Source organism: Palaemon carinicauda, chromosome 25 (genome assembly GCF_036898095.1).
Source record: "Palaemon carinicauda isolate YSFRI2023 chromosome 25, ASM3689809v2, whole genome shotgun sequence".
Lineage (NCBI taxonomy): Eukaryota > Metazoa > Arthropoda > Malacostraca > Decapoda > Palaemonidae > Palaemon > Palaemon carinicauda.
This window is the reverse complement of record NC_090749.1, coordinates 107470726-107540531: the sequence shown is the minus strand read 5'-3', so window position 1 is coordinate 107540531 and position 69806 is coordinate 107470726. Positions and strand designations below refer to the sequence as shown.

The 69806-nt window shown below is 49.5% G+C and overlaps 1 protein-coding gene across 1 annotated transcript; it reads left to right on the top strand.

The window, feature by feature from the left end:
- Window positions 1-51638: 51638 nt before the first annotated feature.
- On the top strand, window positions 51639-54720 carry LOC137618595 (uncharacterized). Its single transcript, XM_068348709.1, has 2 exons — window positions 51639-52661; window positions 52932-54720. Exons 1-2 carry the CDS (start codon window positions 51761-51763, stop codon window positions 53936-53938), a joined length of 1908 nt encoding a protein of 635 aa, XP_068204810.1. The 5' UTR covers window positions 51639-51760; the 3' UTR covers window positions 53939-54720.
- Window positions 54721-69806: the final 15086 nt, after the last annotated feature.

Below are 69806 nucleotides of genomic sequence, written 5' to 3'. Positions count from 1 at the left end.
TTTTTGCCTTTTGGAGGGAAGTCCGGCCTTTTTCGCCTTTTGGAGCGAAGTCCGGCCTTTGTTGTCTCCCGGAGCGAAGTCCGGCTTTTTTTCCTTTGGGAGCGAAGTCCGGGTTTTTTTCTTCGGGAGCGAAGTCCGGCCTTTTTTTGTATTTTGGAGCGAAGTCTGGACTGTTTTGTCTTTCGGAGCAAAGTCCGGCCTTTTTTGCCTTTCAGAGCTAAGTCCGGCCTTTTTTATCTTTCGGAGCAAAGTCCGGCCTTTTTTGTCTTTCGGAGCAAAGTCCGGCTCTTTTTGCCTCTCGGAGCGAAGTCCGGCCTTTTCTGCCTCTCGGAGCACAGTCCATCCTTTTTTGTCTCCCGGAGTGAAGTCCGGCCTTTTTCGTCTTTCGGAGCGAAGTCCGGCCTTTTTTGCATTTCGGAGCGAAGTCCAGCATTTTTTGCCTCTCGGAGCGAAGTCCGGCCTTTTTTGTCTCTTGGAGCGAAGTCCGGCCTTTTTTGCCTTTCGGAGAGACGTCCGGCCTTTTTCGCCTTTCGGAGCGAAGTCCGGCTTTTTTTGTCTCTCGGAGCGAAGTCCGGCCTTTTTTGCCTTTCAGAGCGAAGTCTGGCCTTTTTTGCCTCTCGGAGCAAAGTCCGGCCTTTTTTGCCTTTTGGAGCGAAGTCCGGCCTTTTTTGCCTTCCAGAGTGAAGTCCGGCCTTTTTTTGCCGTTCAGAGCGAAGTCCGGACTTTTTGGCCTTTCGGGGCGAATTCCAGCCTTTTTTTGCGCTTCGGAGCGAAGTCCGGCCTTTTTTGTCTCTCGGGCCGAAGTTCGGCCTATTTTGTCTCTCGGAGCGAAGTCTGGGCTTTTTTCTCGCGCTTAGCGAAGTCCGGCCTTTTTTTGTGTCTCGGAGCGAAGTCCGGCCTTTTTTGTCTTTCGGAGCAAAGCCCGGCCTTTTTTGCCTTTCGGATCGAAGTACGGCCTTTTTTTGCCTCTTGGAGGGAAGTGCGGCCTTTTTTGTCTCCCGGAGCAAAGTCAGGCCTTTTTTGCCTTTCGGAGGGGAGTCCGGCCCTTTTCGCCTTTCGGAGCGAAGTCCAGCTTTTTAGCCTTTTGGAGCGAAGTCCGGCCTTTTTTGTCTATCGGAGTGAAGTCCGGCCTTTTTTGTCTTTCAGAGCTTAGTTCTGCCTCTTTTGCCTTTCGGAGCGAAGTCCGGCCTTTTTTGTCTTCCGGAGCGAAGTCCGGCTTATTTTGTCTTTCGGAGCGAAGTCTGGCCTTTTTGCCTCTCGGAGCGAAGTCCGGCTTTTTTTGCCTTTCGGAGCGAAGTCCGGCCTTTTTCGTCTCTGAGTGGAGTTCGACCTTTTTTGTCTGTTAGAGCGTAGTCCGGCCTATTTTGTCTCCCGGAGCGAAGTCCGGCCTTTTTTGTCTTGGAGCGAAGTCCGGCCTTTTTTGCCTTTTGGAGCGAAGTCCGGCCTTTTTCGTCTCTTGGAGCGAAGTCCGGCCTTTTTTGTCTTTCGGAGCGGAGTCCGGCCTTTTTTGTCTCTCGGAGATAAGTCTGCCCTTTTCTGCCTATGGAGCGAAGTCCGGCCTTTTTTGTCTTTCAGGGCGATGTCTGGCCTTTTTTGTCTTTCGGAGCGATGTCCGGCCTTTTTTGTCTGTCGGAACGATGTCCTGCCTTTTTTGCCTTTCGGAGGGAAGTCCAGCCTTCTTTTTCTCTCAATGTGAAGTCCGGCCTTTTTGGTCTTTCGGAGCAAAGTCCGGCCTTTTTGGTCTTTCGGAGCAAAGTCCGGCTTTTTTTGTCTTTCGGAGCGAAGTCCGACCTTTTTTGTCTCTCGGAGCGAAGTCTGGCCTTTTTTGTCTCTCGGAGCGAAGTCTGGCCTTTTTGGTCGCTTGGAGCGAACTCTGTCCTTTTTGGTCGCTTGGAACGAAGTCTGGCCTTTTTTGTCTCTCAGAGCGTATTCCAGCCTTTTTTGCCTTTCGGAGCGAAGTCCGCCTTTTATTGTCTCTCGGAGCGAAGTCCGGCCTTTTTCGTCTTGAAAAGCGAAGTCCAGCATTTTTTGCCTCTAGGAGCGTAATCTGGCCTTTTTTGCCTCTCGTTGCAAAGTCCGGCCTTTTTTGCCTTTTGGAGGGAAGTCCGGCCTTTTTTGCCTTTAGGAGCGAAGTCCGGCCTTTGTTTTCTCCCGGAGCGAAGTCCGGCTTTTTCTCCTTTGGGAGCGAAGTCCGGCCTTTTTTTCTTAGGGAGCGAAGTCCGGCCTTTTTTGTATTTTGGAGTGAAGTCCGGACTGTTTTTTCTTTCGGAGCAAAGTCCGGCCTTTTTTGCCTTTCAGAGCGAAGTCCGGCCTTTTTTATCTTTCGGAGCGAAGTCCGGCCTTTTTTGTCTTTCGGAGCAAAGTCCAGCTCTTTTTGCCTCTCGGAGCGAAGTCCGGCCTTTTCTGCCTCTCGGAGCACAGTCCATCCTTTTTTGTCTCCCGGAGCGAAGTCCGGCCTTTTTCGTCTTTCGGAGCGAAGTCCGGCCTTTTTTGCATTTCGGAACGAAGTCCAGCATTTTTTGCCTTTCGGACCGAAGTCCGGCCTTTTTTGTCTTTCGGAGCGAAGTCCGGCCTTTTTAACCTTTCGGAGGGACGTCCGGCCTTTTTTTCGCCTTTCGGAGCGAAGTCCGGCCTTTTTTGCCTTTCTGAGCGAAGACGGCCTTTTTTGTCTTACGGAGCGAAGTCCGGCCTTTTTTGTCTTTCGTAGCGAAATCAGGCCTTTTTTGCGTTTCAGAGCGAAGTCCGGCCTTTTTTGCCTCTCGGAGCAAAGTCCGGCCTTTTTTGCCTTTCGGAGCGAAGTCCGGCCTTTTTTGCCTTCCGGAGTGAAGTCCAGCCTTTTTTTGCCGTTCAGAGCGAAGTCAGGCCTTTTTGGCCTTTCGGGGCGAATTCCAGCCTTTTTTTGCGTTTCGGAGCGAAGTCCGCCCTTTTTTGTCTCTCGGAGCGAAGTCCGTCCTTTTTTGTCTTTCGGAGCGATGTCCGGCCTTTTTTGTCTTTCGGAGCGAAGTCCGGCCTTTTTAGTCTGTCGGAGCGATGTCCGGCCTTTTTTGTCTTCCGGAGCGAAGTCCGGCCTTTTTTGCCTTTCGGAGTGAAGTCCGGCTTTTTTTGCGTCTCGGAGTGGAGTTCGGCCTTTTTTGACTTTCGGAGCGAAGTTCGGCCTTTTTTGCCTTTCGGAGCAAAATCCGGCCTTTTTTGTCTCTCGGAGCGAAGTCCGGCCTATTTTGTCTCTCGGAGCGAAGTCTGGGTTTTTTTCTCGCGCTTAGCGAAGTCCAGCCTTTTTTGTGTCTCGAAGCGAAGTCCGGCCTTTTTTGTCTTTTGGAGCAAAGCCCGGCCTTTTTTGCCTTTCAGATCAAAGTACGGCCTTTTTTTGCCTTTTTGAGGAAAGTCCGGCATTTTTCGCCTTTTGGAGTGAAGTCCGGCCTTTTTTGCCTTTCAGAGCGAAGTCCAGCCTTTTTTGCCTTTCGGAGGGAAGTCCGGCATTTATTGCCTTTCAGAGCGAAGTCCGGCATTTTTTGCCTTTTGGAGCGAAGTCCGGCCTTTTTTGCCTTTCAGAGCGAAGTCCAGCCTTTTTTATCTTTCGGAGCGAAGTCCGGCCTTTTTTGTCTTTCGGAGCAAAGTCTGGCTCTTTTTGCCTCTCGAAGCGAAGTCCGGCCTTTTCTGCCTCTCGGAGCACAGTCCATCCTTTTTTGCCTTCTGGAGGGAAGTCCGGACTTTTTCGCCTTTTGGAGCGAAGTACGGCCTTTTTTGTCTCCCGGAGCGAAGTCCGGCCTTTTTCGTCTTTCGGAGCGAAGTCCGGCCTTTTTTGCCTTTCGGAGCGAAGTCCTTGATTTTTTGTCTTTCGGAGCGAAGTCCGGCCTTTTTTGTCTCTCGGAGCGAAGTCCCGCCTTTTTTGCCTTTTGGAGGGAAGTCCGGCCTTTTTCGCCTTTCGGAGCGAAGTCCGGCCTTTTTTGTCTTTCGGAGCGAAGTCCGGCCTTTTTTGCCTCTCGGAGCAAAGTCCGGCCTTTTTTGCCTTTTGGAGCGAAGTCCGGCCTTTTTTGCCTTCCGAAGTGAAGTCTGGCCTTTTTTTGCCGTTCGGAGCAAAGTCTGGCCTTTTTTGCCTTTCGGGGCGAAGTCCGGCCTTTTTTGCCTCTCGGAGCGAAGTCCGGCCTTTTTTGTCTCTCAGAGCGAATTCCAGCCTTTTTTGCCTTTCGGAGCGAAGTCCGCCCTTTTTTGTCTCTCGGAGCGAAGTCCGTCCTTTGTTGTCTTTCTGAGCGATGTCCGGCCTTTTTTGTCTTTCGGAGCGAAGTCCGGCCTTTTTTGTCTTCCGGAGAGAAGTCCGGCCTTTTTTGCCTTTCGGAGTGAAGTCCGGCCTTTTTTGCGTCTAGGAGCGAAGTCGGTCTTTTTTGTCTTTCGGAGCGAAGTTTTTTCCTTTTTTGCCTTTCGGAGCAAAATCCGGCCTTTTTCGTCTCTCGGAGCGAAGTCCGGCCTTTTTTGTCTCTCGGAGCGAAGTCCGGCCTATTTTGTCACTCGGAGCGAAGTCCGGCCTTTTTTGTCTCTCAGAGCGAATTCCAGCCTTTTTTGCCTTTCGGAGCGAAGTCCGCCCTTTCTTGGCTCTCAGAGCGAAGTCCGGCCTTTTTTGCCTTTTGGAGCGAAGTCCGGCTTTTTAGCCTTTTGGAGCGAAGTCCGGCCTTTTTTGTCTTTCGGAGTGAAGTCCGGCCTTTTTTGCCTCTCGGAGCGAAGTCCGACCTTTTTTACCTCTCGGAGCGAAGTCCGGCCTTTTTTGCCTTTCGAAGCGAAGTCCGGCCTTTTTTGCCTTTAGGAGCGAAGTCCAGCCTTTTTTGCCTTTAGGAGCGAAGTCCGGCCATTTTTGTCTCGGAGCGAAGTCCGGCCTTTTTTGCCTTTCGGAGCGAAGTCCGGCCTTTTTCGTCTCTTGGAGCAAAGTCCGGCCTTTTTTGCCTTTCGGAGCGGAGTCCGGCCTTTTTTGTCTCCTAGAGATAAGTTCGGACTTTTTTGCCTACGGAGCGAAGTCCGGCCTTTTTTGTCTCACGGAGCGAAGTCCGGCCTTTTTTGTCTCTCGGGGCGATGTCCGGCCTTTTCTGTCTTTCGGAGCGATGTCCGGCCTTTTTTGTCTTTCGGAGCGAAGTCCGGCCTTTTTTGTCTGTGGGAACGATGTCCTGCCTTTTTTGCCTTTCGGAAGGAAGTCCGGCCTTTTTTTTCTCTCGAAGTGAAGTCCAGCCTTTTTTGGCTTTAAAAGCGAAGTCCAGCCTTTTTCGTCTTTCGGAGCGAAGTCCGGCCTTTTTCGTCTCTCGGAGTGAAGTCCGACCTTTTTTGTCTGTTGGAGCGTAGTCCGGCCTTTTTCGTCTCCCGGAGCGAAGTCCGGCCTTTTGTGTCTCTCGGAGGGAAGTCCGCCCTTTTTTGCCTTTCGGAGGGAAGTTCGGCCTTTTTCGCCTTTCGGGGCGAAATCCGGCCTTTTTTGCCTTCCAGAACAAAGTCTGGCCTTTTTTTTGTCTCGGAGCAAAGCCCGGCCTTTTTTGTCTCTCGGAGCGAAGTCTGGCCTTTTTGGTCGCTCGAAGCGAAGTCCGGCCTTTTTTGTTTTTCGGAGCAAAGTCTGGCCTTTTTTGCCTTTTGTAGCGAAGTCCGGCCTTTTTTATCTCTCGGAAAGAAGTCCAGCCTTTTTAGTCTCTCGGAGCCCAAGTTCGGCCTTTTTTGCCTTCCGGGGACGAAGTCTGGACTTTTTTGTCTTTCGGGGCGAAGTCCGGCCTTTTTGGCCTTTCGGAGCGAAGTCTGGCCTTCTTTGTCTCTCAGAGCGAATTCCAGCCTTTTTTGCCTGTTGGAGCGAAGTCCGCCCTTTCTTGTCTCTCGGAGCGAAGTCCGGCCTTTTTTGTCCTTCGGAACGATGTCCGGCCTTTTTTGTCTTTGGGAACGATGTCCGCCCTTTTTTGTCTTTCGGAGCGAAGTCCGGCCTTTTTTGCCTCTTGGAGCAAAGTCCATCCTTTTTTGCCTTTTAGAGGGAAGTGCGGCCTTTTTCGCCTTTTGCAGCGAAGTCCGGCCATTTTTGCCTCTCGGAGCAAAGTCCGGCCTTTTTTGTCTTTCGGAGCAAAGTCCGGCCTTTTTTGCCTTTCGGAGCGAAGTCCAGCCTTTTTTGTCTTTCGGAGCGAAGTCCGGCCTTTTTCGTTTTTCGGAGCGAAGTCTAGCCTTTTTTGCCTCTCTGAGCGAAGTTTGGCCTTTTTTTCCTCTCGGAGCAAAGTCCGGCCTTTTTTGCCTTTCGGAGGGAAGTCCGGCCTTTTTCGCCTTTTGGAGCGAAGTCTGGCCTTTGTTGTCTCCCGGAGCAAAGTCCAGCTTTTTTTCCTTTCGGAGCGAAGTCCGGCCTTTTTTTGTCTTTCGGAGCAAAGTCTGGCCTTTTTTGTCTTTCGGAGCAAAGTCCGGACTTTTTTGCCTTTCAGAGCGAAGTCCAGCCTTTTTTGTCTTTCGGAGCGAAGTCCGGCCTTTTTTGTCTTTCGTAGCGAAATCAGGCCTTTTTTGCCTTTCGAAGCGAAGTCCGGCCTTTTTTGCCTCTCGGAGCAAAGTCCGGCCTTTTTTGCCTTTTGGAGCGAAATACGGCTTTTTTTGCCTTCCGGAGTTAAGTCCGGCCTTTTTTTGCCGTTTGGAGCAAAGTCTGGCCTTTTTTGCCTTTCGGTGCGAAGTCCGGCCTATTTTGCCTCTCGGAGCGAAGTCCGGCCTTTTTTGTCTCTCGGAGCGAATTCCAGCCTTTTTTGCCTTTCGGAGCGAAGTCCGCCCTTTTTTGTCTCTCGGAGCGAAGTCCGTCCTTTTTTGTCTTTCTGAGCGATGTCCGGCCTTTTTTGTCTTTCGGAGCGAAGTCCGGCCTTTTTTGTCTGTCGGAGCGATGTCCAGCCTTTTTTGTCTTCCGGAGAGATGTCCGGCCTTTTTTGCCTTTCGGAGTGAAGTCCGGCCTTTTTTGCGTCTCGGAGCGAAGTTCGGCCTTTTTTGTCTTTCGGAGCGAAGTTCGGCCTTTTTTGCCTTTCGGAGCAAAATCCGGCCTTTTTCGTCTCTCGGAGCGAAGTCCGGCCTTTTTTGTCTCTCGGAGCGAAGTCCGGCCTATTTTGTCTCTCGGAGTGAAGTCTGGCCTTTTTTCTCGCGCTTAGCGAAGTCCGGCCTTTTTTTGTCTCGGAGCGAAGTCCGGCCTTTTTTGTCTTTCGGAGCAAAGCCCGGCCTTTTTTGCCTTTCGGATCGAAGTACGGCCTTTTTTTGCCTTTTGGAGGGAAGTGCGGAAATTTTCGTCGTTTGGAGTGGAGTCCGGCCTTTTTCGTCTCCCGGAGCAAAGTCAGGCCTTTTTTGCCTTTCGGAAGGAAGTCCGGCCTTTTTCGCCTTTCGGAGCGAAGTCCAGCTTTTTAGCCTTTTGAAGCAAAGTCCGTCCTTTTTTGTCTTTCGGAGTGAAGTCCGGCCTTTTTTGTCTTTCAGAGCTTAGTTCTGCCTTTTTTGCCTTTCGGAGCGAAGTCCGGCCTTTTTTGTCTTTCGGAGCGAAGTCGGGGTTTTTTTGTCTTTCGTAGCGAAGTCCGGCCTTTTTTGCCTCTCGGAGCGAAGTCCGGCCTTTTTTGCCTCTCGGAGCGAAGTCCAGCCTTTTTTGCCTTTCGGAGCGAAGTCCGGCCTTTTTCGTCTCTGAGTGGAGTCCGACCTTTTTTATCTGTTGGAGCGTAGTCCGGCCTATTTTGTCTCCCGGAGCTAAGTCCGGCCTTTTTTGTCTTGGAGCGAAGTCTGGCCTTTTTTGCCTTTTGGAGCGAAGTCCGGCCTTTTTCGTCTCTTGGAACGAAGTCCGGCCTTTTTTGTCTTTCGGAGCGGAGTCCGGCCTTTATTGTCTCTCGGAGATAAGTCCGGCCTTTTTTGCCTATGGAGCGAAGTCCGGCCTTTTTTGTCTTTCAGGGTGATGTCTGGCCTTTTTTGTCTTTCGGAGCGAAGTCCGGCCTTTTTGGCCTTACGGAGCGAAGTCTGTCCTTTTTTGTCTCTCAGAGCGTATTCCAGCCTTTTTTGCCTTTCGAAGCGAAGTCCGCCCTTTCTTGTCTCTCGGAGCGAAGTCCGGCCTTTTTCGTCTTTAAGAGCGAAGTCCAGCATTTTTTGCCTCTAGGAGCTTAGTCCGGCCTTTTTTGCATCTCGGAGCAAAGTCCGGCCTTTTTTGCCTTTTGGAGGGAAGTCCGGCCTTTTTCGCCTTTTGGAGCGAAGTCCGGCCTTTGTTGTCTCCCGGAGCGAAGTCCGGCTTTTTTTCCTTTGGGAGCGAAGTCCGGGTTTTTTCTTCGGGAGCGAAGTCCGGCCTTTTTTTGTATTTTGGAGCGAAGTCTGGACTGTTTTGTCTTTCGGAGCAAAGTCCGGCCTTTTTTGCCTTTCAGAGCTAAGTCCGGCCTTTTTTATCTTTCGGAGCAAAGTCCGGCCTTTTTTGTCTTTCGGAGCAAAGTCCGGCTCTTTTTGCCTCTCGGAGCGAAGTCCGGCCTTTTCTGCCTCTCGGAGCACAGTCCATCCTTTTTTGTCTCCCGGAGCGAAGTCCGGCCTTTTTCGTCTTTCGGAGCGAAGTCCGGCCTTTTTTGCATTTCGGAGCGAAGTCCAGCATTTTTTGCCTCTCGGAGCGAAGTCCGGCCTTTTTTGTCTCTCGGAGCGAAGTCCGGCTTTTTTTGTCTCTCGGAGCGAAGTCCGGCCTTTTTTGCCTTTCTGAGCGAATTCCGGCCTTTTTTGTCTTACGGAGCGAAGTCCGGCCTTTTTTGTCTTTCGTAGCGAAATCAGGCCTTTTTTGCCTTTCAGAGCGAAGTCCGGCCTTTTTTGCCTCTCGGAGCAAAGTCCGGCCTTTTTTGCCTTTTGGAGCGAAGTCCGGCCTTTTTTGCCTTCCAGAGTGAAGTCCGGCCTTTTTTTGCCGTTCAGAGCGAAGTCCGGACTTTTTGGCCTTTCGGGGCGAATTCCAGCCTTTTTTTGCGCTTCGGAGCGAAGTCCGGCCTTTTTTGTCTCTCGGGCCGAAGTTCGGCCTATTTTGTCTCTCGGAGCGAAGTCTGGGCTTTTTTCTCGCGCTTAGCGAAGTCCGGCCTTTTTTTGTGTCTCGGAGCGAAGTCCGGCCTTTTTTGTCTTTCGGAGCAAAGCCCGGCCTTTTTTGCCTTTCGGATCGAAGTACGGCCTTTTTTTGCCTCTTGGAGGGAAGTGCGGCCTTTTTCGTCTTTTGGAGTGGAGTCCGGCCTTTTTCGTCTCCCGGAGCAAAGTCAGGCCTTTTTTGCCTTTCGGAGGGGAGTCCGGCCCTTTTCGCCTTTCGGAGCGAAGTCCAGCTTTTTAGCCTTTTGGAGCGAAGTCCGGCCTTTTTTGTCTATCGGAGTGAAGTCCGGCCTTTTTTGTCTTTCAGAGCTTAGTTCTGCCTCTTTTGCCTTTCGGAGCGAAGTCCGGCCTTTTTTGTCTTCCGGAGCGAAGTCCGGCTTATTTTGTCTTTCGGAGCGAAGTCTGGCCTTTTTGCCTCTCGGAGCGAAGTCCGGCTTTTTTTGCCTTTCGGAGCGAAGTCCGGCCTTTTTCGTCTCTGAGTGGAGTTCGACCTTTTTTGTCTGTTAGAGCGTAGTCCGGCCTATTTTGTCTCCCGGAGCGAAGTCCGGCCTTTTTTCGCCTTTCGGAGCGAAAAGCGGCCTTTTTTGTCCCTCGGAGCGAAGTCTGTCCTTTTTTGCCTTTCAGAGCGAAGTCCGGCCTTTTTCGCCTTTCGGAGCCAAGTCTGGCCTTTTTAGTCTCTCGGAACGAAGTTTGGCCTTTTTTGCCTTTCGGACGAAGTCTGGACTTTTTAGTCTTTCGGGGCGAAGTCCGGCCTTTTTGGCCTTACGGAGCGAAGTCTGGCCTTTTTTGTCTCTCAGAGCGTATTCCAGCCTTTTTTGCCTTTCGGAGCGAAGTCCGCCTTTTCTTGTCTCTCGGAGCGAAGTCCGGCCTTTTTCGTCTTGAAGAGCGAAGTCCAGCATTTTTTGCCTCTAGGAGCGTAATCTGGCCTTTTTTGCCTCTCGTTGCAAAGTCCGGCCTTTTTTGCCTTTTGGAGGGAAGTCCGGCCTTTTTTGCCTTTAGGAGCGAAGTCCGGCCTTTGTTTTCTCCCGGAGCGAAGTCCGGCTTTTTCTCCTTTGGGAGCGAAGTCCGGCCTTTTTTTCTTAGGGAGCGAAGTCCGGCCTTTTTTGTATTTTGGAGTGAAGTCCGGACTGTTTTTTCTTTCGGAGCAAAGTCCGGACTTTTTTGCCTTTCAGAGCGAAGTCCGGCCTTTTTTATCTTTCGGAGCGAAGTCCGGCCTTTTTTGTCTTTCGGAGCAAAGTCCAGCTCTTTTTGCCTCTCGGAGCGAAGTCCGGCCTTTTCTGCCTCTCGGAGCACAGTCCATCCTTTTTTGTCTCCCGGAGCGAAGTCCGGCCTTTTTCGTCTTTCGGAGCGAAGTCCGGCCTTTTTTGCATTTCGGAACGAAGTCCAGCATTTTTTGCCTTTCGGACCGAAGTCCGGCCTTTTTTGTCTTTCGGAGCGAAGTCCGGCCTTTTTAACCTTTCGGAGGGACGTCCGGCCTTTTTCGCCTTTCGGAGCGAAGTCCGGCCTTTTTTGCCTTTCTGAGCGAAGTCCGGCCTTTTTTGTCTTACGGAGCGAAGTCCGGCCTTTTTTGTCTTTCGTAGCGAAATCAGGCCTTTTTTGCCTTTCAGAGCGAAGTCCGGCCTTTTTTGCCTCTCGGAGCAAAGTCCGGCCTTTTTTGCCTTTCGGAGCGAAGTCCGGCCTTTTTTGCCTTCCGGAGTGAAGTCCAGCCTTTTTTTGCCGTTCAGAGCGAAGTCTGGCCTTTTTGGCCTTTCGGGGCGAATTCCAGCCTTTTTTTGCGTTTCGGAGCGAAGTCCGCCCTTTTTTGTCTCTCGGAGCGAAGTCCGTCCTTTTTTGTCTTTCGGAGCGATGTCCGGCCTTTTTTGTCTTTCGGAGCGAAGTCCGGCCTTTTTAGTCTGTCGGAGCGATGTCCGGCCTTTTTTGTCTTCCGGAGCGAAGTCCGGCCTTTTTTGCCTTTCGGAGTGAAGTCCGGCTTTTTTTGCGTCTCGGAGTGGAGTTCGGCCTTTTTTGACTTTCGGAGCGAAGTTCGGCCTTTTTTGCCTTTCGGAGCAAAATCCGGCCTTTTTTGTCTCTCGGAGCGAAGTCCGGCCTATTTTGTCTCTCGGAGCGAAGTCTGGGTTTTTTTCTCGCGCTTAGCGAAGTCCGGCCTTTTTTGTGTCTCGAAGCGAAGTCCGGCCTTTTTTGTCTTTTGGAGCAAAGCCCGGCCTTTTTTGCCTTTCAGATCAAAGTACGGCCTTTTTTTGCCTTTTTGAGGAAAGTCCGGCCTTTTTCGCCTTTTGGAGTGAAGTCCGGCCTTTTTTGCCTTTCAGAGCGAAGTCCAGCCTTTTTTGCCTTTCGGAGGGAAGTCCGGCATTTATTGCCTTTCAGAGCGAAGTCCGGCATTTTTTGCCTTTTGGAGCGAAGTCCGGCCTTTTTTGCCTTTCAGAGCGAAGTCCAGCCTTTTTTATCTTTCGGAGCGAAGTCCGGCCTTTTTTGTCTTTCGGAGCAAAGTCTGGCTCTTTTTGCCTCTCGAAGCGAAGTCCGGCCTTTTCTGCCTCTCGGAGCACAGTCCATCCTTTTTTGCCTTCTGGAGGGAAGTCCGGACTTTTTCGCCTTTTGGAGCGAAGTACGGCCTTTTTTGTCTCCCGGAGCGAAGTCCGGCCTTTTTCGTCTTTCGGAGCGAAGTCCGGCCTTTTTTGCCTTTCGGAGCGAAGTCCTTGATTTTTTGTCTTTCGGAGCGAAGTCCGGCCTTTTTTGTCTCTCGGAGCGAAGTCCCGCCTTTTTTGCCTTTTGGAGGGAAGTCCGGCCTTTTTCGCCTTTCGGAGCGAAGTCCGGCCTTTTTTGTCTTTCGGAGCGAAGTCCGGCCTTTTTTGCCTCTCGGAGCAAAGTCCGGCCTTTTTTGCCTTTTGGAGCGAAGTCCGGCCTTTTTTGCCTTCCGAAGTGAAGTCTGGCCTTTTTTTGCCGTTCGGAGCAAAGTCTGGCCTTTTTTGCCTTTCGGGGCGAAGTCCGGCCTTTTTTGCCTCTCGGAGCGAAGTCCGGCCTTTTTTGTCTCTCAGAGCGAATTCCAGCCTTTTTTGCCTTTCGGAGCGAAGTCCGCCCTTTTTTGTCTCTCGGAGCGAAGTCCGTCCTTTGTTGTCTTTCTGAGCGATGTCCGGCCTTTTTTGTCTTTCGGAGCGAAGTCCGGCCTTTTTTGTCTTCCGGAGAGAAGTCCGGCCTTTTTTGCCTTTCGGAGTGAAGTCCGGCCTTTTTTGCGTCTAGGAGCGAAGTCCGGTCTTTTTTGTCTTTCGGAGCGAAGTTTTTTCCTTTTTTGCCTTTCGGAGCAAAATCCGGCCTTTTTCGTCTCTCGGAGCGAAGTCCGGCCTTTTTCGTCTCTCGGAGCGAAGTCCGGCCTATTTTGTCACTCGGAGCGAAGTCCGGCTTTTTTTGTCTCTCAGAGCGAATTCCAGCCTTTTTTGCCTTTCGGAGCGAAGTCCGCCCTTTCTTGGCTCTCAGAGCGAAGTCCGGCCTTTTTTGCCTTTTGGAGCGAAGTCCGGCTTTTTAGCCTTTTGGAGCGAAGTCCGGCCTTTTTTGTCTTTCGGAGTGAAGTCCGGCCTTTTTTGCCTCTCGGAGCGAAGTCCGACCTTTTTTACCTCTCGGAGCGAAGTCCGGCCTTTTTTGCCTTTCGAAGCGAAGTCCGGCCTTTTTTGCCTTTAGGAGCGAAGTCCAGCCTTTTTTGCCTTTAGGAGCGAAGTCCGGCCATTTTTGTCTCGGAGCGAAGTCAGGCCTTTTTTGCCTTTCGGAGCGAAGTCCGGCCTTTTTCGTCTCTTGGAGCAAAGTCCGGCCTTTTTTGCCTTTCGTAGCGGAGTCCGGCCTTTTTTGTCTCCTAGAGATAAGTTCGGACTTTTTTGCCTACGGAGCGAAGTCCGGCCTTTTTTGTCTCACGGAGCGAAGTCCGGCCTTTTTTGTCTCTCGGGGCGATGTCCGGCCTTTTCTGTCTTTCGGAGCGATGTCCGGCCTTTTTTGTCTTTCGGAGCGAAGTCCGGCCTTTTTTGTCTGTGGGAACGATGTCCTGCCTTTTTTGCCTTTCGGAGGGAAGTCCGGCCTTTTTTTTCTCTCGAAGTGAAGTCCAGCCTTTTTTGGCTTTAAAAGCGAAGTCCAGCCTTTTTCGTCTTTTGGAGCGAAGTCCGGCCTTTTTCGTCTCTCGGAGTGAAGTCCGACCTTTTTTGTCTGTTGGAGCGTAGTCCGGCCTTTTTCGTCTCCCGGAGCGAAGTCCGGCCTTTTGTGTCTCTCGGAGGGAAGTCCGCCCTTTTTTGCCTTTCGGAGGGAAGTTCGGCCTTTTTCGCCTTTCGGGGCGAAATCCGGCCTTTTTTGCCTTCCAGAACAAAGTCTGGCCTTTTTTTTTTCTCGGAGCAAAGCCCGGCCTTTTTTGTCTCTCGGAGCGAAGTCTGGCCTTTTTGGTCGCTCGAAGCGAAGTCCGGCCTTTTTTTTTTTCGGAGCAAAGTCTGGCCTTTTTTGCCTTTTGTAGCGAAGTCCGGCCTTTTTTATCTCTCGGAAAGAAGTCCAGCCTTTTTAGTCTCTCGGAGCCCAAGTTCGGCCTTTTTTGCCTTCCGGGGACGAAGTCTGGACTTTTTTGTCTTTCGGGGCGAAGTCCGGCCTTTTTGGCCTTTCGGAGCGAAGTCTGGCCTTCTTTGTCTCTCAGAGCGAATTCCAGCCTTTTTTGCCTGTTGGAGCGAAGTCCGCCCTTTCTTGTCTCTCGGAGCGAAGTCCGGCCTTTTTTGTCCTTCGGAACGATGTCCGGCCTTTTTTGTCTTTGGGAACGATGTCCGCCCTTTTTTGTCTTTCGGAGCGAAGTCCGGCCTTTTTTGCCTCTTGGAGCAAAGTCCATCCTTTTTTGCCTTTTAGAGGGAAGTGCGGCCTTTTTCGCCTTTTGCAACGAAGTCCGGCCATTTTTGCCTCTCGGAGCGAAGTCCGGCCCTTTTTGTCTTTCGGAGCAAAGTCCGGCCTTTTTTGCCTTTCGGAGCGAAGTCCAGCCTTTTTTGTCTTTCGGAGCGAAGTCCGGCCTTTTTCGTTTTTCGGAGCGAAGTCTAGCCTTTTTTGCCTCTCTGAGCGAAGTTTGGCCTTTTTTTCCTCTCGGAGCAAAGTCCGGCCTTTTTTGCCTTTCGGAGGGAAGTCCGGCCTTTTTCGCCTTTTGGAGCGAAGTCTGGCCTTTGTTGTCTCCCGGAGCAAAGTCCAGCTTTTTTTCCTTTCGGAGCGAAGTCCGGCCTTTTTTGTCTTTCGGAGCAAAGTCTGGCCTTTTTTGTCTTTCGGAGCAAAGTCCGGACTTTTTTGCCTTTCAGAGCGAAGTCCAGCCTTTTTTGTCTTTCGGAGCGAAGTCCCGCCTTTTTTGTCTCGGAACGAAGTCCGGCCTTTTTTGCCTTTCGGAGCGAAGTCCGGCCTTTTCCGTCTCTTGGAGCGAAGTCCGGCCTTTTTTGCCTTTCGGAGAGAAGTCTGGCCTTTTTTGTCTCTCGGAGATAAGTCCGGCCTTTTTTTGCCTATGGAGCGAAGTCCGGCCTTTTATGTCTCCCAGAGCGATGTCCGGCCTTTTTTGTCTTTGGGTGCGAAGTCAGGACTTTTTTGCTTTTCGGAGCACAGTCCTGCCTTTTTTGCATTCCTGAGCGAAGTCCGGCCTTTTTTTGTCTGTACGTGCGCATTTGTTTTTGTGTGTGTATTCATGCATGTGTGTGTACGTGCTCGTTTGTGGGTATGTGTTTACACGCGTGTGTGTGTGTTAGTGTGTACGTGCGCGCATGTGTGTGTACACGCGTTTGTTTGTATGCGTTTGTTTACGCGCGCGTGTGTGTAAAAGTGTGTGTGCGCGTATGTGTAGGCGAGTGTGGCCGTGTGTGTACGCATGCATCTGTGTGTACGAATGCTTGTGCGCAAGTGTTTATATGCATGCGTATGCGTGTTTATGTGCACGCGCTTGTGTGCGTGTGTGTGTATGTACTCGTGCGTGCGTTTGTGTGTGTACGCATTTGTCTATGTGTGCTTGCATATGCACGTGTGTGTACGCATGCATGTGAGTGTAAGCGCGTTTGTGTACTAGTGTGTGTGTACGCACACGTGTTCGTACGCACGCGTGTGTGTACGCACGCATGTGTGTGTACTCACACGTGTGTGTGTGTACGCACGCGTTTGTGTGTGTACGCCTGCATGTGTATGTATGCGCGCAAGTGTGTGTACGCGCGTGTGTGTGTGTACATGCGCGTGTATTTGTGTGTACGCAGGCGCGTGTATGTTTGTATACGCGCGTGTTTATTTGTACGCGTGCAAGTGTGTGTGTGTATGCACGCGTGTGTGTGTGTGTGTGTGTGCACATGCGCGTGCGTGTGTGTTTGTACTTTCGCGTGTGTGTGTATGCACGCGTGTGTGCGCGCATGCGCGTGCGTATGTGTTTGTACGTGAGCATGTATGTGTGTGTATGCACGCGCGCGTGTGTGTGTACGCATGCGTGTGTGTGTACGCATGCGTGTGTGTATACACAAGTGTTTGTGTGTGTATGCGTGTGGGTGTGTGTACGCACGTGTTTGTGTACGCGCGCATGTGTGCAGGTGTTTGTATGCGCGTGTGTGTGCGCGCGTGTGTGTGTGCGTGTGTGTGTGTGCGCGCGTGTGTCTGTGTGTGCGCGCGCGTGTGGGTGTGTGCGTGCACACGTGCGTGTGTGTGTATGCGCACGATTTTGTGTGTATGCAGCGTATGTGTGTGTGTAGGGGCGTGTGTGTGTGTGTGTACGCGCGTATGATTGTTGCATGTGTATGCACACGTGCGCTTGTGTGTGTGTGTACGCGCATGTGTGTTTTTGTGTGTATGCACGTACACGTGTGCGTGTGTATGCACACATGTGCTTGTGTGTGTGTGTATGCACGTTGTGTGTGTGTGTGTACGCATGTACGCATGTGTGTACGTGCACATGTGTGTTTATGTGCGCGCATGTTGTAGGCGCGTGTGTTTGTGTGTATGCGCGTGTGTTTGTGTGTACGCGCGCGTGTGTTTGTGTGTACGTGAGCGTGTGTTTGTGTGTGTACGTGAGCGTGTGTTTGTGTGTGTGTACGCACGCGTGTGTGTTTGTACACGTGCGTGTGTGTGTATGTGTTCGTGTGCACATGTGTGTGTACACGCGTGCGTGAGTGTATGCGCGCACATGTGTATGTACGTGTGTGTGTGCATGTGTGTGTGTGTGTGCATGCGCGTGTGTGTGTGTACGTGCGTGTGTGTGTGTGTACGCACGCGCGTTTGTGTGTGAACGCACGCGCGCGTGTGTATGCACGCGTGTGTATGCATGCGTGTTTGCGTGTGCGTGCGTGTGAGTGTGTACGCATGCATGTTTGTGTACGCGTGCATGTGTGTTTACGCATGCGTAGGTGTGTACGCGTGAGTGTGTACACGCGTGTTTGTGTGTGTAAGTGCGCGTGTGTGTGTTTACGCACGTAGGTTTGTGTACGCGCGTGTGTGTGTACGCGTGTGTGTGTACGCGCGTGTGTGTATACGTGCGTGTGTGTTTGGATGCGCGCGCATGTGTGTGTGTATGTGTGTGTGTACGCACCAGTTTGTTTGTGTGTGTACGCTCGCGGTTGTCTGTTTGTGTGTGTACGCATGCTCGTGTGCGTGTGTGTACGCATGCGTGTTCTTGAGTGTGTGTGTACGCGCACGTTCGCTTGTGTGTGTGTGTGTACGCGCACGTGCGCATGTGTGTGTTCACGCGCAATGCACTTATGTGTGTGCGCATGTGTGTGTGCGCGTGTCTATGTGTGCGCATGTGTGTGTGCGTACGCACGCGTTTGTGTGTGTGTGTGTACGATCGCAGTTGTCTGTGTGTGTACGCACGCGCGTGTGCGTGTGTGTTTGTGTGTGTACGCACGCGTGAACTTGAGTGTGTGTGTACGTGTGCGTATGTGTGTGTTTGTGTGTGTATGCGTGATTGTGTGTGTGAGTGCACACGCGTGTGTGTTTGTGTACTCACCCGCATGTGTTTGTGTACGCGCGTGCGTTTGTGCGTGTACGCGCGAGTGTGTGTGCGTGTATGCGCGCGTTTGTGTGTACTCGCGCGTTTGTGTGTACTCGCACGTTTGTGTGTACTTGCGCGTTTGTGTGTACACGTGCATGTGTGTGTGTACTCGTGTGTGTGTGTACACGCACGTGTCTGTACGCACGCGTGTGTGTGTGTGTACGTGCATATCTGTGTGTACGCACGCATGTGTGTGTGTACTTGCGCATGTGTGTGTACAGGCACACGTGTGCGTGTGTACGCGCGCGTGTATGCGTGTGTACACGCTCGTGTATGTGTGTGTGCGTGCGTGTGTTTGGACGCGTATGTGTGTGTGTACGCGCCCGTGTGCATGTGTGTGTATGAGTGTGCACGTGTGTGTGTGCTTGAAAGTGTGTCTGTGTACACGCGCACGTGTGTGTTTGTACGTCTCTGTTTGTGTGTGTGTATGTGCGTGTGTGTGCGTTTGTGTGATTACGTGCGGGTGTGTGTACACGCGCGTGTGTGTACGCACGCGTGTGTGTGTCTATGTGAACGAGTGTCTGTGTGTACGCATGTTTGTGTATGTGCGTGTGTGTGTATGCGCGTGTGTATCTCTACGCGCGTGTGTGTACGTGTTGTGTGTGTACACACGCGTTTGCATGTGTGTATGTGAATCTGCGCGTATGTGTGTGTTTGTGTGTCTGTAGGCACGTGTGTTTGTGTGTTTGTGTGTGTACGCGTGTGTCTGTGTGTGTGTGTGTTCGCGCTTGTGTGTGTTTCACACACGAGTTGTGTGCGTACGCGCGGGTTGTGTGTGTTTACGCACGTGTCTGTGTGTACGCGTTTGTGTGCATGTGTGTGTACGCACGTGTGCGCATGCGTATATGTGTGTGTATGCGCGTGTGTGCATGTGTGTGTGTAAAAGCAATTGTGTGTGTTTGTGTGTGTAGGCATGTGTGCATGTTTGTATATGTATGCGTGTGTGCGCGTGTGTGTGTACGCGCATGCATGTGTGTTTACTTGCGTGTGTGTGTGTTTGTACGCACGCGCGCGTGTGTATACGCAGACGCGTGTGTGTGTATGCATGCGTTTGTCTGTTTGTGTGTGTACGCGCGTGTGTGCTCGTGTTTGTACGCTCGTATGTGCGTGTGTGTGAGTACGTGCAAGTGTGTGTACGCACTCGATCGTGTGTGTGTACGCACGCGATCGTGTGTGTGTACGCGTGCGTCTGCATGTGTGTCTACGCGCGTGTTCGTGTGTGTGTACGCGTGCGTCTGCATGTGTGTGTACGCGCGTGTCTGTGTACTCGCACGCGTGCGTGTATGTCTGTATGCGGATTTGCGTGTATGTGTGTGTACGTATGCGTGTGCGCGCGTGTGTACGCATGTGTTTGCATATATTTTGTGTGTGTACGTACAAGTTTGTGTACGCTAGAATGTGCGTTTGTGTTCGTGTGTGTGTGTGTGTAAGCGCATATTTGCTTGTGTGTGTAGGCGCGCGCGTGTGTATCTCTTTGCGCGTGTGTATCTCTACGCGCGTGTGTATCTCTACGCTCGTGTGTACGTGTTGTGTGTGTACACACGTGTTTGCATGTGTGTGTGTATCTGCGCGTATGTGTGTGTTTGTGTGTAAGCCCGCGTGTGTATGTGTAGGCACATGTGTTTGTGTGTGTACGCGTGTGTCTGTGTGTGTGTGTTCGCGCATGTGTGTTTTTCGCACACGAGTTGTGTGTGTACGGGCGGGCGTGTGTGTTTACGCACGTGTCTGTTTGTACGCCTTCGTGTGCATGTGTGTGTACGCACGTGTGCGTATGTGTGTGTATGCGCGTGTGTGCATGTGTGTGTGTGTGTACAAGCGATTGTGTGTGTTTATGTGTGTAGGCATGTGTGCATGTTTGTATATGTATGTGTGTGTACGCGCGTGTCTGTGTACTCGCACGTGTGCGTGTATGTCTGTATGCGGATGTGCGTGTATGTGTGTGTACATATGCGTGTGCATGCGTATGTGTACGCAAGTGTGTGCATATATTTGTGTGTGTACGCACAAGTTTGTGTACGCTCGAATGTGCATGTGTGTTCGTGTGTGTGTGTAAGCGCATATTTGCTTGTGTGTGTAGGCGCGCGCGTGTGTGTGTGTACGTGTGCGTGTGTTGTGTATGCGCACGTCTGTATGTACGCGCACTTGTGCGTGTATGTCTGTATGTGCGTGTGCGTTTGTGTGTGTGCGTATGCATGTGCGTGCGTATGTGTGTGCGCGTGTGAACGTGTGTGTTTACGTGCACGTGTGCATAATGTGTGTACGCGTGCGTGTGCATGTGTGTGCGTATGCGTGTGTGCATGCGTGTGTGTATGTACGTATGCGTGTGCGCGTGTGTATAGGTATGTGTGTGCACATGTGTGTATGCGTGCGTGCATGTGTGTGTGTACGCGCACATGTGTGTGTACATGTGCATGTGTGTGTAAGCATGCGTGTGTTTGTGTGTATGCGCACATGTGTGTGTGTGTGCGCTTGTGCGTGATTGTGTGCGTGCCTCTGTGTGTGTGTGTGTGCACGCGCATATGTGTGTGTATGCGCGTGTCTATATGTACATGCATGTGTGTGTACGCATGTGTTTGTGTGTAAGTGCGTGTGTTTGTGTGTGTACGCGAACTTGCGCTTGTGTGTGTGTGTACGCAAAAGTGCGCTTGTGTTTGTGTACGCGCACATGCGCTTGTGTGTGTGTACACGCACATGCGCTTATGTGTGTGTACGCACACGTTTGCTTGTGTGTATGTGTACGCGCACGTTTGCTTGTGTGTATGTGTACGCGCATGTGCGCTTGTGTGTGCGTGTATGTGCGCGTGTGTGTTTGCATGTACGAACATACACGTGTGCTTGTGTGTGTGTACTTGCAGAGCTTATGTGAGTGCGTGTGTGTGTACGCCTTCGCTCGTTTTTGTACGCGCACGTGTGCACGTGAGTGTTTGTGTGCTCATGTGTGTGTACGCGTGTGTGTGTACGCGCGCGTGTGTTTATGTGTGTATTGGCACGCGTGTGTGTGTACCAACCCGTGTGCATGTGTATGTGTGTGCGTGCGCGTGTGTGTGTACGCGCCTGTGTATGCGCGCATGTATGTGTTTATGCGTGCACGTGTGTGTACGTGTGTGTGTGTAAGCACATGCGTGTGTGTGTACACGCGTGCGTGTGTGTATGCACGCGTGTTTGTGTGTGCATGTGTGTGTGTACGCACGCGCATGTGTGTATGTGCGTGTGTGTGTGTGTACAAGTGCTTGTGTGTATGCACGCGTGTGTGTACGCGCACGCGTGTGTGTGTGTATGCAGGCGTGTGCGAATTAGTCTGTGTGTGCACGCGTATGCACGTGTGTGTGTGCGCGCGTATGCACGTGTGTGTGTACGCACATTTGTGTACGAGCGTGTGTGTACTCACGCGTGAGTGTTTGTACGCGCGCATGTGTATGTACATGCGCGTGTTTTTGTGTGTGTGCAGCCGCGTGTGTGTTTGAACATGCACGTGTTTATTTGTACGCGTGGTTTGTGTTTATGCACGCGTGTGTGTGTGTGTGCGTGTGCATGCATGTGTGTGTGTGCATGCGCGTGCGTGTGTGTGTGTTCACTCATGCGTGTGTGTGTACGCATATGTGTGTGTATGCGCGCAAGTGTGTGTGTACGCGCATGTGTGTGTATGCGCATGTGTGTGTACGCGCGTGTGTGTGTAAGAGCGTGTGTGTGTGTGCATGTGTGTGCATACGCGTGCATGTGTGCGTACACGCGCATGTGTGCGTACACGTGCATGTGTGCGTACGCGTGCATGTGTGAGTGTGTTTGTATCGCGTGTGTGTGTACGCGCATGTGTTTGTGTGTGTACACACGCGTGTTTGTGTACACACGCGTGTGTGTGTACACTCGCGTGTGCGTGTGTGTGTATGAGCGCGTATGTGTGTGTACGCATGCAAGTGTGTGTGCGTACGAGTGTGTTTGTGCGTGTGTGTACACGTGCGTGTTTGTTTTGTGTACGCGTGCAAGTGTGTGTGTACACTAGCGAGTGTGTGTGTGTATACGGGCGGAATTTGTGTGTGTGTATGGGCGGAATTTGTGTGTGTACACACGCATGTGTTTTTGTACCCACGCTTGTGCATGTGCGTGTGCGTGTGGGTGTGTACGCGCGCGTGTGCGCATATCTGTGTACGCAAGCGTGTGCGTGTGGTTGTGTACGTGTGGGTGTGTGTAAGCGCGCATGTGCACATTTGTTTATGTGCGCATATGTATGTGTGTGTGCAAGCACATATGTGTGTGTATGCGCGTGTGTGTGTGTACATGCGTGTGTGTGTACGCATGTGTGTGTGTACATGCGTGTGTTTGTGCGTGTGTGTACACGCAGGTGCGCTTGTGTGTGTACGCGCACGTGTGTGTTCGTGTGTACGAAGTACACGTAGGCGTGTGTACCCGTACATGTGCTTGTGTGTTTACATGTGCATGTGTGTGTTCGCGCGTGTGTGTGTACGCGCGTATGTCTGTGTGTACACGTGCACTTATGTGTGTGTACACGCGCACTTATGTGTATGTACACGCGCACTTATGTGTGTGTACACGCGCACTTATGTGTGTGTACACGTGCACTTATGTGTATGTACGTGCGCGTGTGTGTATAAGCGGCGTGTGTGTGTACGGGCATTTTTGTATGTATGCGCGTACGATTGTGCATGTGTAAGCGCATATGCGCTTGTGTGTGCGTGTATGCGCGTGTGTGTTTGTGTGTACGTACGTACACATGTGCGTGTGTACACGCACATGTGCTTTTGTGTGTGTGTACTTGCGGTGCATATGTGTGTGTGTACGCATGCGCATTTGTGTCTACGCGCATGTGTGCACGTGTGTGTTTCTGTGTGCGTGAGTGTTTCTGTGCGTGTGTGTGTTTGTTTGCGCTTGTTTGTGTGTACGTGCGTGTATGTGTGTACGCGCATGTGTTTGTGTGTGTAGGCACGCGCGTGTGTGTGTATAGTTGCGCGTGTGTCTGTGTGTGTACTTGCATGCATGTGCGTGTGTGTGTACACATGCATGTGTCTGTGTGCATGTGTGTGTACACACGCATGTGTGTGTGTATGCGCATGCGTGTGTGTGTACGCGCACGCGCACGCATGTGTGTGTGTGTACGCGCACGCGCACGCATGTGTGTGTGTTTGTGTGTACATGCGCGTATGTGTGTGTACGCGCGTTTGTGCGTATGCGTGTGTTTATGAGTATGTGTGTACATGCGTGTGTGCGCGTATGCATACGCAAGTGTGAGCGTGTTTGTGTACGCATTCATGTGTGTGCATGAGCGCATGTGCGCAAGTGTTTGTATGCATACATATACGTGTGTATATACACGCAAATGTGTGAATGTGTGTGTGCGTACACATATGTGCGTGTAAGTGTGCGCATGTGTGTGTGCACGCACGCATGTGTGTGTACGTGCGTGAGTGTTTGTGTGTACGCACATGAGTGTTTGTGTGTAAGTGCGTGTGTGTGTGTACGCACGTATGTTTGTTTGTGTATGCGAGCGCTTGTGTTTGTATGTACGCAGCGTGTGTATGTGTACGCCCGCGCTTGTGTGTATATACGCGCGCATGTGTGTGTACGCGTGTACATGTGTGTGTTTGTATGTACGCGTGTACACGTTTGTGTTCATACGTGCACATGAGCTTGTATGTTTGTACGCGTGCGTGTGTGTTTGTGTATACACGCGTACGCGTGTGTGTGTTCACGCACGTTCGCTTTTGTGTGTGTGTGTGTACGCGCTCGTGCGCTTGTTTGCGTGTGTTTACGCCCAATGCGCGTATGTGTGTGTGTCTGCGTGTGTGTGCGCGCGTGTGTGTGCGTAAACGCGCGTTTGTATGTGTGTGGATGCGTGTATGTGTGTACGCACGCTTGTTTTTATGTGTGTACGCACGCGCATGTGTGTGTATGTACGCACGCGCATGTGTGTGTGCGTACGCTCGCGGTTGTCTGTTTGTGTGTGTACGCGCAAGTGCGTGTGTGTACGCACGTGTGTGCTCGAGTGTGTGTGTACGCGCACATGCGCTTATGTGTGTGTGTTTAAGCGCGTGTATGTGTGTGCACGCACGTTTGTTTGTGTGTTTGTGTGTGTACGTATGCGTATGCGTGTGCGTATATGTGCACGTGTGCATGTGTGTGTTTATGCGCACGTGTACGCGCGCGTTTGCATGTGTGTGCGTATGCGTTTGTGTGTGGTTGTATGTGTGTGTATGTATGCGTGTGTGTGTATGTAGACCTGTGTGCGCACGTGTGTGTACGCGCGCGTTCGTGTGTCTGTAAGTGTGCATGTTTGTGTGTATGAGTGCGTGTGTTTGTATGTAAGCGCACATGTTTGTGTGCGTGCGCGTGTGCGTGTGTGTGTGCGTGTGATTGTGTGCGCACGCCTGTGTGCATGTGTTTGTGTGGACATGCATATGTGTGTGTATGCGCGTGTGTGTGTGTACATGCGCACTTATGTGTGTACGTGCGCATGTGTGTGTATATGCGGCGTGTGTGTGTACGGGCGCGTGTGTATGTACGCGCGTACGCGTGTGCATGTGTAAGCGCATATGCACTTGTGTGTGCGTGTATGCGCGCATGTGTGTTTGTGTGTACGTACGTACACGTGTGCGTGTGTACATGCACATGTGCTTATGTGTGTCTATACTCGCTGTGCTTTTGTGTGTGTGTACTCATGCGCATTTGTGTGTAAGCGCACGTGTGCGCGTGTGTTTCTGTGCGAGTGTGTGTTTCTGTGAGCGTGTCTGTTTGTTTGCGCTTGTTTGTGTGTACACGCGTGTGTGTGTGTACGCGCGCATGTGTTTGTGTGTGTGTATTCACGCGTGGGTGTGTTTACTTGCTCCTGTGTCTGTTTGTGTGTGTACGCGCGTTTACGTGTGTGTGTACACATGCATGTGTGCGTGTGTGTGTGTACAAGCGTATGTTTGTGTGTATGCACGCGTATTTGTATGTGTGTGTACGCACGCATGTGTATGTGTGTGTACGTTTGTGTGTGTGTGTACGTGCATGCACGTGTTTGTCTAAGTGCATATGTGCTTGTGTGTGTGTGTACTCACGGCGCTTGTGTGTGTGTACTCATGCGCATTTGTATTTTCGCACATGTGTGCACTTTTGTGTTTCTGTGCGCGTGTGTGTTTCTGTGCGCGTGTGTGTTTGTTTGCGCTTGTTTGTGTGTACTCGCGTGTGTGTGTACATGCGCATGTGATTTTGTGTGTGTAGGCATGCGTGTGTCTGTTTGTGTGTGTACGCGCGTGTGTGTGCGTGTGTGTGTACACATGCATGTGTGCGTGGGCGTGTGGTTGTACGCGTGTGTGTGTCTGTACGCGTGTGTGTGTACGCGCGCGCGCGTGTGTGTGTATGCACCAATGTTTGTCTGTGTGTGTACGCATGCGTGTGTATGTGTGTGTACGTTTGTGTGTGTTTGTACGCGCATGCACGTGTTTGTTTAAGTGCATGTGAGCTTGTGTGTGTGTGTACGCGCATAGGCGTGTGTCTGTGCACGTGTGTGTACGTGCGCGTGTTTGTGTACGTGCGCGTGTTTGTGTACGTGCGCGTGTTTGTGTACGTGCGCGTGTTTGTGTACGTGCGTGTGTGCACATGTGTTTGTGCACGCGCGAGTGTGTGTGTACGCGCATGTGCGCTTGTGTGTGTGTGTACGCGCGAGTGTGCGCATGTGTTTTTGTGTACGAGCATGTTTGTGCATGTGTGTGTACACTCGCGTGTGTGCGTGTGTGTGTAGGCGCGCGTGTGTGCATTTGTGTGTGTATGCGCGCATGAGTTTTTGTGTGTGTATGCGTCCATGTATGTGTGTATGCGCGCGTGTGTGCGTGTGTGCGTGTGTGCGTGTGTGTATGCGGGCGTATGTGTGTGTACGTATGCACATGTGTATGTACGAGCGCGTGAGTGCGTTTGTTTGTGTGTACACACGCGCGTGTGTGTGTGTTTGTTTGTACGTGCGCTCATGTGTGTGTACGTGGGTTTGTGCGTATGCGTGTGTTTACACGCATGTGTGTGTACACGCGCATGTGCGCGTATGTGTACGCAAGTGGGAGTGTATGTGTGTACGCATGAATGTGTGTGTATGAGCGCATGTGCGCAAGTGTTTGTATGCATACATATGCCTGTGTGTGTGTACACGCGAATGTGTGAATGTGTGTGTGCACGTGCATGTGTGCGTGTAAGTGTGGGCGCATGTGTGTGCCCGCACGCATGTGTGTGTACGTGCGTGAGTGTTTGTGTGTACGCGCGTGAGTGTTTGTGTGTACGCGCATGTGTGTGGGTACACACGTATATTTGTGTGTGTATGCGCGCGGTTGAGTTTGTATGTACGCTTTGTGTGTGTGTACGCCCGTGCTTGTGTGTATATACACGCGCCTGTGTGTGTGTACGCACGTACACGTGTGTGTGTATGCGCATACACGTGTTTGTTCATACGCGCACATGAGCTTGTGTGTGTGTACGCGTGCGTGTGTGTTTGTGTATACGCGCGTATGTGTGTGTGTAGGTGCACGTTCACTTGTGTGTGTGTGTACGTGCATGTGCGCTTGTGTGTGTGTGTTTACGCGCGAAGCGCGTATGTGTGCGTGCGCGTGTGTGTGTGTGTTTACGCGCGAAGCGCGTATGTGTGCGTGCGCGTGTGTGTGTGCACGTGTGTTTGTGTGCGCGTATGTGTGTGTGCGTGTGTATGCGCAAGTGTGAGTGCGCGTGTGTGTGCGTACACGCGCGTTTGTGTGTGTGTTTGGATGCGCTCGCGTGTGTGCGTGGATGCGCGCGCATGTGTATGTGTATGCGTTTGTGTGTGTACGCACACGTACAATTGTGTGTGTACGCATGCGTGTGTTTGTGTGTGTACGCACGTGCATGTGTGTGTGTGTACGCTCGCGGTTGTCTGTTTGTGTGTACGCGTGCGCATGTGCATGTGTGTATGCACGCGTGTGCTTGAATGTGTGTGAACGCGCACGTTCGCTTGTGTGTGTGTACGCGCACGTGGGCTTTTGTGTGTGTTTTTACGCGCGATGCACGTGTGTGTGTGCGCATGTGTGTGTGTGCGCATGTGTGTGTGTGTGCACATGTGTGTGTGTGCGTGTGTATGTGTGCGCGTGTGTGTGCAAACGCGTGTGTGTGCGTACGCGCGCGTTTGTGTGTGTGTGTGTGCAAACGCGTGTGTGTGCGTACGCGCGCGTTTGTGTGTGTGTGTGTGGATGCGCGCGTGTGTGTGTATGCATGTGTTTGTGTATGCACGCGTGTGTGTGTGTTTGTGTACGCATGCGCTTGTGTGTGTGTGTACGCTTGCAGTTGTCTGTTTGTGTGTGTACGCGCGCGTGTGCGTGTGTGTGCGTGTGTTTGTGTGTACACACACGTGAACTTGAGTGTGTGTGTGCGCACATAAGCATGTGTGTGTGTACGCACACGTGTGTGTGTGCGCGTATATGTATTTATGTGTATGCGCACGTTTGCTCGTGTGTGTTTTTGTGCGCGTGTGTGTTTGTTTGTGCGTGAGTGTTTGTTTGTGCGTGTGTGGGCACGCGTGTGTGTATGTTTGTGTGTGTGTGTACGCGCTTGCGTGTGTGTGTACACTCGCACTTATGTGTGTACGTGCGCATGTGTGTGTATATGCGGCGTGTGTGTGTATATGCGGCGTGTGTGTTTACGGCGTGTGTGTTTACGGCGTGTATGTATGTACGCGCTTACGCATGAGCATGTGTAAGCGCTTGTGCACTTGTGTGTGCGTGTATGCGCACGTGTGTGTTCGTGTGTACGTACGTACACGTGTGCGTGTGTACATGCACATGTGCTTGTGTTTGTGTACTCGCGGCGCTTGTGTGTGTGTACGCATGCGCATTTGTGTGTAAGCGTACGTGTGCGCGTGTGTGTTTCTGTGCGTGTGTGTGTTTGTTTGCGCTTGTTTGTGTGTACGCGCGTGTGTGTGTGTGTACGCGCGCATGTGTTTGTGTGTGTGTAGGAACGCGTGGATGTGTTTACTTGCGCCTGTGTCTGTTTGTGTGTGTACGCACCTGTGCGTGTGTGTGTGTACACATGCATGTGTGCGTGTGTGTGTACACATGCATGTGTGCGTGTGTGTGTACTCGTGTTTGTGTTTGTGTACACGCGTGTGTGTGTACTCGTGTTTGTGTGTGTGTATACGCGTGTGTGTGTGGTTATGCACGCGTCTTTGTGTGTGTGTGTACGCACGCATGTGTATGTGTGTGTACGTGCGTGTGTGTGTACATGCATGCAAGAGTTTTTGTAAGTGCACTTGAGCTTGTGTGTGTACGCGCATAGGCGTTTGTGTGTGCATATGTGTTTGTGCACGTGTGCATGTGTGTGTACGCCCATGTGCGCTTGTGTGTGTGTATGCGCGCGTGTGCGCATGTGTTTGTGTGTATGAGCATGTTTTCGCATGTGTGTGTGTACGCTCGCGTGTGTGCGTGTGTGTGTAGGCGCGCGTGTGTGCGTTTGCGTGTGTACGCGCGCATGTGTTTTTGTGTGTGTATGCATGCATGTATGTGTGTATGCGCGCGTGTGTGCGTGTGTGTATGCGGGTGCATGTGTGAGTACGCAGTTGCGTGTGTGTGTACGCGCGCGTGTGTGCGTGTGTTTGTCTGTACATGCGTGTGTGTGTGTGTGTACGCGCACGGGTGTGTGTGTTTGTGTGTATGTGCGGGCATGTGTGTGTATGCGCATTTGTGCATATGCGTGTGTTTACGTGCGCGTGTGTTTACGCGTGCGTGTGTGTACACGCGCGTGTGCGCGTATGTGTACGCAAGTGTGAGCGTGTGTGTATACGCATTAATGTCTGTGCATGAGTGCGTGTGCGCAAGTGTTTGTATGCATACATATGCAAGTGTGTGTGTACACACGAATGTGTGAATGTGTGTGTGTGCATGCATGTGTGCGTGTAAGTGTGCGCGCATGTGTGTTCACGCACGCATGTGTGTGTAGGTGCGTGAGTGTTTGTGTGTACGCGCGTGAATGTTTGTGTGTACGCGCATGTGTGTGTGTACGCACGTATGTTTGTGTGTGTATGCGCGTGCTTGTGTCTGTATGTACGCGGCATGTGTGTACGCCCGCGCTTGTGTGTATATATGCGCGCATGTGTGTGTACGCGCGTACACGTGTGTCTGTGTACACGCGTACATGTGTGTTTTCATACGCGCACATGAGCTTGTGTGTGTGTACGCGTGCGTTTGTGTTTGTGTATACGCGCGTACGCGTGTGTGTGTAGGCGCACGTTTGCTTGTGTGTGTTTGTACGTGCACGTGCACGTGCGCTTGTGTGTGTGTGTGTACGCGCACGTGCGCTTGTGTGTTTGTGTTTACGAGCGATGCGTGTGTGTGTGCGCATGTGTGTGTGCGCGCGTGTGTATATGTGAGCCTGTGTATGATGGCGCGTTAGTGTGTGCGTACGCGCGCGTTTGTGTGTGTTTGTGGTTGCGCCCGCGTGTGTGTGTATGCATGTGTGTGTGTACGCACGCGTGTGTTTTGAACGCACGCGCTTGTCTGTGTGTGTGTGTACGCTCGAAGTTGTCTGTTTGTGTGTGTACGCGCGCGCGTGTGCGTGTGTGTGTACGCACACGTGAACTTGAGTGTGTGCGCACATATGCATGTGTGTGTGTACTCACGCGTGTGTGTGTGTGTGTGTGCGCGCATGTGTATTTATGTGTACGCGCACGTGTGCGCGTGTGTGTTTTTGTGCGCGTGTGTGTTTGTTTGTGCGTGAGTGTTTGTTTGTGTGTGTGTGGGCACGCGTGTGTGTGTACTTGCGCGTGTGTATATTTGTGTGTGTGTACGCACGTGTGTCTGTACGCGCGTGTGTGTGTACGCGCGTGTGTGTTTACGTGCTTGCGGGTGTGTGTGTACACGCTCACTTATGTGTGTATGTGCGCGTGTGTGTGTATATGCGGCGCGTGTGTGTACGGGCGCGTGTGTATGTATGCGCGTACGCGTGTGAATGTGTAAGCGCATGTGCACTTGTGTGTGCGTGTATGCGCGCGTGTGTGTTTGTGTGTACGTACGTACACGTGTGCGTGTGTACATGCACATGTGCTTGTGTTTGTCTACTCGCGGCGCTTGTGTGTAAGCGCACGTGTGCGCATGTGTGTTTCTGTGCGCGTGTGTGTTTCTTTGCACGTGTGTGTTTGTTTGCGCTTGTTTGTGTGTACGTGCGTGTGTGTGTGTACGCGCGCATGTGTTTGTGTGTGTGTAGGCACGCGTGGGTGTGTTTACTTGCGCTTGTGTCTGTTTGTGTGTGTACGCGCGTGTGCGTATGTGTGTACACATGCATATGTGCATGTGTGTGTGTGTACACGCGTGTGTTTGTGTGTATGCACGCGTCTTTGTGTGTGTCTGTACGCACGCATGTGTATGTGTGTGTACGTTTGTGTGTGTGTACGTGCATGCACGTGTTTGTGTAAGTGCACATGTGCTTGTGTGTGTGTTCTCGCGGCGCTTGTGTGTGTATGCATTCGCATTTGTGCTTTCGCACATGTGTGCACGTTTGTGTTTCTGTGCGCGTGTGTGTTTGTTTGCGCTTGTTTGTGTGTACTCGCGTGTGTGTGTACACGCGCATGTGTTTTTGTGTGTGTAGGCACGCGTATGTCTGTTTGTGTGTGTACGCGCGTATGTCTGTTTGTGTGTGTACGCGCGTGCTTTTGCGTGTGTGTGCACACATGCATATGTGCGTGGGCGTGTGTGTGTATGCGTGTGTGTGTGTGTACGCGCGCGTGTGTGTGTGTATGCACCAATGTTTGTGTGTGTGTACGCATGCGTGTATATGTGTGTGTACGTGTGTGTGTGTACGCGCATGCACGTGTTTGTGTAAGTGCACATGAGCTTGTGTGTGTGTACGCGCATAGGCGTGTGTGTGTGTACGCGCATAGGCGTGTGTGTGTGCACGTGTGTGTTAGCGCGCGTGTTTGTGTACGTGCGTGTGTGCACATGTGTTGTGCACGCACGCGTGTGTGTGTACGCGCATGTGTGCTTGTGTGTGTGTACGCACGTGTGTGCACATGTGTTTGTGTGTACGAGCATGTTTGTGCATGTGTGTGTGTACGCTCGCATGTGCGTGTGTGTCCGTAGGCGCGCATGTGTGCGTTTGTGTGTGTATGCGCGCATGTGTTTTTGTGTGTGTATGCGTGCAGGTATGTGTGTATACGTGCATGTATGTGTGTATGCGCGCGTGTGTGCGTGTCTGTATGCGGGCGCATGTGTGTGTACGCATGCACGTGTGTGTGTACGCGCGCGTGAGTGCGTGTGTTTGCGCGCGTGAGTGCGTGTGTTTGCGCGCGTGAGTGCGTGTGTTTGTGTGTACACACGCGCGTGTTTGTGTGTTTGTTTGTACATGTGCTCATGAGTGTGTACGCGCGTTTGTGCATATGCGTGTGTTTACACGTTTGTGTGTGTACACGCGCGTGTGAGCGTATGTGTACGCAAGTGTGAGCGTGTGTGTGTACGCATGAATGTGTGTGTATGAGCGCGTGTGCGCAAGTGTTTGTATGCATACATATGCGTGTGTGTGTGTACACGCGAATGTGTGAATGTGTGTGTGCGCGTGCATGTGTGCGTGTAAGTGTGCCCGCACGCATGTGTGTGTACGTACGTGAGTGTTTGTGTGTACGCGCGTGAGTGTTTGTGTGTACGTGCATGTGTGTGGGTACGCAGGTATGTTTGTATGTTTATGCGTGCGCTTGTGTTTGTATGTATGCGGCGTGTGTGTGTACGCCCGTGCTTGTGTGTATATACGCACGCCTGTGTGTGTACGCACGTACACGTGTGTGTGTACGCACGTACACGTTTGTGTGTGTGCGTGCATGTGTGTGAGCGTGTATGTGTGCGCATGTGTGTGTGCGCGTGTGTGTTGCGTACACGCGAGTTTGTGTGTGTGTGGATGCGCTCGCATGTGTGTGTGGATGCGTGCGCATGTGTGTGTGTATGTGTTTGTGTGTTTACGCACGAGTGTGTTTTTGTGTGTACGCATGCGTGTGTTTGTGTGTGTACGCACGCACATGTGTGTGTGTACGCTCGCGGTTGTCTGTTTGTGTGTGTACGCGTGCGCATGTGTGTACGCACGCGTGTTGTTGAGTGTATGTGTACGCGCACGTTCGCTTGTGTGTGTGTGTTCGCGCACGTGCGCTTGTGTGTGTGTTTTTACGCGCGTGTGTATGTGTGCACGTGTGTGTGTGCGTATGCGCGCGTTTGTGTGTGTGTGTGTGTGGATGTGCGTGCGTGTGTGTGTTTGCATGTGTGTGTGTACGCACGTGTGTGTTTGTTTGTATACGCATGCGCTTGTGTGTGTGTGTGTATGCTCGCAGTTGTCTGTTTGTGTGTGTACGCGCGCGCGTGTGCGTGTACGCACGTACACGTTTTTGTTCATACGGGCACATGAGCTTGTGTGTGTGTACGCGTGCGTGTGTGTTTGTGTATACGCGCGTACGTGTGTGTGTGTAGGCGCACGTTCACTTGTGTGTGTGTGTTTGTACGTGCACTTGCGCTTGTGTGTGTGTGTTTACGCGCGATGCGCGTATGTGTGTGTGTGCGCGTGTGTGTGTGTGTGCGTGCATGTGTGTGCACGTGTGTGTGTGCGCATGTGTGTGTGCGCGTGTGTGTTGCGTACACGCGAGTTTGTGTGTGTGTGGATGCGCTCGCATGTGTGTGTGGATGCGTGCGCATGTGTGTGTGTATGTGTTTGTGTGTTTACGCACGAGTGTGTTTTTGTGTGTACGCATGCGTGTGTTTGTGTGTGTACGCACCCACATGTGTGTGTGTACGCTCGCGGTTGTCTGTTTGTGTGTGTACGCGTGCGCATGTGTGTACGCACGCGTGTTGTTGAGTGTATGTGTACGCGCACGTTCGCTTGTGTGTGTGTGTTCGCGCACGTGCGCTTGTGTGTGTGTTTTTACGCGCGTGTGTATGTGTGCATGTGTGTGTGCGTATGCGCGCGTTTGTGTGTGTGTGTGTGTGGATGTGCGCGCGTTTGTGTGTTTGCATGTGTGTGTGTACGCACGTGTGTGTTTGTTTGTATACGCATGCGCTTGTGTGTGTGTGTGTATGCTCGCAGTTGTCTGTTTGTGTGTGTACGCGCGCGCGTGTGCGTGTGTGTACGCGCGCGTGTGCGTGTGTGTACGCGCATGCATGTGCGTGTGTGTACGCGCGCGCATGTGCGTGTGTGTACGCCCGCGCGTGTGTGTACGTGCGTGTGCGTGTGTGTGTGTACGCACACGTGAACTAGAGTGTGTGCGCTCGTATGCATGTGTGTGTACGCATGCGTGTGTGTGTGTACGCACGCGTGTGTGTGTGTTCGCACGCGCGTGTGTGTGTACGCACGCGTGTTTGTGTGTACGCACATATGTATATATGTGTACGCGCACGTGTGCGCGTGTGTGTTTTTTTGTGCGTGTGTGTTTGTTTGTGCGTGAGTGTTTGTTTTTGTGTGCGTGGGCACGCGTGTGTGTGTGTACTTGCGCGTGTGTATGTTTGTGTGTGTGTATGCGCGTGTGTGTGTACATGCTTGCGGGTGTGTGTGTACACGCGCACTTATGTGTGTACGTGCGCGTGTGTGTGTATATGCGGCGTTTGTGTGTACGGGCGCGTGTCTATGTACGCGTGTGCATGTGTAAGCGCATGTGCACTTGTGTGTGCGTGTATGCGCGCATGTGTGTTTGTGTGTACGTACGTACACCTGTGCGTGTGTACATGCACATGTGCTTGTGTTTGTGTACTCGCGGCGCTTTTGTGTGTGTACGCATGCGCATTTGTGTGTAAGCGCACGTGTGCGCGTGCTTGTTTCTGTGCGTGTGTGTGTTTGTTTGCGCTTGTTTGTGTGTACGCGCGTGTGTGTGTGTGTACGCGCGCATGTGTTTGTGTGTGTGTAGGCACGCATGGATGTGTTTACTTGCGCCTGTGTCTGTTTGTGTGTGTACGCGCCTGTGCGTGTGTGTATACATGCATGTGTGCGTGTGTGTGTACTCGTGTTTGTGTGTGTGTACACGAGTGTGTGTGTACTCGTGTTTGTGTGTGTGTACACGCGTGTGTGTGTGGTTATGCACGCGTCTTTGTGTGTGTGTACGCACGCATGTGTATGTGTGTGTACGTGTGTGTGTGTACATGCATGCAAGTGTTTGTGTAAGTGCACTTGAGCTTGTGTGTGTGTACGCGCATAGGCGTTTGTGTGTGCACATGTGCTTGTGCACGTGCGCATGTGTGTGTACGCCCATGTGCGCTTGTGTGTGTGTACGCGCATGCACGTGTTTGTGTAAGTGCACGTGAGCTTGTGTGTGTGTACGCGCATAGGCGTGTGTCTGTGCACGTGTGTGTACACGCGCGTGTTTGTGTACGTGCGTGTGTGCACATGTGTTTGTGCACGCGCGCGTGTGTGTGTACACGCATGTGCGCTTGTGTGTGTGTACGCGGGCGTGTGCGCATGTGTTTGTGTGTACGACCATGTTTGTGCATGTGTGTGTGTACGCTCACGTGTGCGCGTGTGTCTGTAGGCGCGCGTGCGTGCGTTTGTGTGTGTATGCGCGCATGTGTTTTTGTGTGTGTATGCGTGCATGTATGTGTGTATGCGCGCGTGTGTGTATGCGGGCGCATGTGTGTGTACGCATGCACATGTGTGTACGCGCGCGTGAGTGCGTGTGTTTGTGTGTACACACGCGCGTGTTTGTATGTTTGTTTGTACATGCGCTCATGTGTGTGTACGCGCGTTTGTGCGTATGCGTGTGTTTACACGCGTGTGTGTGTACACGCGCGTGTGCGCGTATGTGTACGCAAGTTTGAGCGTGTGTGTGTACGTATGAATGTGTGTGTATGAGCGCGTTTGCGCAAGTGTTTGTATGCATACATATGCGTGTGTATGTGTACACACGAATGTGTGAATGTGTGTGTGTGCGTGCATGTGTGCGTGTAAGTGTGCGCGCGTGTGTACCCGCATGCATGTGTGTGTACGTGCGTGAGTGTTTGTGTGTACGTGCGTGAGTGTTTGTGTGTATGCACGTGAGTGTTTGGGTGTACGCGCATGTTTGTGTGGGTACGCACGTATGTTTGTGTGTGTATGCGTGCGCTTGTGTTCGTATGTACGCGGCGTGTGTGTGTACGCCCGTGCTTGTGTGTATATACGCGCGCCTGTGTGTGTGTACGCACTTACACATGTGTGTGTAAGCACGTACACTTGTTTGTTCATACGCGCACATGAGCTTGTGTGTGTGTACGCGTGCGTGTGTGTTTGTGTATACACGCGTACGTGTGTGTGTGTAGGCGTACGTTCACTTGTGTGTGCGTGTGTGTACGTGCACGTGCGCTTGTGTGTGTGTTTACGCGCGATGCGCGTATGTGTGTGTGTGCGTGTGTGTGTGTTTGCATGTGTGTGTGTGTGCGCGAATGTGTGTGCACATGTGTGTGTGCGCATGTGTGTGTGCGCATGTGTGTGTGCGCGCGTGTGTGTGCGTACACGCGCGTTTGTGTGTGTGTGTGGATGCGCTCGCGTGTGTGTGTGGATGCGCGCGCATGTGTGTGTATGCGATTGTGTGTGTACGCACACGTGTGTTTGTGTGTGTACGCACGCGCATGTGTGTGTGTGTGTGCGCTCGCGGTTGTCTGTTTGTGTGTGTACGCGTGCGCATGTCCATATGTGTACGCACGCGTGTGCTTGAGTGTGTGTGTACGCGCACGTTCGCTTGTGTGTGTGTGTACGCGCACATGCGCTTGTGTTTGTGTTTTTACGCACGATGCACGTGTGTGTGTGAGCATGTGTGTGTGCGCGTTTGTATGTGTGCGCCCGTGTGTGTGCGTACGCGCGCGTTTTTGTGTGTGTGTGTGGATGCGCGCGCGTGTGTGTGTTTGCATGTGTGTGTGTACGCACGCATGTGTTTGTTTGTGTACGCATGCGCTTGTGTGTGTGTGTACGCTCGCAGTTGTCTGTTTGTGTGTGTATGCGCACGCTTGCGTGTGTGTACGCGCACGAGTTAGCGTGTGTGTGTATACGCACACGTGAACTTGAGTGTATATGTGCGCACATAAGCATATGTGTGTTTGTGCGCGTATATGTATTTATGTGTATGCGCACGTGTGCGCGTGTGTGTTTTTTGTGCATGAGTGTTTGTTTGTGCGTGTGTGGGCACGCGTGTTTGTGTGTACTTGCGCGTGTGTATGTTCGTGTGTGTGTAGACATGCATGTGTGAGTGTGTGTGTGTATGTGCAGGTGTGCACGTGTGCACATGTGTGTGTACGCTCGTTTGTGTACACGCGTTTGTGTACGTGCGTTTGTGTACACGCGTTTGTGTACGCGCGTTTATGTGTGTATGCACGCACGTGTGTGTGTATGCACGCACGTGTGTGTGTGTATGCACGCACGTGTGTGTGTGTATGCACGTACGTGTGTGTGTGTGTGTATGCACGCACGTGTGTGTTTGTATGTGCGTGTGCATGTGTATGTGTGTGCGCACGCGCCTGTGTGTGTACGCGCGTGTGTGTGTACATGCGCGTGTGTGTACACTCACGTGTGTACGCGTGTGTGTGTATGTTCGTGTGTTTTTGTGTTCGTGTGTGTACGCATGCATCTGTGTGTATCTGTGTGTACGCGCACATGTATGTTTTTGTTTACGCATATACACGTGTGCGTGTGTACAGGCACATGTGCTTGTGTGTGTGTGCACGCACATATATCTGTGTATGCGTGTGTGTGTGTGTGTGTACGCACGTGTGTGAGCGTGTGTATGTAACCGTGCGTGCGTGTGTGTATGTATGTGCGCATGCCTGTGTGTGTGTACGCACATGTGTGCGCATTCGTCTCAGAGTGCGAGCATATGCGCGTGTGTGTACGCGTGCATGTGTGTGTGTATGCGTGCATGTGTGTGTGTATGCACGTTTGTGTACAAGCGTATGAGTACGCACGAGTATGTGTGTGTACGCACGCGTTTGTGTGTGTGTATGCGCATGTGTCTGTGTTTGTACGCCTCCATGTGCGTTTGTGTGTTTTTTGCGCATGTATTTGGCTGTTTGTACGCATGCGTGTGTGTATACGCATGTATATGTGCATGCGCACGTGTTTGTGTGTGTATGCGCGCGTGTGGGTGTGTGTACGCACGTATGTGTGTACGCTCGCATGTGTGCATGTGTGTGTGTATGCGGGTGTTTGTACGTGTATTTGTGTGAGTGTGTGTACACACGAGAGTGTTTGTGTTCGCATGTGTGTGTGTGCGCGTGCATGTGTGTGCGGGTGTTTGTATGCATGCGCATGTGTGTGTACACATGTGTTTGTGTGTGTGCGTGTGTGTGTACGTACGTGCTTGCGTGTGTGTACGCGCACGAGTATGTGTGTATGCAGCGTATGTGTGTATGCCGCGTATATGTGTACGCGAACGAGTGTGTGTGTACGGGTGTGTGTGTGTGTGTATGCGCGTACGCATGTGCATTTGTATGCGCACGTGCGCTTGTGTGTGTGTGTATGCGCACGTGTGTGTTTTTTTGTACGTACGTACATGTGTGCGTGTGCACGCACACACATGCTTGTGTGTGTGTACGTGCGGCGCGTGTGTGTGTATGCATGGGCGTGTGTGTGTACGCACATGTGTGTGCATGTATGTATGTGTGCGCGTGTGTTTGTGTGTATGTGCGTGTGTTTGTGTGTACATGTGCGTGTGTTTGTGTGTACGCGCGTGTGTGTGTAAGCACGCATGTGTGTGTGTACTCGAGCATGTTTCTGTTTGTGTGTGTGTACGCGTGTGCATGTGTTTGTACACGCGCGTGTGTGTGTGTATACGCTCGCGCGTGTGTATGTACGCGTGTTTGTGTGTGTACGCGTGCGTGTGTATGTGTACGCGTGCGTGTGTATGTGTACGCGTGCGTGTGTATGTGTACCCGTGCGTGTGTATGTGTGTACATAAGCATGTGTGTGTACGCTTGCATGTATGTGTGTGTGCATGCGCGTGTGTGTACGTGCGTGTCTGTGTACGCTCGCGTGTGCATGTGTGTATGCGCGCGTATGTGTGTACGCGCTTGTGTGTGTGTATGCGCGTGTGTGTGTTTGTGTGTGTAAGCGCGCTTGTGTGTGTGTATGCGCGTGTGTCTGTACGCGCGCGTGTATGTGTGTGTGCGTGCATGTGTGTGTATGCGAGTGTGTGTCTGTACGCGCACGTGTATTTGTGCGTGCGTGCATGTGTGTGTATGCGCGTATGTGTGTTTGTGTGTGTACGCACACGTGTGTGTGTGTTCGTTTGTGTATGCGCGTGTGTGTGTGTGCGCACGTGTGTGTGTATGCGTGCGTGTGTGTTTGTCTGTGTATTCGCGTGTGTGTGTGTTCGCACGTGTGTGTGTATGCGTGCGTGTATGTCTGTGTGCGTGCATGTGTGTGTATGCGTATGTGTGTGTGTATGCACGCGTGTGTTTGTGTGTGTACGCATGCGCATGTGTGTGTGCACACTTGCGGTTGTCTGTTTGTGTTTGTACGCACGCGGGTGTGCGTGTGTGTACTCACACGTGTGCTTGAGTGTGTTGGTACGCGCACGTTTGCTTGTGTGTGTGTGTACGCGCGATGCGCGTATGTGTATGTGTGCACGTGTGTGTGTGCGCGTGTGTGTGTGCGCGTATGTTTGCGTACGCGCGCGTTTGTGTGTGTGTGGATGTGCAGCGCATGTGTGTGTAGGCGTGTGTGTGTACGCAAGCGTGTGTTTGTGAGTGTACGCACGTGCTTGTGTGTGTGTGTCTACGCTAGCAGTTGTCTGTTTGTGTATGTACGCGCGTGCGTGTTTGTGTGTGTACGCACCCTTGAAGTTGAGTGTGTTTGTACGTGGCGTGTGCGTGTGCGTGTGTTTGTGTGTGTATGCATTCGTTTGTGTATGAGCGATTTTGCTTGTGAGTGCACGCGTGTGTGTGTTTGTGTACGTGCGAGTGTTTGTGCGTGTACGTGCGCGTTTATGTGTACGCTCGCATGTGTGTGTACTCGTGTGTGTGTGTACACGCACGTGTCTGTGTGTATGTACGCGCGTATCTCTGTGTGTGCACATGTGAGTGTACCTGCGCGTGTATGTGTACATGCACACGTATGTGTGTACGCGCGTATGTGTTTGTACGCACATATGCACTTGTGTGTGTGTATGCATGCATCTCCATGTGTGTGTGAGCTTGTTTGTGTTTGTGTATGCGAACGTGTGTGTTTGTAGGTGCGCGTGTGTGCATTTGTGTGTGTGCGCACGTGTGTATTTGTGTACGTGCACGTGCACTTGTGTGTGTGTGTATGCGCGCATGTGGGTGTGTGTACGCGAGCGTGTGAGTTTGTGTTCGTGCGTGTGTGTGTACATACGTGTGTGTGTGTGTACATGCGTGTGTGTTTGTGTACGCACGCGTGTGTGTACGCACGCGTGTGTGTTTGTGTACGCACGCGTGTGTGTGTGTATATGCGCGTGCATTTGTGTGCGTGTGCTCGCATTTGCACATGTGTGTGTATGCATGCGTGTGTATACGCGCATTTGTGTACAAGTGTGTGTATACGCACGCGTGTGTGTACGCGCATGTGTGTGTACATGCACATGTGTTTGTGCGTATGCGCGTGCGTACGTGTTTGAACACGCGCGAGTTTATTTGTACGCGTGGGTGTGTGTGTGTATGCAAGTGTGTGTGTGTGTGCACGTGCGCATGCATGTGTGTGCGCGTGCATGTGGGTGTGTTCAGGCATGCGTGTGTGTGTAGCATGTGTGTGTGTATGTGCCTCCATGTGTGCGTATGCACGCATGTCTGCGTGTGTGTTTGTATGTGCGCCCGCGTGTTTGCATGTGTGTGTACGCATATGTGTGTACACACATGTGTTTGTGTGTATACGCTCGCGCGTGTGTATGTACGCGTGTTTGTGTGTGTGTGCGCGTGCATGTGTATGTGTACGCGTGCGTGTGTATGTGTGTACATAAGCATGTGTGTGTACGCATGCATGTATGTCTGTGTGCGTGCGCGTGTGTGTACGTGCGTGTGTGTGTACGCACGCGTGTGCATGTGTGTATGCGCGCGTATGTGTGTACGCGCTTGTGTGTGTGTATGCGTGTGTGTGTGTTTGTGTGTGTAAGCGCGCTTGTGTGTGTGTGTATGCGCGTGTGTGTCTGTACGCGCGCGTGTATGTGTGTGTGCGTGCATGTGTGTGTATGCGCGTGTGTGTCTGTACGCGCGCGTGTATGTGTGTGTGCGTGCATGTGTGTGTATGCGCGTGTGTGTCTGTACGCGCGCGTGTATTTGTGGGTGCGTGCATGTGTGTGTATGCGCGTATGTGTGTTTGTGTGTGAATGCACGCGTGTGTGTGTGTTCGTTTGTGTATGCGCGTGTGTGTGTGTGCACGTGTGTGTGTATGCGCGCGTGTGTGTTTGTCTGTGTACGCGCGTGTGTGTGTGTTCGCACGTGTGTGTGTATGTGCGCGTGTATGTCTGTGTGTGTGCATGTGTGTGTATGCGTATGTGTGTGTGTACGCGCACATGTGCTTGTGTGTGTATACGCGCGCATGTGTGTGTTTGTGTGTATGATTGCACGTGTGTGTGTACACCCCTACCTGTGTGTGTACGCGTGCATTCGTGTGTGTTTATGTGCATGTGTGTGTGCGCGTGTGTATGTGCGCGTGTGTGTGTACGCGCGTATGTGTGTGGGTATGTGCATGAGTGTGTGTGTGTGCGCATGTGTGTGTACGTGCGCATGTGTGTGTATGTGCGTGTGTGTCTGTACGCGCGTGTGTATACGTGTTTGTGTGTGTACACGTGTTTGTGTGTGTACACGTGCGTTTGCATTTGTGTGTGTTTACGTGCGCGTGTGTGTGTGTGTTAGCACACTTGTGTGTGTTAGCACACTTGTGTGTGTGTACGCATGTGTTTTTATGTGTGTACGTATGCGTGTGCGTGCGAGTGTGTGTGCGCGTGTGCGTTTGTGTGTGTTTACGCGCACGTGTACATGTGCATGTGTGTGTACGCTCGCATGTGCATGTGTGTGTATGCGTGTGTGCATGGGTGTGTGTGCATGTATACGTGTGCGTGTGTGTGTACGCGCACGTGTGTTTGTAAGTGTGCATGTGTGTGTATGCGTGCGTGTGTTTTGTGTACGCGCACATGTTTGTGTTTGTGCGCTTGTGCGTGTGTGTATGTGCGTGAGATTGTGTGCGCATGCCTGTGTGCATTTGTTTGTGTGCACACGCATATGTGTGTGTGTATGCACGTGTGTGTATGTACATGCACGTGTGTGTGTACACGAGTGTGTGCGTGTGTGTACGCATGTGTGTGTTTGTGTACGTGCGTGTGTTTGTGTTCATGTGTGTACGCACACGTGTGTGTGTGTCTGTGCGTGTACGTGCATGTGTTTGTGTGTTCGTTTGTGTATGCGCACATGCACTTGTGTGTGTGTATGCGCACGTGCGCTTGTGTATTTGTGTACGGCACGTGCGCTTGTGTGTGTACGCGCACGTGTGCTTGTGTGTGTACATGCACGTGTGTGTTTGTGTGTACGCACGTACATGTGTGCGTGTGTACGCGCACATGTGCTTATGTGTGTGTACACGTGCATATATGTGTGTATGCGCATGTGTATGCGTGTGCGTGTGTGTGTGTACTTGCGCACTTATGTGTGTGTACGTGCGCGTGTGTGTGTATATGCGGCATGTGTGTGTACGCGCACTCGTGTGTGTGTACGGGCGCATGTGTGTACACGCGTATGCGTGTGCATGTGTACACGCATTTGCGCTTCTGTGAGCAGTTATGCGCGTGTGTGTGTTTGTGTGTAAGCAAGTACACGTGTGCGTGTGTACGCGCACATGGGCTTGTGTGTGTGTACTCACGGCGCTTGTGTGTGTGAGTGTGTGTGTACGCATGCGCATTTGTGTGTACGCGCAAGTGTGCGCGAGTGTGTTCTTTTGCGCTTGTGTGTGTGTGTACGCGAGCATGTGTTTGTGTGTGTGTAGGCACGCGTGTGTGTGTACTTGCGCGTGTGTTTGTGTGTGTGAACGCACGCGTGTGTATGTGTGTGTACGTGCGTGTGTGTGTGTACTTGCATGCACGTGTGTGTAAGTGCACTTGAGCTTCTGTGTATGTACGCGCATAGGGGTGTGTGTGTGTGCGCGAGTGTGTGTGTGCGTGAGTGTGTGTGTACATGTTTGTGTGTGCACACGCGCGTGTGTGTTTATCCGCATGTGCGCTTGTGTGTGTGTACGCACACGTGTGCGTATGTGTTTGTGTGTATGAGCATGTGTGCGCATGTGTATGTAAGCTCGCGTGTTGCGTGTGTGTGTGTAGGCGCGCGTGTGTGCGTTTGTGTGTGTATGCGCACATTTGTTTTTGTGTGTGTATGCATACATGTGTGTGTGTGCGTGTGTGTGTGCGTGTGTGTACGCGTGCGCGTGTGTGTATGCGTGCATGTGTGCGTGTGTGTGTACACGCACGTGTGTGTGTGTGTTTGTGTGTATATGCGCGCATGTGTGTACGCGCGTTTGTGTGTATGCGTGTGTTTACGCGCGTGTGTGTTTACGCGCTTGTGTGTTTACGCGCGTGTGTGTACACGCGCGTGTGTTCATATGTGTACGCAAGTGTGAGCGTGTGGGTGTACGTATGCATGTGTGTGTACGAGAGCGTGTGCGCAAGTGTTTGTATGCGCGCATATGCATGTGTGTGTGTACACGCGAATGTGTGAATGTGTGTGTGCACGCATGTGTGTGCGTGTAAGTGTGCACGCGTGTGTGTGCACGCACGCATGTGTGTATGCGTGCGCGTGTGTGTGTGTGCCCGTGTGTGTGTGTTTACGCGTGCGTTTGTGTGTGTTTACGTGCGTGTGTGTGTGCGCGTGTGTGAGTACGTTTGCGTGAGTGTTTGTACGCACGCGTGTGTGTGGGTATGTGCATGAGTGTGTGTGTACGCATGTGTGTGTACGTGCGCGTGTGTCTGTATGCGCGTGTGTGTCTGTACGCTCGTGTGTGACCGTGTTTGTGTGTGTACATGCGCGTTTGCATTTGTGTGTGTTTACGTGCGTGTGTGTGTGTGTTAGCGCACTTTTGTGTGTGTACGCACATGTGTTTGTATGTGTACGTATGTGTGTGCGTGCGTGTATTTGTGCGTGTATTTGTGCGTGTGCGTGTGTGTGTGTTTACGCGCACGTGTACATGTGCGTGCATTGTACGCGCGCATGTGCATGTGTGTGCGTATGCGTTTGTGCGTATGTGTGTGTGCATGTATACGTGTGCGTGTGTGTGTACGCATGTGTGTGCGCGTTAGTGTACGTGCGCGTGCGTGTGTGTGTACGCACACGTGTGTCTGTAAGTGTGCATGTGTGTGTATGCGTGCGTGTGTTTTGTGTACCGCACATGTTTGTGTGTTTGCACGTGTGCGTGTGTGTGTGTGCACGCCTGTGTGCATCTGATTGTGTGCACACGCATATGTGTGTGTATGCGCGTGTGTGTGTACACGAGCGTGTGTGTGTGTACGCACGCGTCTGTGTGTGTGTCTGTGCATGTGTGTGTGTACGTGCATGCGTTTGTGTGTTCGTGTGTGTATGTGCACATGCACTTGTGTGTGTATGCGCACGTGCGCTTGTGTATTTGTGTACGCGCACGTGCGCTTGTGTGTGTGTACGCGCATGTGTGCTTGTGTGTGTACGTGCATGTGTGTGTTTGTGTGTACGCATGTACATTTGTGCGTGTGTTCGCGCACATGTGCTTGTGTGTGTATGCGTGTGCGTGTTTGTGTGTGTACTTGCGAACTTATGTGTGTACGTCCGCGTGTGTGTGTATATGCGGCATGTGTGTGTACGCGCACTCGTGTGTGTGTACGGGTGCATGTGTGTACGCGCGTATGCGTGTGCATGTGTACACGCATTTGCGCTTCTGTTTGCGTGTATGCGCGTGTGTGTGTTTGTGTGTAGGCACGCACACGTTTGCGTGTGTACGCGCACATGTGCTTGTGTGTGTGTGTGTACTCGCGGCGCTGGTGTGTGAGTGTGTGTGTGTACGCATGCGCATTTGTGTGTGATTCTTTGCGCGTGTGTTTTTGTTTGCGCTTGTATGTGGTTGTACGCGCGCATGTGTTTTTGTGTGTGTAGGCACGCGTGTGTGTGTTTGTACTTGCGCGTGTGTCTGTTTGTGTGTGTGTAAGCGCATGCATGTGCGTTTGTGTGTGTGCACATGCATATGTGCGTGTTTGTGTACGCGCGTGTGTGTGTTTACGCGCGTGTGTTTGTGTGTGTGTACGCACGCGTGTGTATGTGTGTGTACGTGCGTGTGTGTGTTTACTTGCATGCACGTGTGTGTGTAAGTGCACTTGAGCTTGTGTTTGTGTACGCGCACGTGCGCGTCTGAGTGTGTACATGCGCGTGTGTGTGTACGCGCGCGCATGTGTGTGTTTGTACGCACACGTACGTGTGTGTGTACGCAGGCGCGCGTCTGTTTACACGCATGTGTGTACCCGCATGCGTGCATGTGTGTACCCGCGTGTGTGCATGTGTGTACGCACGCGTTTGCGTGTGTGTGTTTGTGGAAGCGCACGTGTGCGTGTATGTCTGTATGCGGATGTGCGTGTGTGTGTACATATGCATGTGCCCGCGTATGTGTACGCATGTGTGCGTATGTTTTTGTGTGTATGCGCGTGTGTGTGTACGCACGTGCGTGTATGTGTGTACGCGCACGTGTTTGTGTTTACGTTTGCATATGTGTGTATAAGCACGTGTATATGTACCTGCACGTATGCGTGTATGACTGTATGCACATGTGCGTGTGTACGTATGTGTGTGTGTGTGCGCGTTTGAGTGTGTGTATGTTTACGTGCGCGTGTGCATGTGTGTGTTTGTGTACGTGCGCGTATGCATGTGTGTGCATATGCGTGTGTGCATGGGTGTCTGTGTGTATGTATGCAGGTGCGTGTGTGTGCAAGCGCACGTGTGCGTGTATGTCTGTATGCGTATGTGCGTGTGTGTACGTATGCATGTGCACACTTGTGTGTACGCGTCTGTGCATTATGTTTGAATGTGTACGCGCGTGTGTGTGTATGCGCGTGTTTGTGTATGCGCGAATGTGCGTGTGTGTTCGTATGCGCACGTGTGTGTTTGTGTGTACCCATATATACGTGTGCGTGTGTACGGGCACATGTGCTTGTGTGTGTGTACGCGTGCATGTGTGTGTATGTGTGCATGTGTGTTGTGATATCCCCATATGTTGTACATATGCTAACATATCTGATTTGTCTATAGTATATTTTTCCATTTTCTTTGTAAATACATCACCTTATTTCAGCGCCATCTTCATTCCATTCTTCTCATTATCTTTTGTTTACACTCACCTTCCTGCTGTAAATCATCCCTGTTTTCTTACCTTACATGTTATAAGGTAACCCCAAATTCACTTGTTTCTTATTACGAGTGTATAAGATTGTTGATTATGATCAAATGTATCTTCTTAAAGCTGGTTGCAGACAACAGAAGCACCAATAGCAGGATAATTGGAGGACAGGAACAATAAACTATGTTATAAACAAAACTTTAATCTTACGTTAAACAAAATAATGAAAAAGCACTTCAAAACAACAATAATAAGCAATGCAAAGTGAATGGGTGAGTAAGGTAGATGAATCTCGTGGTGAGAACAATGTATTCTAACTAAACAATAAATTTGGGGTTACCTTATAACATGTAAGGTAAGAAAACAGGGATGATTTACAGCAGGAAGGTGAGTGTAAACAAAAGATAATGAGAAGAATGGAATGAAGATGGCGCTGAAATAAGGTGATGTATTTACAAAGAAAATGGAAATATATATATATAAAAAAAAAAAAAAAAAAAAAAAAAAAAAAAAAAAAAAAAAACTGATATCTCCATATGTTGTACATATGCTAACATATCTGATTTGTCTAAAGTATATTTTTCCATTTTCTTTGTAAATACATCACCTTATTTCAGCGCCATCTTCATTCCATTCTTCTCATTATCTTTTGTTTACACTCACCTTCCTGCTGTAAATCATCCCTGTTTTCTTACCTTACATGTTATAAGGTAACCCCAAATTTATTGTTTAGTTAGAATACATTGTTCTCACCACGAGATTCATCTACCTTACTCACCCATTCACTTTGCATTGCTTATTATTGTTGTTTTGAAGTGCTTTTTCATTATTTTGTTTAACGTAAGATTAAAGTTTTGTTTATAACATAGTTTATTGTTCCTGTCCTCCAATTATCCTGCTATTGGTGCTTCTGTTGTCTGCAACCAGCTTTAAGAAGATACATTTGATCATAATCAACAATCTTATACACTCGTAATAAGAAACAAGTGAATTTGGAAGTCTACCCATATGACTTCTATTTTGTTGTGTGAAGAGAACTACCGCCCATTATAAAGGGGTAATTGTTTGCACAGTGGTTCGTCACATAATAGTTGGGGGCCTGTCCGGGATCTGATGTGCAATCTGATGTGGGATCTGATGTGCGATATGATGTGTGATATGATTCATCAAATCTATATCAAGTGATTGAATCGTGAAAGAACAGTTCCAGTGATTATGAACAGTATCGAGTGTTGTGTTGTGGCGTACCCAGGATAAAGGACGACAGTAATAATTCCAAGGTAAGGTAGATGTCTCGTCTCCCTCTCATTAGACATTTATGTATAATATATGTCTGGGTAGTCATTTGGTTGTAAGAGGAACAAGTCACGCTTAATATAGTTAAGACTTAGGTATGCTGATTGTCCAGCTTCTAAACCACCCTTATTAATTGAAGATACCCCCAGTAGGTAGCTTTTAAAGTTTCGCCTACTCAAATCTCGTATCCCAGAGATTTCTCATAAAAAAAAAAATCTGAAGCCCTAAGATTTTGCCATTTCTTAAAATCGCCATTCAAAAGTGATATTTAGGAAATCAAGTCAAATTTCATTATATGTGATTTACTAAATTAAGTTTCATTATAAGTGAAATTTCCTCAATCTCTATTTCATTATGAAGTGATTTATTTTGTTATATGAATTTCGTAAGTGAAATTAGCCAATTTCCAATTTCGGAGATTTTCGTAATTCCAATCGTTATTTCTGGTCAGGAAATTAACTTGTAAATTGTTTGGTGTTAAAAGTACTATTTTGGTGTACAAATAACATTTACGTGTCGGTAAATGAATATTTAGATACTTGTGTTAAATTACTCCTGTTATATCTATTAAGCGCATACTACGTATTTTGTCCAGTTTGCGCATTATTCTGATAATCAATTACTTTAAACTAGGTGTTGACTGTTATGATAAAGTATCTATATAAATTAAAATGTAACATTGAAAAGTTATCGTATTAAGCTGGTATAAATTAAAAGGAAATGTAAACTAGAACGTGCTAATTAGGTATGTTTAAAGTAAAAAATACCTTTGCGTTTTAAAGCCTTGTTTACCGATTTGGTAAAATTGTTGTAAAAGTTTGTGATGTTAAGCGTGTCGTTGAGTAATTATGAAGTAGTTAGCCGCGTGCTCAAGATCTCGAGTATAAAGAAATAATTGTTCAGTCGTTAACTGTGAATAAAAGTTTTAATAGTATTATCGTAAGTTTCGCGAGACTTAATTTTGTATTTAAGCTATTTTTGTGTAAGGTGATCTAATCATATAATTTTTTAATTTTGTGATCTCTCGATCTTGTAATTTTGTGATCGCTATTTTGTATTTCTGTGATCGAAAGATTGTTATTTTGCGATCGTATGATCTTATACTTATTCTTGTAAAGTTTGGATTTTATTTTAGTTTGTACTTATCTTGCGCCACGGGCGACATTCAAAATGCCTTTCAACTTGCAACAATTTATTGTATCGCCACGGAATCATGTGGAATCTCTCACAGTTGCCACAAAAACTGACCTAAAGAATCTAGCTCGCCATTATGATGTACAGGTTCCCGCAACTGCCGTAAAATGTGTAATTCTCAGTCATATTTTGAACTTCCTTGTAGATGAAGATATTGTTCCAGAAGAAGAATTGGCTGACGTTCGAGCTCTAACAGTTACCAATCCAAATGGTGACTTGGATAAACTAAGTCTACAGCTGGAGTTGGAAAAGATGAAGATGCAAGCCGCAACTGCCGCCGCTGAGGTAGAAGAAAGGAAAGCCGCTGCTGCTGAACGAGCCGCAACTGCCGCCGCTGAGGTAGAAGAGAGGAAAGCCGCTGCTGCTGAAAGAGCTGCAACTGCCGCAACTCTGGTAGAACGAGAAAGAGCCGCTGCTGCTGAACGAGCCGCAACTGCCGCCGCTGAGTTAGAAGAGAGGAAAGCCGCTGCTGCTGAGCGCAAGGCTGCTGCCGCTGCTTCCCTAGAACGTATCAAGGTGGAAACTGCTTTGGAGCAACAAGAAAAAGCAAGTGAACAGAAAAACAAAGCTCTCCGTGTTAGGCTGCAGATTGAGAGAGAAGCGGCCACAGTAACAGAACGGGATCTGGCATTTATAAGACTGAAAGAAAAGGAAGAAGGTAAGCTAATTCCCGAACCCTTTGATGTGGGCAAGGTGCAGAAATTGCTGCCCACATTTGAAGAACGGGAACCTGATAACTACTTTTCTGTGTTCGAAGACACAGCCAAGAATCTCAATTGGCCTCAGGACAAATGGTATTTGATCATCCGGAACTCATTTAAAGGTAAAGCATTATCTGTATGTGCCACTATGTTAGAGGAACATGATTATTTCATAATTAAACAGGCAATCCTTGATGCTTATTCTATTACTGCTGAAGGATATAGGCAAATATTTCGTAATAGTCAGAAGCAAGTTCAGCAGACCTTTTTAGAATTTATGAATGGAAAGATTAAACAGTTTCAGAAGTGGGTAGACAAAGTAGATGTCAAAACTTTCGAGCAGTTGAAAGATTTAATAGTAATGGAGGAGTTCTTAAGGAAAATACCAGGTAGCATTAATGTGTATCTAAGAGAGCAGAATGAATCTGACCCTAAGAAAGCCGCTTTAAAAGCAGATGACTATGCTCTTATTCATAAAGTAGGTAAAACCCCATATAGAGAAACTAGACCTAAGGAAACTTGTACATACTGCAAACAAGAAGGACATCATATTTCAGAATGTCCTGATCCACATTGTGCAGCTTCATACTTAAAGAGAAAACCTAATCCCCCTCAATTCTCTCCTAAGCAAATGAATCTGCCCAAACAGGAACCAAAACCTAAGGTGGAGAAGAAAAAGACCTTCCATTGTGCATCACACGAGTCCCAAGCGTTTGCACCCTTCACTTGCTCAGGCAAAATAAATGGTAAACCTGTAACCATACTCAGAGACACTGGATCCTCTCAAACGATCGTCTCTCCTAAAGTAATACGACCTAAAGGTGAAACTCACAGGTATGTTGCAGTTAATGACTTAACCAGTAAGTCTATGTTGCCTCTCATTAATGTAAACCTTCATTGTCCTTATTTCTCTGGAACTACTGAAGTAGCTGTAAATCCAGAACTGTTACCATGCAAGAATGTAGATGTAATCCTGGGTAATGACATAGCTAACTCTGTTGTCTTAACAAACTTAATAGCAGTATCTCCAGGTGATGTTGTACAGGAGGAATGCTTAGCAGTGACACGAAGCAGTAAAAAGGACACCCCTACCGAATCGTCATCAAACCCGTTGCCAGTCTCTGAACCTATGGATTTCAACGAGTTGATGAGTACATATAAGATCCAACCTGATTCATTTAGCTATCAACAAAGGAAAGATGTCACTCTACAGCAGTGTTTCAACCAAGTGAAACCAAAGGATACCAACAAGTGTTCTTATTTTTATATTAACCCTGGATAGGTACGGTCCTCGGACACCCCTTTAAGGGTATACTCGGACGCGAACGACCCCGACCCCAAAAAAAATTCTTGAAAAATCAGTGTTTGCAGTAACCTTCTTTTTTCTTTTGCCAAAAAAAACTTCAATGAATGCTTAAAACAACTGTAAAGATAAATACTACTCATCTGCAGAAAAACTATTTATTATAAATATTTTAAAAAATTAAGTAGAAAAAAAAGACCTGACATAAAAATTCATAAAAAAAAAGTTTATACATATATACACAAATCCTTTTAGGAATTGATTCTTGAATGTTTAGGACACATCTTGATGTATTTTGGATGAAGTCAGACCCATGGAGGTGAAGATCTGAAATGAGAAAAAAAGGGTAACTTTTTTTGGCCAAAAAAAATTGTCCAAATTTCATGAATTTTTTTGGGTACCCAAATGAAATAGGAAGTGGCTAATTTTTTTACGGAATAAACATATGTTATCCTAAAATAGAAATATGTAAAAAAATCTTCATTATTTTGTAAATTACATTTATATCAGGGGCCATATCTAAAGGTAATTTTTTGAGTACTTGGAAATTTTGTAAAAAAATACATATATTTAATATATAATATGATATTTATGCAGGTAAAAATATACCAAAATATCACAAATTCTATAGGGAACAAGAATATATATAGATAGGGCAGCTTACGCTTCGGATATGTCCACAAAATGGCCGCCAACCACACTGACTCAGACTCCCTAATCTGCCACTTGAAATGTAAGAAGGGTATGTCAATTTCAAGGTGTTATTTACTAATCTAATTATTATTGGATATGCATAAAAATTGTATGGTGGGTTGCTGGATAATTGTCGATTATTTTACGACTATAAAATTAAAATTCTGACCCAAAAAATGTTTTTTGAAGGGAAATAAAATCGAAAAAAAAAATGTAAAACAATATTTTAGCTAAAAAAATTTGATGATTTTCAATAAAAAAAAAAGTAAACAAAATTTTCCGACAAATAAACATCTAGAGGAATCATTACTCTGTGATAGTTCCTTAGTACGTAGTAATTTTGAAAGAATTGGGAAAAAACGAAAAAATGGCAATCACCGGAAAATCGAACACATACCTATATATACGCCATATCTGGCTAAAAAAAAGATAGGCATGGGTAGCCAGATCATCTAGAAACACTTTCCAACACTATAAAAATATAAGTTTTGCGACACTACTTGCCAATTCCTTACGGTAACATGACTAAGCAAAAAAATGCAAAACAAATAAAAAGGGGCACTCGTGGAAAAATGGCCATTCTAATATACGGCATTTCAGAAAAAAAAAATTTCAGCCACGTGCTAGGCAAACCATCAAGGCATATTTTCCAACAAATAAACATATAAATGAAATATTACTCTGTGATAGTTCCTTAGTACGTAGTAATTTTGAAAGAAATGGGAAAAAACGAAAAAATGGCAATCACAGGAAAATCGAACACATACTTATATATACGCCATATCTGGCTAAAAAAAAAATAGGCATGGGTAGCCAGATCATCTAGAAACACTTTCCAACACTATAAAAATATAAGTTTTGCGACACTACTTGCCAATTCCTTACGGTAACATGACTAAGCAAAAAAATGCAAAACAAATAAAAAGGGGCACTCGCGGAAAAATGCCCAACATTCTAATATACGGCATCTCAGATAAAAAAAAAAGACATGCACGTGTTAGCCCAACCATCAAGGCACACTTTCTAACACATAAACATGAAAAAAAAATCAATAATATACGGCAATTCCTTACTACGTAGTAAATTTTTACAAATATTGAAAAAAAACAGAAATTGGCAACCGCAGTTAAATACCCAATATACCAATAACTACGTCGTATCTGACAAAAACAAAATCACGCATGGGTAGCCAGATCATCTAGACACACTTTCCAACATTAAAAAAGCAAAAGTTTTACGACACTATTTCGCAATATCTTACGGAAAAATGACTTGGCAAAAAAATTAAAAAAAATTAAAAAGGGACACTCGCGGTAAAATGCCCGACATTCTAATATACGACATCTCAGATAAAAAAAAAGACATGCACGTGTTAGCCCAACCATCAAGGCACACTTTCTAACACATAAACATGAAAAAAAAAATGAATAATATACGGCAATTCCTTACTACGTAGTAATTTTTACAAATATTGAAAAAAAAACAGAAATTGGTAACCGCAGTTAAATACCCAATATACCAATAACTACGTCGTATCTGACAAAAACAAAGTCATGCATGGGTAGCCAGATCATCTAGACACACTTTCCAACACTAAACAAGCAAAAGTTTTACGACACTATTTGGCAATATCTTACGGAAAAATGACTTGGCAAAAAAATGAAAAAAAATGAAAAAGGGGCACTCGCGGTAAAATGGTCCTCGTGGTGATGAACGACATTTTAACTAAAAAAAAAAACATGCACATGGTAGCCAAACAATCCACCAAGACTTTCCACAACTGATAACCTATACAAGTTGCACCATTCTACGACAATTTCATAATACGTAATAACTTTGATAATTATGCAAACTACCTCAGAAGGGTAAACTCGGACGCGATTGACCCCGACGCGTCTCAGAAATCGGGGAAGGAGTACAGCTACAGCAATGCACATCTGGACACTACTAGAGCGTGTAGGGGAGACACCTCCTGCAGGTCGATCACCCACAAATTCAGTCACAGGGGTGAGTCACGTGAGAAAAACCTGTTTTTTTTTTACGCTCGGGGTCGCAAACGACCCACCGTACCTATCCAGGGTTAATAATGATGTACTAATGAGAAAATTCAGGTCCAGCAAGAACAGTCATCTAGAAACCTGGAAGGATCTATTCCAGGTAGTTGTTCCTAAGGATATAAGACCTCTGATCCTAGAATTGTCTCACTCTGCTGACTCTCATCTTGGTATCACTAAAACATATGAACGCATCAGTCAAGACTTTTATTGGCCAAACATGAAGAATGACATTAAAGAGTACGTAAAAACATGTACAACATGTCAAAAAGTAAGTAGTCCTAATGTAAAAGTACCAGTTGCACCCTTAAAACCTATACTTGTGCCTAAAGAACCTTTCAGTAAGATCATAGTAGATTGTGTAGGCCCTTTGCCTAAGACAAAAAGGGGACATGAATACTTGCTTACGGCCTTATGCCCCACTACCCGTTATCCATTTGCAGTACCTTTAAGAAACATTTCAGCCAAGAACATCCTAAAGTCACTAGTGTCCATATTTACTGTTGTAGGATTTCCAACTGAACTACAATGTGATCAAGGAACCAATTTCATGAGTCATGCTTTTAAAACAGCTATGAAAGATTACCATATAACCCAAGTCTCATCCTCAGCTTACCATCCACAGACCAATGGAGCATTAGAACGCACTCACCAGACCATTAAAAATCTTCTCCGGAAATACATCCATAGTTCAGGTAACGAGTGGGATTGCGATTTGGAACTGATCATGTACATCATACGAGGAGTTCGAAATCAGTCTACTGGTATGTCACCTTTTGAACTACTCTTCGGTCGACGGCCACGAACTATCCTCAGTTCAGTCAAAGAACGCATCCTGAAGTTGGGAGATAATGAGGTACCTCTTTCCCAATATATTTCAGAACTCAACAAGAAACTTTCAGATCTTCACTCCATTGCCAAAACTAACTTGATAACAGCTCAAGAGAAGATGAAGATTAACTATGATAAAAAGGCTAAAACCAGAAGTTTCAAAGTAGGAGATGCAGTGCTGCTATACCATCCGCTTGCAGGCTCTCCCCTACGAGAGAAATACCAGGGACCTTATACCATCACTCAACGTATCTCGCCAACCAACTATATAATCGCCACTCCAGATAAGCGTAAGTCTACTCAATTAGTCTACATAAACCTCTTAAAGGCCTATTTGTCTCCCTCAACAGCTGAAAATAAAACGGTAATGATTACTAGTGCCATACCATACATAGATTGTCCTATGGATCAATTTACAGATGATCCAATAACTGCATCTTGGCAGGATTCTCAAAACTCAAAGATCTTGGAAAACTTATCAGACTATCTAAAACCCTTATCTGCATCAAAATGTAAATCTTTAGTAGCTTTATTCCATGAATTTCCTAGTATAACTTCAGATAAACCAGGCAGATGCACCATGCTAGATCATGACATCAAACTACAACCAGGTGCTGCACCCATTAAACAAGCTTTCTATCGAACATCACAGAAGAAATTGGGTATCATGAAAGAAGTGAACTACTTAGTAAGAGAAGGATTGGCAGAACCCAGTGCATCACCATGGGCTTCCCCATGTCTCCTAGTAGGAAAGAAAAATGGTAAATTTCGTCTTTGTACCGATTACAGGAAGATTAATAATTTAACAATTAAAGATTCGTATCCTCTACCAAGAATACAAGATATCATTGACCAAGTAAGTAATTCGACCTACTTAACCCAAATAGATTTGTTGAAGGGTTATTACCAAATTAAATTAACAGAAACGGCAAAGGAAATTTCTTTATTTATCACTCCATTTGGCTTATTTAGTTATAATGTAATGCCATTCGGATTAGCCAACGCACCTGCCACCTTCCAAAGAGTAATGTCTTTAATTTTACAGGACTTGGAAAAAGTATTTGTATATTTAGATGACATCATTATTGCCTCTGACACCTGGGTAAACCATATTCAAAAGATAAAAGAAGTTTTCTCAAGGTTGAAACAACATGGATTAACGATCAACTTAGCAAAAAGTAATTTTTGCAAAGGTCAGGTATCTTACCTTGGTCATCGAGTTGGGAGTGGTAAAGTATTACCCCATGATGCAAATATTAGCGCCATAACTTCTTATCCTGTTCCAACTACCAAACAGGAATTAAAAAGATTTCTAGGTATGGTAGGATATTACTCTAAGTTCAGTCCAAATTTCTCACCGTTCACAGGACCACTATTTGCTTTAACTTCTTCAAAAGTAAATTTTTCTTGGAGCCAGCAACATGATCAAATATTTAACCAGCTAAAAACTTACTTGTCATCTCCTCCTATATTAATGGCACCTAACCTCACCAAACCATTCTATCTCCAAACAGACGCTAGTGATCTTGGATATGGGGCATTTTATTACAGCATCCTGCTCCAATAACAGCCATAACAGGAAACCTGCCCCCACTAGCTGATCTGTTACCAGTCTCTTATTCCAGTGGACGATTTATGGGTTCCCAACTAAATTGGCCCACTGTGGAGAAAGAACTATTCGCCATCGTAGCTACCATCCAGAGATACGAGATCTATGTTGATGGACAAGACACGATCTACGTCTACAGCGACCACTCTCCTCTGTCGCATCTCCATAGGTCCACTACTCTCAACCCTAAACTTTTAAGATGGTCATACATACTGTCTGCACATAATATCCAAGTAATCGCCATATCAGGACGAGAAAACATTGTGGCAGACTCATTATCAAGGATAACCTCGGTTGATCCTCGGGAAATGGAAAAAAACAAAAACAAGGGGGGACTGTGATATCCCCATATGTTGTACATATGCTAACATATCTGATTTGTCTAAAGTATATTTTTCCATTTTCTTTGTAAATACATCACCTTATTTCAGCGCCATCTTCATTCCATTCTTCTCATTATCTTTTGTTTACACTCACCTTCCTGCTGTAAATCATCCCTGTTTTCTTACCTTACATGTTATAAGGTAACCCCAAATTTATTGTTTAGTTAGAATACATTGTTCTCACCACGAGATTCATCTACCTTACTCACCCATTCACTTTGCATTGCTTATTATTGTTGTTTTGAAGTGCTTTTTCATTATTTTGTTTAACGTAAGATTAAAGTTTTGTTTATAACATAGTTTATTGTTCCTGTCCTCCAATTATCCTGCTATTGGTGCTTCTGTTGTCTGCAACCAGCTTTAAGAAGATACATTTGATCATAATCAACAATCTTATACACTCGTAATAAGAAACAAGTGAATTTGGAAGTCTACCCATATGACTTCTATTTTGTTGTGTGAAGAGAACTACCGCCCATTATAAAGGGGTAATTGTTTGCACAGTGGTTCGTCACATAATAGTGTGTATAAGCATGTGTGTATGTACGTGCACATGTGCGTGTATGACTGTATGCATGTGTGCGTTTGTATGTGTACGTATGCGTGTGTGTGTGCACGTGTGTGTGTGTTTACGTGCGCGTGTGCATGTGTGTGTGTGCGTATGCGTGTGTGCGTGGTGTGTGTACGTATACGGGTGCGTTTGTGTGTACGCGTGTGTACGCGCACGTGTGTATGTACGCGTGTGTGTACGTGCTTGTGTTTTTGTGTTCGTATGTGTACGCACGTGTCTGTATGTGTCTTTGTGCGAGTGTTTGTGTGTACCTGCGTGTGTTTGTGTGTTCGTGTGTGTACGCGTACGTGCGCTTGTGTTTTTTTTATGCACACATGCGCTTGTGTGTGTACGCGCACGTACAGTTGTGTGTGTGTACGCACATGTGTGTGTACGTACATGTGTGTGTTTGTGTGTACGCACATACACGTGTGCGTGTGCTCGCGCATATGTGTGTATGCATGTGCGCGTGTGTGTGGACATGCATGTGTGTGGACATGCATGTGTGTGTGTATGCGCATGTGTGTGTGAACTCGCATGCGTTTGTGTGTATGCGCATGCGTGTGTGTATACGCGCGTCTGTGTATGTACGTGCACGTGTGTGTGTGTGTGTACGCGCGCGTGTGTGTGTTTGTAGGCACACGTGTGTGTGTGTGTACACAGGCGCGCGTGTGTGTACGCAAGTGCGTGCATGTGTGTACGTGCGCGTTTGCATGTGTGTTCGTGGAAGCGCACGTGTGCGTGTATGTCTGTATGCGGATGTGCGTGTGTGTGTACGTATGCGTGTGCCCGCGTATGTGTACGCATGTGTGCGTAGGTTTGTGTGTGTACACGCGTGTGAGTGTACGCGCGTGAGTGTGTGTGTACGCGCACGTGTTTGTGTGTACGTGTGCATGTGTGTATAAGCATGTGTGTATGTACGTGCACGTGTGCGTGTATGACTGTATGCACATGTGCGTGTGTACGTATGCGTGTGTGTGTGCGCGTTTGATTGTGTGTATGTACGTGCACGTGTGCGTGTATGACTGTATGCACATGTGCGTGTGTACGTATGCGTGTGTGTGTGCGCGTTTGAGTGTGTGTATGTTTACATGCGCGTGTGCATGTGTGTGTTTGTGTACGTGCACGTATGCATGTGTGTGCGTATGCGTGTGTGCGTGGTTGTGTGTGTACGTATGCAGGTGCGTGTGTGTGTAAGCGCACGTGTGCGTGTATGTCTGTATGCGGATGTGCATGTGTGTACGTATGCGTGTGCACGCTTGTGTGTACGCGTGTGTGCGTATGTTTGTATGTGTACAAGCGTGTTTGTGTATGCGCTTGTGTGTGTGTATGCGCGAATGTGCATGTGTGTGTGTATGCGCAAGTGTGTGTTTGTGTGTACGCACATACACGTGTGCGTGTGTACGGGCACATGTGCTTATGTGTGTGTGTATGCGCGTGTGTTTGTACGCGCGCATGTGTGTATGTGTGTGTGTGTGTGTATAAGCACGTGTGTATGTGTGGGCACGTGTGCGTGTATGACTGTATGCATTTGTGAGTTTGTATGTGTACGTATGCGTGTGTGTGTTTGTGTTTACGTGCACATGTGCATGTGTGTGTGTGTGTTTGCGTATGCGTGTGTGCGTGGTGTTTGTACGTATGCGGGTGCGTGTGTGTGTACGCGTGTATGCGCTCGTGTGTGTACGCGTGTGTGTACGTGCGTGTGTTTTTGTGTTCGTGTGTGTACACACGTGTCTCTCTGTGTCTCTGTGCGAGTGTTTGTGTGTACGTGCGTGTGTTTGTGTGTTCCTGTGTGTACGCTTACGTGCGCTCGTGTGTGTTTGTATGCACACATGCGCTTGTGTGTGTATGTACATGTGCGCTTGTGTGTGTGTACGCGCACGTGTGTGTTTGTGTGTAAGCACATACACGTGTGCGTGTGTACGGGCACATGTGCTTGTGTTTGTGTGCACGCGCATATGTGTGTATGCGTGTGTGTGAGTACGCGCGTGTGTGTGCATGTGTGTGTACCCATGCGTGCGTGTGTGTGTATGTATGCGCGTGTGCGTATGTGTGTGTACGCGCGTGTGTGTGCATTCGTCTGTGAGTAACCGCATATGCGCGTGTGTGTACGCATGCATGTGTGTGTGTACGCGCGTTTGTATACGAGCGTGTGAGTACGCACTAGTGTGTGTGTGTACGCACCCTTTTTTGTGTGTGTACGCGCGCATGTGTGTGTACACGGGGGTGTGTGTGTACATGCGCGTGTGTTTGTATGCATGTATGTGTATATGCGTGCATATGCATGTGTGTGTACGAACGTGTCTGTGTGTACGCGCGTGTGCGTGTGTGTACGTATGTGTGTGTGTACACGCGCATGTGCATGTATGTGTACGCTCGTGTATGCGCGTGTGTGTACGCGCGTGTATGCGTGTGTGTTTACGCGCACTTGTGCGTTTTTTTGTGTGTATGCGTGTGTGCATGTGTGTGTATGTATGCATGTGCGTGTGTGTGTGTAAGCGTGTGTGTGAGTATGTGTGTACGAATATACATGTGTGTGTATGCAAGCATGTGTGTGTTTGTACACATGCACGCGTGTTGTGTTTGTACGTACGCGTGCGTGTGTCTGTACGCGCATATGTGCATGTGTGTGTGTACGCGCGCATGTGCGTTTGTGTGTACGTGTGCGTGTGTGTGTAGGGGCAAGTGTGTGTGTATATCTGTATGCGGATGTGCGTGTGTGTGTACGTATGCGTGTGCACGTGTGTGTTTACATGTGTGTGCGTATGTTTGTGTGTGTACACGTGAGTGTGTGTACGTGCAAGTGTGTGTACGCGCGAATGTGCGTGTGTGTGGGCGCGTGTGCGTGTGTGTGTGCACGCGCGCGAGTGTGTGTATGCGCATATTTTTATGTGTGTGTGTGTATGCATGCGTGTATGTACGCACACGTGTGCGTGTATGTCTGTATGCAAGTGTGTGTTTTTGTTTGTAAATATGCGTGTGCGCGCGCGTGTGCGTATGTGTGTTTACGCGCACTTGTGCATGTGCATGTGTGTGTATGTGCGCGTTTGCATGTGTGTGCGTATGCGTGTGTGTGTGGGTGTGTGTACGGGTGCATGTGCGTGTGTGTGTACGCGTGTGTGCGTGCGTGTGTTTACGTTAGCGTGCGTGTGTTTGTACGCGCACGTGTGTGTACGTGTGCATGTGTGTGTATGCGTGCTTGTGTTTGTGTGTACACGCACATGTTTGTGTGTTTGCGCGTGTGCGTGTATGTGTGCGTGTAATTGTGTGCGCACACCTGTGTGCATGTGTGTGTGCATGCGCATATGTATGTGTGTATGCGCGTTTGTGTATGTACATGCGCGTGTGTGTACACGAGGTTGTATGTGTGTACTATATGTGTTTGTGTACGTGCGTGTGTTTGTGTGTTTGTGTGTGTACGCACGTGTCTGTGTGTGTCTCTGTGCATGTGTGTGTACATGCATGTGTGTGTGTTCGTGTGTGTACGCGCACGTGCGCTAGTGTGTGTGTGTACGCGCATGTGCGCTAGTATGTGTGTGTACGCGCACGTGCGCTTGTATGTATGTGTACGCGCATGTGCGCTTGTTTGTGTGTGTACGCGCACGTGCGCTTGTGTGTGTTAGCGCACGTGTGCTTGTGTGTGTGTACGCACTCGTGTGTGTTTGTGTTTACGCACGTACACGTGTGCGTGTGTATGGGCATATGTGCTTGTGTGTTTGTGCATGCGCGTGTGTGTGTGCACGCGCATATGTGTGTATGCGCATGTGTGTGTGTACGCGCGTGTGTGTGTGTACGTGGGTGCGTGTGTGTGTACGCTCGTGTGTGTGTGTACTAAGGTCCGTGTGTTTGTACGCACGCACTTGTGTGTGTACTTGCGCGTGTGTGTGTGCGGCGTGTATGTGTACGCGCGCGTTTGCGTGTGTTTATGCGTGTGTGTACGCAAGTATGTGTGTGTGCGGCGTGTATATGTACGCGCGCGTTTGCGTGTGTGTACGCGTGCGTGTGCGTATATGTGTAAGAGCACTTGTGCGTGTATGTCTGTATGCGGATGTGCGTGTGTGTGTACGTATGCATGTGCTCGCGTGTGTGTACGCGTGTGTGCGTATGTTTGTGTGTATATGCGCGTGTGTGTATGCGTGAATATGCAGTTGTGTGCATGTTTTTGTTGGTGCGTGTGTGTGTGTAAGCGCTTGCGTGTGTGTGTGTAAGCGCGTGCGTGTGTGTGTATGTGTGCCTGTGTGTGTACGTGTGCGTATGTGTGTATAAGCACGTGTGTATGTACGTGCATGTGTGCGTGTATGACTGTATGCATGTGTGCGTTTGTGTGTGTACGTATGCAAGTGTGTTTGTGCGTGTGCGTGTGTGTGTATGTTTACGTGCGTGTGTGCAAGTGTTTGTTTGTGTATGTGTGCGTGTGCATGTGTGTGCGTATGTGTGTGTGCGTGGGTGTGTGTGTGTACGTATGCGGGTGCAGGTGTGTGTAAGCACACGTGTGCGTGTATGTCTGTATGTGGATGTGCGTGTGTGTGTACGTATGCGTGTGTGTACACGTGTGTGCGTTTGTTTGTGTGTACTCACAAATGTGCGTGTGTGTGCGTATTTGTGTGGGCATGTGGGTGTGTACGCACACGTGTGTGTGTACGCGTGCATGTGTGTGTACGTGTGCGTGTGTGTATAAGCACGTGTGTATGTACGTGCACATGTGCGTGTATGACTGTATGCACGTGTGCGTTTGTGTGTGTACATATGCGTGTGTGTGTGTGCGGGTGTACGTGTGTGTGTGTTTACGTGAGCGTGTGCATGTGTGTGTATGTGCGCATGTGCATGTGTGTGCGTATGAGTGTGTGCGTGGGTGTGTGTGTAGGTATTCGGGTGCGCGTATGTGTGTACGCGTGTGTGCGCGCACGTGTGTACGTGCACTTACGTGTCTGTATACGCGCACGTGTGTGTGTACGCGTGTGTGCGCGCATGTGTGTACGTGCACTTACGTGTCTGTATACGCGCACGTGTGTGTGTACGCGTATGTGTGGGTACGTGCGTGTGTTTTTGTGTTCGTGTGTGTACGCGCACGTGTGCTTGTGTGTGTGTGTATGCGCACGTGCGCATGTGTGTCTGTACGCGCACGTGTGCTTGTGTGTGTATACGCGCACGTGTGTGTTTGTGTGTACACACATACACTTGTGCGTGTGTACAGGCACATGTGCTTGTGTGTGTACGCGCATATGTGTGTATGCGTGTGTGTGTGTACGCGCTCGTGTGTGTGTTTGTGTGTACTTGTGCGTGCGTGTGAGTGTATGTTTGCGCGCGCGCGTGTGTGTGTACTTGCATGTGTGCGCGTTTGTCTGTGAGCGCATGCATATGCGTGTGTGTACGCATGCATGTGTGTGCGTACGCGCATTTTTGTACGATCTTGTGAGTACGCACGAGTGTGTGTGTGTACGCACGCGTTTTTGTGTGTGTACGCACGCGGTTTTGTGTGTGTACGCGCTATGTGTGTGTACGCGTGAGTGTGTGTGTACATGTGCGTGTGTTTGTGTGTACGCATGCGCGTGTGTGTTTGTATATGCGCGTTTATTTGTACGCGTGCGAGTGTGTGTATGTATGCACGTGTGTGTGTGAGCATGCGTGTGCATGTGCGTGTGTTTGTATGGACGCGCGTTTGTGTGTTTGTGTGCGCGTGCATTTGGCTGTGTGTTCGCGTGCGTGTGTGTGTACGTATGTGTATGTGAATGCGCGCGTGTTTGTGTGTACGTGCGTGTGTGTTTGTGTGTAGGCACACGCTGTTTGTGTGTGTACGCATGCGCACGTATGTGTATGCACGAGTGTTTGTGTGTGTGTGCGTGCGTGTGTGTGTACGCATGTGCGTACAAGCATGTTTGTGTGTGTACGCCTGCGTGTGTGTGTGTACGCGCCCGTGTGTGTGTTTACGCACGTGAGTGTGTACGTGTGTGTGTACGTGTGTGTCTGCGTGCGTGTGTGCGTGCGTGTTTGTATGCGCGCGTGTGTGTGTTTGTTTGTGTGTGCGTGCGTGTGTGCATTTGTCCGAATGTGTGTGTGAGCGCTCGCGTGGGTGTGTTTGCGTGTATGTGTGCGTGTGTGTGTATGCGCGTGTTTGTGTGTTTACACGCATATGTGTGTACGCGCGTGTGTGTGTTTGTGTATGTACGCGCGTGTGTGTGTTTGTGTGTGTACGCGAGCGTGTGTGTTTGCTTGTGTGTGTACGCATGCGTGTATGTGTGTGCGTGTGTGTGTGTTTGTACGCGCTTGTGTGTGTGTACTCATGCTTGTGCGTGCGTGTGTGTGTACGTGCATGTGTGTGTACGCGTGCGTGTGCGTGTGTGTGTATGCGCGCAAGTGTGTATGTATGCTTGCATGTGTGTGTGTACGCGTGCGTTTGTGCCTGTGTGTGCGTGCATGTGAGTACTTGCGCGTGTGTGTGTACGCACGTTTTTATGTGTACGCGCCCATGTGTTTGGGTATGTGCAGGAGTGTGTGTTTGTGTGTACGCATGTGTTTGCATACGGGAGCGTGTTTTTGTATGCTCGTGTGTGTCTGTACGCACGTGTGTGCGTGTTTGTATGTGTATGGGCGCGTTTGCATGTGTGTGTTTGTAAGCGCGTGCATGTGTGTGTGTACGCATGTGTGTTTGTGTGTTTGTGTGTACGCTTGTGTCTGTGTGTGTGTTCATATGTGTGTGTGTACGCGCGCTTGTGTGCATTTATGTTTGTACACGCGCGCATGTGTGTGTGCGCGCATGTTTGTGTGTATGCACGCACGTTTGTGTGTACGCGCGTGTTTGTGTACACGCGTGTGTGTGTACGCGCATGCATGTGTGATTATGCGCACGTGTGTTTACACGCGTGTGTTGTTGTGTGTAGCCGCGCGTGTGTATGTACGTGTGTTTGTTTGTGTGTGTACACGCGCATGTGTATGTGTGTATGTGAGCATGTGTGTGTACGCGTGCGTGTACGTGTGTGTGCATGCGCATGTGTGTGTATACACGCGTTTGTGTGTCTGTGCGTGTGTGTGTGTACGCACGCATATGTGTGTGTATGCACGCGTGTGTCTCTATGCGCGCGTATGTGTGTGTACACACGCAAGTATGTGTGTGTATATGTGTGTGTGTGCATGTGTGTACACGTGTGTGTGTGTGTACACGCACGAGTTTGTGTGTACGCACGCCTGTATGTGTGTGTGCGTGCTTGTGTGTTTGTACGCACAAGTGTGTGTGTACACGCGCGTGTGTGTGCTTGTGTGTGTACGCGCATGTGTGTATGCGCGCGTGTGCGTGTGTGTGTATGCGCGCGAGTGTGTGTATGCTTGTGTGTGTGTGTGTACACGTTCACATGTGTGTGTACGCTTGCGTTTTTAAGTGTGTGTGCGTGTGTGTGAGTACTTGCACGTGTGTGTGTACGCACGTTTTTATGTGTATGCGCGCGTGTGTTTGGGTATGTGCAGGGGTGTGTGTGTGTGTACGCATGTGTGTGCGTTTTTGTGTGTGTACGCGCGCGTTTGCATGTGTGTGTGTACGTGCGTGTGTGCATGTGTGTGTGTGTAAGCGCGTGCGTGTGTGTGTGTACGCACGTGTGTCTGTGTGTTTGTGTGTGTACGCGCGTGTGTTTGTGTGTGTGTTCATGTGTGTGTGTGTACGCACGCGTGTGTGTGTGTACCCGTGCATGTGTGTGCGCGTGTGTGTGTGTGTATGTGTTTGGGCATGTTTGTGTACACGCACGTGTGTGTGTGTACGCATGTGTGTGTGCGTGTACATTTGTACACGCGCGCATGTGTGTGTGTGCGCATGTTTGTATGTATGCACTCACGTGTGTGTACGAGTGTGCATGTGTGTTTGTACGGGCACGTGTGTGTGTGTCTATGTGCAGGTGAGTGCGTGTCTGTGCACGCATGCGTGTGTATGTACGCATGTGTGTGTACGCGTGTGTGTGTACGCGCGTGTGTGTGTGTGTGCGCGCATATGCATGCGTGTGTACGCAAGCGTGTGTGTATGTGCGCACATATGCATGTGTGTGTATGTGCGTGCATATGCATGTGTGTATATGTGCAAGCATATGCAGTGTATGCACGCGTCTGTGTGTACGCGCGTGTGCATATGTGTACGTATGTGTGTGTACACGTGCATGTGCATGTGTGTGTGTACACGCACATGTGCATGTGTGTGTACGCGCGTGTATGCGCGTGTGTGTACGCGCGTGTATGCATGTGTGTTTACGCGCACATGTGCATGTTTTTGTGTGTATGCGTGTGTGCGTGTGTGTGTATGTATGCATGTGCGCATGTGTGTGTACGCGTGTGTGTGAGTATGTGTACGAACATGCGTGTGTGTGTTTGTACGTACGCGTGTGTATGTATGTACGCGGGTGCGCGTGTGTGTGTACGCGAGTGCGTGCTTGTGTCTGTACGCGCATATATGCATGTGTGTGTGTACGCGCGCATGTGCGTGTGTGTGTACGTGTGCGTGTGTGTGTACGTGTGCGTGTGTGTGTAAGGGCATGTGTGTATGTCTGTATGCGGATGTGCGTGTGTGTACGTATGCGTGTGCACGTGTGTGTTTACACGTGTGTGCGTATGATTTTGTGTGTACGCGTGAGTGTGTGTACATGCGAGTGTGTGTACGCGCGAATGTGCGTGTGTGTGGGCACGTGTGCGTGCGTGTGTGCATGCGCGCGTGTGTGTGTACGCGCATATTTTTATGTGTGTACGTGTGCGTGTGTGTGTATGCACGCGTGTATGTCCGCGCACGTTTGCGTGTATATCTGTATGCGCGTGTGCGTTTGTGTGTGTACGTATGCGTGTGTGTGTGCGCGTGTGCTTGTGTGTGTTCACGCGCATTTGTGCATGTGCGTGTGTGTGTATGTGCGCGTTTGCTTATGTGTGCGTATGCGTGTGTGCGTGGGTGTGTGTGTGTACGGGTGCATGTGTGTGTGTGTACGCGTGTGTGGGTGCGTGTGTTCACGTTAGCGTGCGTGTGTGTGTACGCGCACGTGTGTGTATGTGTGCATGTGTGTGTGTGTGCGTGATTGTGTTTGTGTGTACACGCACATGTTTGTGTGTGTGCGCGTGTGTGTGTATGTGTGCGTGTGATTGTGTGCGCACGCCTGTGTGCATGTGGGTGTGCATGCGCATATGCATGTGTGTATGCGCATGTGTGTATGTACATGCGCGTGTGTGTACACGAGCGTGTATGTGTGTACGCGTGTGTGTTTGTGTACGTGCGTGTGTTTGTGTGTTTACGCACGCGTCTGTTTGTGTCTCTGTGCATGTGTGTGTACATGCATGTGTTTGTGTGTTCGTGTGTGTACGTGTATGTGCGCTTGTTTGTGTGTGTACGTGCACGTGCGCTTGTGTGTGTGTTAGCGCACGTGTGCTAGTGTGTGTGTGTACGCACGCGTGTGTGTTTGTGTTTACGCACGTACATGTGTGCGTGTGTACGGGCACATGTACTTGTGTGTTTGTGCATGCGCGTGTGTGTGTACACACGCGTGTGTGTGTGTGCATGCGCATATGTGTGTGTATGCGTATATGTGTGTGTACGCGCGTGTGTGTGAGTACCTGTGTGTGTTTGTACGCGCGCACTTGTGTGTATACTTGCGCGTGTGTGTATGTGCGGCGTGTATGTCTACGCGCGCGTTTGCGTGTATGTATGAGCGCGTGTGCGTATGTGTGTAAGAGCATATGTGCGTGTATGTCTGTATGCGGATGTGCGTGTGTGTTTGTATATGCGCGTTTATTTGTACGCGTGCGAGTGTGTGTGTGTATGCACGTGTGTGTATGAGCATGCGTGTGCGTAAGTGTTTGTATGCACGCGCGTTTGTGTGTTTGTGTGCGCGTGCATTTGGCTGTTTGTTCGCGTGCGTGTGTGGGTACGCATGTGTATGTGTATGCGCGCGTGTTTTTGTGTATGCGCGCACGTGTGTGTGTACGTGCGTGTGTGTTTGTGTGTAGGCACACGCGTTTGTGTGTGTACGCATGCGCACGTATGTGTATGCACGCGTGTTTGTGTGTGTGTGCGTGCGTGTGTGTGTACGCATATGCGTACCAGCGGGTTCGTGTGTGTACGCCCGCGTGTGTGTTTACGCGCGCGCTTGTGTGTGTTTACGCGCGCTTGTGTGTGTTTACGCACGTGTGTGTGTAGGTGTGTGTTTACGTCCATGTGTGCGTGCTTGTGTGCATATGTGTTTGTATGCGCACATGTTTGTGTTCGTTTGTGTGTGCGTGCGTGTGTGCGTGTGTGCATTTGTGCGAATATGTGTGTGAGCGCGCGCGTGTGTGTGTGAGCGCGCGCATGTGTGTGTGAGCGCGCGCATGTGTGTGTGTGCGAGTGTGTGTATGCGCGTGTTTGTGTGTTTACACGCGTGTGTGTGTACGCGCGTGTGTGTGTACGCGCGTGTGTGTGTGTTTGTGTGTGTACGCGCGTGTGTGTGTGTTTGTGTGTGTACGCGCGCGTGTGTGTTTGTGTGTGTACGCGAGCGTGTGTGTACGCATGTGTGTGTACGCATGCGTGTATTGTGTGCGTGCGTGTGTGTTTGTATGCGCTTGTGTGTTTGTACGCATGCGTGTGCGTGCGTGTGTGTGTACGTGCATGTGTGTGTGTACGCGTGCGCGTGCGTGTGTGTGTATGCGCGCAAGTGTGTGTGTATGCTTGCATGTGTGTGTACGCGTGCATTTGTGCGTGTGTGTGCGTGCGTGTGAGTACTTGCGCGTGTGTGTGTACGCGCGTTTTTATGTGTACGCGCGTTTTTATGTGTACGCGCCCATGTGTTTGGGTATGTGCAGGAGTGTGTGTTTGTGTGTACGCATATGTGTGCGTACAGGAGCGTGTTTTTGTATGCGCGTGTGTGTCTGTACACACGTGTGTGTGTGTTTGTGTGTGTATGGGCGCGTTTGCATGTGTGTGTTTGTAAGCGCGCGTGTGTGTGTGTGTACGCATTTGTGTTTGTGTGTTTGTGTGTGTGTGCGTGTGTCTGTGTGTGTGTTCACATGTGTGTGTTACGCATGCGTGTGTGTGTAAACGTGCATGTTTGTGTGCGCATATGTGTGTGTGTATGTTTGCGTGTGTGTGTGTGTACGCGCACGTGTGTCTGTGTGTACGCATGCTTGTGTGCGTTTATGTTTGTACACGCGCTCATGTGTGTGTGTGTGCGCGCCCATGTTTGTGTGTATGCACGCACGTGTGTGTGTACACGCGTGTTTGTGTACACGCGTGTGTGTGTACGCGCGTGCATGTGTGTTTATGCGCACGTGTATGTACACGCATGTGTTTTTGTGTATAGCCGCGCGTGTGTGTATGTACGCGTGTTTGTTTGTGTGTGTACGCCTGCATGTGTATGTGTGTACGCACGCATGTGTGTGTCTGTACGAGCGTGTGTGTGCGTGTGTGTGTGTGTACACACACGAGTTTGTGTGTACGCGCGCGAGTGTGTTTATACTGGTGCATTTGTGTGTGTTAACGCGGGCATGTGTTTTTGTACGCGCACTTGTGCAGGTAGTGTGCGTGTGGGTGTGTACACGTGCTTGTGCGCATGTCTTTGTACGCAAGCGTGTGCGTTTGGTTGTGTACGTGTGCGTGTGTGTGTACACACCCGCGTGTGCGCGTTTGTTTACGTGCGCATAAGTTTGTGTGTATATGCGTGCGTCTGCCCATGTGTGTGTATGTGTGAGTGTGTGCGTGTGTGTGTGTGCGCACATATGTGTGTGCGCACGTGCTTGTGTGTATGCAAATGTGTATGTGCTTGTGTATGTGCACACACGTATGTGCGTGTGTCTGTGCGCGCGCACAAATGTCCATGTGTGTGTGCGCGCATGTGCTTGTGTGTGTACGCAGGCGCGTGTGTGTGTGTACTCACGCGTTTGTCTGTTTGTGTCTGTGTACACGTGCGTGTGCGTGTGTGTGTGTACGCACGCGTATGTGTGTACGCACGTGTGCGTGTGTGCGTACGCATGTGTCTGTGTGTACGCACGCGTGTGCATGTTTGTGTGCGTGTGCGTGAGCGTATGTGTGTGTACGCGCGTGTGTGCACATGTCTGTGTATGCAAGCGTGTGTGTGTTGTTGTGTACGTGTGCTTGTGTGTGTACGCGCCCGGTTGTGCGCATGTGTTTAGGTGCTCATATGTCTGTGTGTGTATGCGCGCGTGTGCCCATGTGTGTGTACATGTGAGTGTGTGCGTGTGTGTGTGCGCACATATGTGTTTGCGCACATGTGTGTGTGCACGTGTTTGTGTATACGCACATGTGTATGTGTGCACATGTGTGTGCGCGCACATGTGTGTGTGCGCGCACATGTGTGTGTGCACGTGTTTGTGTATACGCACATGTGTATGTGCTTGTGTGTGTGCGCCCATGTATGTGCGTGTGTCTGTGCGCATGCACGAATGTGCATGTGTGTGTGCGCGCGTGTGTGTGTTTTTGCGCACACGTGTGTTCGTACGCGCTTGCGTGTGTGTGTATGCGCATTTTGTTGTATACACGTGTGTGTGTGTGTGTACTCGCACGCTTATGTACGCAGGCGCGTGTGTTTGTGTACGTGCGCATTTGTCTTTTTGTGTGTGTATGCGCGCGTGTGCGTGTGTGTGTATGCCGGCGCGTGTATGTGTGTACTCGCGCGTTTGTCTGTTTGTGTGGGTGTACGCACATGTTTGTGTGTATACGCGTGCGTGTGCGTGTGTGTGTGTACGCAAGCGTGTGTGTGTGTACGCAAGCGTGTGCGTGTGTGTGTGTACGCAAGCGTGTGTGTGTACGCATGTGTGCGTGTGTGTGTACGCACGTGTGTGTGTACGCACGTGTGTGTGTACGCACGTGTCTGTGTGTACGTGTGTGTGTGCATGTTTGTGTACGCGCATGTGCGTGTGCATGTGCGTGTGCATGTGCGTATATGTGTATGCGCATGTGTGCTTGTGTGTATGCGCACATGTGCGTGTTTTTTGTGTGTATGTGTGCATGTTTATGTATGTATGCGTGTGTGTGTGTATGCATGTGTTTGCGTTTGTGTGTACGCGCATGCGTGTGTGTGTACACGCACGTGTGTGTGTATGCACGCATGTGTGTGTTTGTACGCACGTGCGCGTGTGTGTGTACGCTTGCATTTGTCTGTTTTTGCTTGTACTCGTGCGTGTGCGTGTGCGTGTGTGTGTACGCGCACATGTGCGTGTATGTCTCTATGTGCGTGCGCGTTTGTGTGTATGTATGCATGTGCACACGTGTTTGTGTGCGCGTGTGCATGTGAATGTGTTTACGCGCACGTGTGCTTGTGCGTGTGTGTGTGTACGTGCGCGTGTTTATGTTTGTGCATATGCGTGTGTGTGTACATATGCGTTTGTGCGTGTTTGTGTGTACGCGTGTGTGGGCACATGTGTGTACGCGCGCATGCGTGTGTGTGTACGTGTGCATGTGTGTGTAAGCGTGCGTGTGTTTGTGTGTATGCACGCCTGTGTGCGTGTGTGTGTTCACGCACATGTGTTTGTGCACGTGCATTTGTGTGTGTATGCGGGTGTGTGTGTACTAGCGTGTGTGTGTACGCATGTGTGTGTGTGTACGCATGTGTGTGTGCGTGCGTGTGTTTGTGTGTTTGTGTGTGTACGCGCACGTGTGTGTACGCATGTTTTTGTGTACGTGTGTGTGTGTGCGCATATGCATGTGTGTGTACGCATGCATGTGTGTGTGTGCACGCATAGGCATGTGTGTGTGTGCACGCTTAGGCATGTGTGTGTGCGCATAGGCATGTGTGTGTGTGCACGCTTAGGCATGTGTGTGTGCATGCTTAGGCATGTGTGTGTACGCGCGTGTGTGTGTTCGTGTGTGTACGCATCTGTGTTTGTGTACGCATGCCTGTATGTGTGTGTGCGTGCGTGTGTGTTTTTGCGCGCTTGTGTTTGTACGCGCGTGTGTGCTTATGTGTGTGTACAGGCACGTGTGTTCGCGCATGTGTGCGTGTGTCTCTATGCGCGCGAGTGTGTGTGTATGCTTGCATGTGTGTGTGTACACCCGCACATGTGTGTGTACGCGAGCGTTTGTGCGTGTGTGTGCGTGTGTGTGAGTACTTGCGTGTGTGTCTCTACGCGCGTTTTTATGTGTACGCGCGAGTGTGTTTGGGTATGTGCAGGAGTGTTTGTGTACGCATGTGTGTGTGTACACACGCGTGTTTGTATGTGCGTGTGTGTCTGTACGCACGTGTGTGCGTGTTTGTGTGTGTACGCGCGCGTTTGCATGTGTGTGTATGTGCGCGTGTGCATGTCTGTTTGTAAGCGCACGCGCGTGTGTGTGTGTACTCACGTGTGTTTGTGTGCTTGTGTGTGTACCCGCGTGTTTCTATGTGTGTGTGTTCACGTGTGTGTGTGTACGTACGCGTGTGTTTGTGTACGCGTGAGTGTGTGTGGGCGCATATGTGTGTGTTCGTGCGTGTGTTTGTGTGTGTACGCGCAAGTGTGTCTGTGTGTATGCGTGCGTGTGTGCATGTACTTTTGTACACGCGCGCATGTGTATGTGCGCGTGCATGTTTGTATGTATGCACGCACGTGTGTGTGTACAAGTGTGCATGTGTGTGTGTACGGTCACGTGTGTGTCTACGTGCACGTGTGTGTGCATGTGCACGCACGCATGCATGTGTGTGTACGCGTGTGTGAGCGCGCGCATATATATGTGTGTGTACGCACGCATGTGTGTGTATGTGCGCGCATATGTATAAGTGTGTACGTGCGTGTCTGTGTGTACGCGCGTGTGCGTGTGTGTATGTATGTGTGTGTGTACATGCACAATTGCATGTGTGTGTACGCGCACATGTGCGTGTTTTTGTGTGTATGCGTGTGTGCGTGTGTGTGTACGTATGCGTGTGCGTGTGTGTGTACGTGTGTGTGTGAGTTTGTATGTACGAAAATGCGTGTG

Coding starts and splice junctions, on each gene's coding strand:
- LOC137618595 (XM_068348709.1), top strand. CDS start 51,761: ATGAAGAATGACATTAAAGAGTACGTAAAAACATGTACAACATGTCAA. Junction 52,662..52,931: donor AATCGCCACTCCAGATAAGC/GTAAGTCTACTC, acceptor GTATAACTTCAG/ATAAACCAGGCAGATGCACC.